Below are 72089 nucleotides of genomic sequence, written 5' to 3' on the forward strand. Positions count from 1 at the left end.
TCATACAATATTTAATTAATGACCATAAATTAGAAAAAAGTTGAATAAAAAATGAGAAAAAAATAAAAAATAGATGGATTGGTTTGGAGATATTTTAAACTGTCACATCACCTTCTTGGGACTCTTTTATATATATATATATATAAATTAATATATATATATATACTAGATACAAGCAACGTGTAATGCATGTTTGCTTAATTTTATTTATAGAATTTATTAATTATATTTATTAAATTTGTATAAATTTCAAATAAATAAACAATATTATATATACAAGAACGACATAGACATATATTAAATAAAAAATTAAACTAAAACACTATTTATGATTATTTTTAAGTATATAGAATATGATAACCTTTTTAAACATAAATGATAATATTTTAATAAAAATTAAGATTATTTATTATATATTATTATAATGATATTTTATAATATTTAAATTTATATAGATATAAGTATTAAATATTTGTATTAAATAATATTTTATAATATTTGAATTCATATTAATATAATTAGTAAACAATTAGGATTATATATTATTATCATAATAATATTTTATAACATTTAAATTTATAATAATACAATTATTAAATATCTAGTCTTGTATTATATATTATTATAATAATGATATTTTATAGTCTTTGAATTTGAATTTATATTAATATAATTATTATATATGTAGTCTTATATTAAATATTATTATAATAAAAATAATATTTTATAATATTTTAATTTATATTAATATAATTGATAAATATATATATTTTAAGCTAGTTTTAAATGTATATTCCGTTAAATATTTAAAATATTCCGTTAAAGTTAACAAAACAAACTGTTAAAACTAAGAATTTCTGTTATCTAGATACTTTTTTGTTGACGCCGTTTTTCGTCAACTTAAATCGTAGAACAATTAAACAACGTAAACTATGAAGCGAATGAATAATGAAAAAATACAAGAGGGTTTTTACGTGGTTCAGCGGTTAATTTTACCTAGTCCACGAGTCTATGTTATTAAGACTTAGAGAAATCTGGAAATTCTTCAGAGATGAATCATCCAGAGCTTTCTCTCAAGCCAAAAGAAATCGATCCTTTACAAGTGGTCATTCATCGTCTATTTAGAGGGGAGGTTACAGAGTTCATTCCCACATATTTCAGGAAGATATTCTGTATATCAATTTAAATAATGACATTAAATGTAATATCTCCTATATACATGGAAACGTCCCATAAGAATCGGATCGGATAACAGACTAAATGATATTCTTTAAATATTGGGATTATACAACAATAAATATGTTCATACGTAACGGGCTATCCCAGGTGACTCATCGGGTCTTCGAGATCAGCAATCGGCCTTGTGGTTGTCAAGACTTATGGTACCGCTACGAGCTTGCCACCTTACTTCAGGACATGCTCGGAGTAGACAGACACTGTCAAAGCTATCACACTTGAGCTTGCACTTAACAAGCTCGGACTGCTTAATCCGAAGACAATCAATAGCTGATGTATCCCAATGTCGTGCCATTTTGAACTCAGAAAGCATCCCGAGGTTACACATCTTTGAGTTCGTTGTTTGACTTCTGAGATTTTACAACTGGACCATACAATGTTTCATATATTTCGAGCTCACACTTGACGAGCCCAGTTTTCGAGGTCATAACCTCTGGTCTCGAAATCCGGGTGTAACATTTTGTGCCCTCAAAAGTATCAGTTTGAATCCTATGAGAAGGAAACTTTTGAACTAGTCCTCTTGGAAACTGTACCATAAAAAACACTTGAGTGTGGACACGCGTCAACCGGGCATTGGCCAATCAAAGTACTTGAGTACCTTGGAAACCTGCCCACGTTCATTCGCCTGTGACTCTTTATGGTACTATCATTTCACAAGTCCCTGGCCATCGGACCTGATACAAAATCTAGCCAATGGCCCAAATTAATTCAGCTTTTTACATTCCCATGGGTCTATAAATATGTCTCCACTCGTCTTCCCCATTTTACTTTCATGCTCAAGCTTTCACAAAGAGAAAAAAAGAAAAAACCAGAAAATTTTACCCAGTTCTTGCATGTTCTCCAAGCCAAGAAGACAGAGCAACGTTGGCCTCTTCGACTCCGTGAGATCGTTTTTGCAACCGCTTATTCGGTCATCAATCTCTCTGTTTTCGCTGACTGCATTGTGTAAGTCTCTGTTCATAGCTTCGTATGCCCGTATATTTTTCATGCATGTTTGTATTGCTGTACTGTTAATCCCTTCACTAGTTTTGCACATTAGAGTGTTTTAGTAAATATTAGTCTTAAGTTCTGATATCACGGGTTCCAAACCCAGATCATGCGTAGAAGGCCTAAAAATGGTTCCTTTACTGAGTTTTTGAATTTCGAATGACATATCTTGCACACCAAGATATTGGGTACAAAATTAGGGTTTTATAAATTGCACGTTTCCCAAAAATATCACTTTTTGAGTAACCGCCAACTTTTTTCCCTGAAATATCAGGATCTTCAAAAATAAATCCACCTTCCAATTTTTTGGTGGAATATATGCTCCAAGACTAGCCTCGTCTTTTGGACCGAGTTTTCCTTGTAGACTCGATCATTCGAGCTTAGATCATCCTGATTTTCATTCTTAATTTCTTGTTCGTCTGGCCCTCACCCTTTTTTCTCTTGCTAGATGCCGCAAAACTCGAAAAAGCGGTGGGGGTCAAAGCTCGCAATTCCTTATTTGCCGAAGGCTCTGAGCCCGGAATCACCTTTCACCTGGAACCAGCGTTTGATTCGAGAGCACCAACTAAGGCGCGAGCAAGAAGATACTCGAGATCACTTTCAGTGCCAAATCGATGAGGTCGAGGAGGGAAAAAGGAAGAGACTTAGGGTCGTCGTTTACCTGGATCCAGACTCTAAGCCCAGACCAATTCCCATCGATCCCACTCTTACAGTGACAATCGCCTTCAAGCCGAGGGACCTTCAATTTTCACTAATGGGAGAACCATCAAACCACCCTTCTACCTCGCAGCCAACCTCCATTCCCACCTCTAAGAGAGAGTTCTTTGAGGCCGAGCACTACTGGAGCTCGATTTCTTCATTAGGGCAGATCTCCGACATCTTGGCCCTTCACAACATTGGATTATCGAGGTCGCTAAGGTGTCGAGCTCTGTCATCCCATGAGCGAAGGTGCCGTGCCCCGGGAGATGGGAACCCCGACAACAAGCTGAAGTACGCGGCCTGGAGCCAGGAACATATGAGGGCAGGTGCTTTATTACCCTTAAAGTCCTTTTTCAAGAACTTCTTGGACTTTGTTGGGCTCACCCTTTTCCATCTCAACACTAATTCGTACAGAGTTTTGTCCGCCCTGAGCTCGCTTTACCGTGAGCTAAAGTGGGAAGGACCTTCACCAAAGGAGATTTTGTATCTTTATTGTTTGAAAAGCAATCCCTCCCGAGCTCGGGGAGGGGACGACGTCTACTACCTCTCGAGCTATCCCAAAGAGAAGAAAATCTTTAAGGATCTACCCAACCATCCCCCAGACTTCAAGAAGGCTTTCTTTTGGACGGATGGCTTGGCTCCTTCCAGACACTACTCGTTCAGGCGAATTCGTAAGTACCTAACAAACTTCTTCTTTTTGTGCTTGAGTTTTGTTTAAGCTCGCGCTTAGTCATAATATGTTCATTTTCCAGCCAACTACCGTCGTCCCACTCCCACCAAGGAGATGAAAGAGCACAAAGAGGCTTTGCTCCAACTTCCTTATGGCAGGAGGTCCCTCTCCTATCTCCTTCATGAAGACAAGCTCTGAGCCTGCGGCCTCTTGGAGAAGGATCAGTCCACATTCGACTAGTCCAACAAAAAATATACCAAGTGGGAGTTTGTGCCTCTCCCAAATGGAAGCCTTCCTCCGAGGCAAAATGCTAAGTCGCCATCCCTAGTTCGATGTCGCAGGAGCCCGCAATCAGGGAACGAGGCCAATGATGAAGCCTTGAGCTCGAGCTCGAGTGATAGAGGTACGGTCATCCTTAGCTCGGATTTGTGGTCTCCCTCACTACTTAAGCATAAGCCTGGCAGATTAGTGTTGTGTAAGGATGATAGAGACCATTTTTATGTATGGTCTTGGGTAGATGAGAGGGTTCATAGGTTCGATAGTTGGCTCGGGAAGTATGACACTATGTATAGTCTGAACGAGGTATGGAACAGAATAGTCGTTCAATACGGGACAAACGACTATAGGGACCTTTCGAGGTTGACTTCCACTTATAGGGAAGGTACTCCCCCCGCCTCCTCTGAAGATGGAGGAATTACGTGGTCGCCGAGCACGAGCTCGGGGGAGAGTTCCAGTTAGGTTTCTCTCTACTTGTCTTTTTATTCTTTGCATGTCTGCATGATGCTAACTTTTTTGTCTTGGAATATCTCATAATGTGGTATAACTGTGCAGGTGATATGGATTCTGACCTCGACACTATGCTCACTAGTGGCGAGGGAGCCCGGAGGAGTAAGCGCCCAAGGGGCTCACGGAAGTCTGACCGACCCGCCAAGGTCCTCAAGAGGACTGAGAAGACACCTCCTCCACCAGCTCCAGCTATTACGAGCCTAGCTGTGGATCTAATTCCTCAGGTCGAAGCGTCCACTATGGTCGAACTCTAACCTTCTCTGATCATGGTTCATTCAACTCTCGACCCACCTCCGAAAATGCCCTCATCTTCCACAACACGCATGTTGTCGATTTCTACTCATGTCGATGAGTATGTAATCGACAATGCTACTAGACCCCATGGGGCTACACTTGGCTTGGACATTCTGTCTCAAGTGGGCCAGAGCTTTGGTGGCTTTGACGCCCCTCATTGATAGTTTTTGAATAATGCTCGAGACTACAACAGGTTTTATGAGAAGAGCATCGAGCTCACTGCTGCAGTAACTTCCTTCATCTTGTTATTAGTTCTACTTGTACTCAGTTCATGTTCTAATTTTATTTCTTTGTGTGTCAGACTCTTGCTGTCTCTACTCAGCTTAATTATAAGTTGAATAATGAGGTCCATTCGAGCAAGTCTTATGCCCAGGAGTCGAAAGATCTCCAACTCAAGCTTAGTGATGAGCTCAAGGCCACAAAGCAAAAGATGGAGGCTGAAGCAGAACAACTAAAGGCCAAGACAACTGAGCTCGAGAAGGTGAATGCCCGGCTCTCAGAGCTTGAGAAGATTAATGCCAAGCTTGAGGAGGAGAAGGCGACCACTTTGAGATTATGGAGGGAGAAAAGGCTCGTCTCCTTGCAGAGTTTAAGGAGAAGAAGGATCGGGTGGTCGACCTGGCCATGTATCGGATCTGGGCCAGTAATGCCGATCTCGATACCAGCTTCTTAGGCTCTTTCGAGGCAGAACTCGTGGCAAGTTCGGCTCGACGAGGAGGAGGCTGCTCGGGAGGACGCAGAGAGAGCCAAAGAGGAATCCGAGAAGGCTAAGGAGAATCCTCCCTCCTAAGTCTCTACCTGGGGCTGTGTCCCTTCAAGAAAAAATTTGTACTAGTTTTTATACTCTGTTTTTTATGCCCCTGGGGCCAAGACAATTTATAGCTCGTTTAAGAGCTATTTTTTCTTTTGTTTATGATATTCGCGTTTGACTTTGCTTTAATATCTTTGCTTTTTGTTTCTTAAGTCGAAATATTTCAAGCAATTCATATTAAGTGTCCTTATGTCTGTTTATTCATACAAACATGTGGTGGATTTTAAGCTCAAGCTTCGATGCATTCATGCATAGTTTACTCGACGTATCTGTGTCCGATCTCGTTATCTGTCAAGGTCGAAAGTTACTTTTACCATGCGCCCGAAGGTACTTATATGGCGTGTAACATAGGTAGTTTAGTTATGTCTTGCTTTTTTAGTCGCTTTTTCTCGTCCTTGGTAACTCCCCAAGGTTATGAGGTCGAAACTATCTTTTTGCAGGATATTCCAGCCTCGATCTTGACTTAGCTTGAAGTAGGTTATGTTCCAATTTACTGTCGATTAGTTTTAGCTGGTTCGTTCCAAACCTATTCAGGTCATGTTTGGTTTGTAATCCATACACTTATATTCTTGATCTAGTCATATCTAGATCGCGTATTTGGTTGTATCCAACTTATCTTGGCTCGCGCATTTGGTTACATCCAAACACTTTTATTTTTCACTAATTTGGTTATATCCAAAACATCTTAGCTCGCATATTTGGTTATATCCAGACACCTTTAGTGTTTAATAATTTGGTTATGTCCAAACTATCTTAGCTCGCGTATTTGGTTGTATCCAAACACTTATATGCTTTTAATAATTTGGTTATGTCCAAACCATCTTAGCTCACGTATTTGGTTATATCCAAACACTTTTATTTTTTAATAATTTGGTTATGTCCAAACTATCTTAGCTCGTGTATTTGGTTGTATCCAAACACTTATATGCTTTTAATAATTTGGTTATGTCCAAAATATCTTAGCTCGCGTGTTTGGTTATATCCAAACACTTTTATACTTTATGTATATGCTATTTTATTTTTTCAAGTCAACGGTATATATATACCACTAATGCCCCCTTAATATCCTATGAGTTTGACCATAGGTTATAAAATCAAGAGAGTTTGCAAAAAATACAACATAATCAAACGAAAATGAGGTTTATTGGAAATTGAACAATTTATTAACAAAAACATAGGAAAGATAAACAAACATGGTTACAGGTGTCACTGTTCCTATACTATTGATAGTAAGGTCGCAAATGTTCGCTATTCCATGCTCGTGGTACCAAATTCCATTCAATCTTGCCAACTTGTAGATGCCAAGTCGGATAACTGATTCGATCTGATAAGGTCCTTCCTAATTAGGCCCGAGCACGCCAGCAGCTGGATCCCGTGTTGCCAAGAACACATGCCTGAGCACCAAATCTCCCACCCCGAATTTTTTATCTCGAACCCTTTTATTGAAATACCGGGTAGCTCGCTGTTGGTATGCGACATTTTTTAGCTGTGCCTCGTCCCTTCTTTCTTCAATCAGGTCCAGACTTACTTCGAGTTGGGATTGGTTCGAGGCTTGATCATAAGCGTGGGTTCGAATGGTGGGTATTTCGACATCAATTGGCAGCATAGCCTCACATCCATATGCCAGAGAAAAATGGGTATGTCCCGTTGAAGTACGGGCTGTGGTTCGAAATGCCCACAAAACTTGGGGCAATTCTTCGGGCCATTTCCCTTTAGCTTCTTCCAACTTTTTCTTCAGAGAACTCTTCAAGGTTTTGTTTACAACCTCGACCTGGCCATTCTCTTAGGGATGGGCCACAGAGGAGAAACTTTTTATTATCCCATTTTTCTCGCAAAAGTTGGTAAACAAGTCGCTATCGAATTGAGTACCGTTATCGGACACTATCTTCCTTGGCATCCTATATCGGTAGATGATATTTTTTACCATGAAGTCCAAGACTTTTTTCGAGGTAATTGTCGCCAGAGGATCAGCCTCGGTCCACTTTGTAAAGTAATCTACTGCGACTACTGCATATTTGACCCCGCCTTTGCCAGTTGGCAATGAGCCTATGAGATCGATTCCCCAGACCCCGAATGGCCATGGGGAGGTCATCATAGTTGACTCGGAAGGTGGAGCTCGAGGGATTGTGGCGAATTTTTGACACTTGTCACATTTCTTGACGTAATCAAACGAATCTTCTTTGATGGTAGGCCAGAAGTATCCTTGGCGTATGAATTTCTTGGATAGGCTATGCCCCCCCAGTGTGGTCTCCATAGAATCCTTCATGAATTTCTTCTATGATCTTCTTAGCCTCGAGTGGAGTCACACATCGGAGTAATGACATAAAGTATCCTCTTCTATATAGCCTTCCATCCACAATGGTGTACCTGGGGATCTGATACATCACTTTTCGAGCCTTGGTCCGTTCTTCTGGGAGAATGCCGGTTTCAAGGTACCTAATTATCGGGGTCATTCAGGTTGGCTCAGAGTTTATCATGCATACATCTTCCTGTTCAAGCTCGGTTATACTGGATGTCGATAGATGTTCGATTGGCACGACATTTAGCTCGTCGACCTCAGTGGACGTGGCGAGCCTGGCTAAGGCGTCTGCATTCGAATTTTTCTCTCGGGGAACCTGATCTATCGTGTAAAATTCAAAATGCTCGAGTGCTGCTTTTGCTTTTTCTAAATATGCAGCCATTCTCGTCTCGCGAGCCTGGTATTCACCTAAGATTTGGTTGACCACCAACTGGGAGTCACTATAGCAATGTATCGCCTTAGCCTTGAGTTCCTTGGCAATTCGAAGTCTTGCCAGTAAAGCTTCGTTTCCAGCCTCGTTATTTGACGCTTCGAAGTCAAATCTCAAAGCAGAGTGAAATTGACTTCCTGCTGGGGTGATTAGTATTATTCCTTCCCCCGACCCAATTTCATTGAAAGACCCATCAACATAAAGTTTCCACATCTCGCGGGCTGGGGTTATAACTTCATCGTTAGTCACTCCAGTGCATTCCACTATGAAGTCTGCCAGGGCCTGTCCTCTTATGGTTGTCCTCGGATGGTAGGTGATCTCGAATTGTCCGAGTTCAACGACCCATTTTAGTAATCGGCTCGAGGCTTCTGGCTTGGACAAGACTTGTCTTAGTGGTTGATCGGTCAGCACATGAATGGGGTGCGCCTGGAAATAGGGTCGGAGCTTTCGAGATGAGTGAATTAGGCTGAGAGCCAACTTCTCCATTAAGGGGTATCTCGATTCTGCCCCCAGTAACCTTTTGCTGACATAGTATACCGAATTTTGCACCTTCTGTTCTTCTCGGACAAGCACGACACTAATGGCGTGCTCATTCGTAGCAAGATATAGGTACAAAACTTCCCCCGTGATAGGTTTCGACAAGATGGGAGGTTCCGCGAGGTGCTTCTTGAGCTCCTGAAAAGCTAGCTCACATTCTTTTGTCCACTCGAATTTTTTGCCTCCCCACAAAAGGTTGAAAAATGGAAGACATCGGTCTGTAGATTTCGAGATAAACCTACTCAGTGCCGCCATTCGCCCAGTAAAACTTTGGACATCCTTATGCTTTCGAGGTGAGGGAATATCAATTAAAGCCCAGATCTTGTATGGATTAGCTTCTATTCCCCAGGCGTTTACAATGAAGCCTAGGAACTTTCCTGACGATACTCCAAAAGAGCACTTCTGGGGGTTGAGCTTCATGTCATACCTCTGTAACACGCCAAAGCACTCTTCAAGGTCGTCCACATGGTTACTGTTATGTTTATATTTAACTAACATATCATCAACATAAACTTCCATGTTATTACCTATCTGTTCGGAGAACATCATGTTTACGAGTCGTTGGTAAGTGGTTCCAACATTCTTTAGTTCGAACGACATGACATTGTAGCAATACAATCCTTTATTTGTCACAAAACTCATATGCTCTTGGTCTGGGCCATGCATGGCTGTAACGAACCAAATTTCCTAATAAGGTTTAGGACCTTGATTAGGAGGCCGGGAGGGCCATAATTGATTTATTGTATTATTATATGATTATATGCATGATTGTGTGGGTCATATTATTATATGATGATAAAGGCATGCATGGGACTATATATACTCTGCTGTGAGGGTATTATGGTAATTTGGCTCATTGAGAGCGTAATTGTGTATTTGTGTGTATATTGGTAGGTTAATTTTGAGACCACATTATTATGTGAATATATTTGTGATCTGTGACTCGAGACGATCCTAGCGAGCAAAGTGGCGAAAAGTCATGGCGGGGATTTATACCTGGCTCGGGGTGAGCTTAGGGGTATAAATGGGAATTTAGCGAATATACTGGAGTCTATTATGACATTGAGGAATAATATTGATAACTAATTAGGTATGGGAATTAAGCGGGAAATATTAGAGACACTCGAGGAATTAGCAGGAATTGGGTAAAATGACTAAAATGCCCTTAAGTGGATTAAAGGGTTTAGATTTAATGGGGAGGGCATACTAGTCATTTAGCTTACAGAAGTTAAGTAATACCAGGGCTTTATGTTAGTGGGATTTGTAGAATATTGGAGAAGTCTGAAAAAGAAGGAAAAGGAAGGGAAAAGAAAGAAGGGAAAACAGAGAGGGTTCTCTAAGTCGGTTTATGTTTTCTTCACCAATTTCTTAAGGATTTCTGGAGAAAAACTCAGAGGGAAGTTAGTCCAATTAAGCCACAAGGTTACTGAGCAAAGATTGAGGATTTGGCAAGGGTTTATCAAGATTAGGCCATCACTTGAGGTAAGGTTCTGTAATCTCTTCAGTTGCTGGTTTGGTTTTGTTTCTGGTTTTTAAGCTATGGTGCTTAAGTTGAATTGGGTGGAACTTTAGGGAATTCAGGCTTAAGACTGAGGAGAGGCAAGCCAAGAAGGTTTAGAGACAGCTTGTGGTCGAAATTCTATCAAAGGTATAAAGCCTAAACTCTAACTTTGTTGTTCAGCTGGTTTTGATTGAGTTTTAGAGCTTAGGAGTGGCTATGGTGAATTCTGTGGTTGTGGATGCATGTGCTTAAGTTCTAGATGTTTGGGGTGCTTGGGATGAGTGGAGTATGATCATGAGGTTGTTTTTGAGTTTGGGAAAGAGTTGGAAGAGTTTTGGTTCGAGTTGGTTTGAGAAAAATCGCAGAGGAGAAAAATGGTGATGGGCTGTCTGTGACTAGCGCTACAGCGCTAGCCTTTGGGCGCTGTAGCGCTAGGCCATTATGCTGAGGGGACTTTGGCTTCTGTCTGTAGCGCTGTAGCGCCCTCCCATGAGCGCTGTAGCGCTACCCTGCTTCCTGAAGTGGATTTTAGGGTTGTTTGCAAGGGTTTTTGACCTAAGGTTTGGGGTTTGGTTCCACCACCTTGTTTGGTGGAACTAGGACTTCCCGGGGGCTCGGGATTGGCCCCGGGGCTAGGTTTTAAACTTGGGGATTTATAATGACTTTGGCCATGATTGTGATTAGGTAAGCGCTAGGGCTCGAGTGGGATCGTGCTGAAGGAGTCGAGGGATCAAAGCTAGTGAATTGAAAGGTAAGAAAGCTGCACCTGATTATGTGGTTAGGTTGGGACTAAGTGTTCCCTATGCTTGTATGCATTGTTATGTGAATGTGATTAACCCTGTGAACGCGATGGGACTAAGATCTCCCTCCATTTGTATATCATGTCGTGTGATGGTGTTATTATGCCATGGGACATGCGATTACCGGCCTAAGGGTGTCGGAATCAATATTTGCGCACTGGGGCACGGCTCGGCCACTGGTAGCTGAGGTAGCTTATTTATCACTGAGCTTGGTTAAGCTGGCCGGAGTCAGTGAGTATTACACTGGGGGCGGCCCTAATGAGCCGAAGACAGTGTGTTAAATAGAGGGTGCGACTAAGGGCGCCAACCCTGAATGTTATTTGATGGTTATGACAACATATTGGTTATGAATGTGAATACTGTGTTATGAATATAGTTGGTTGATTGTTTGGATAACAAACTGTTATTACTGATTGGATAAATGTTATGAAATATCGAATTCTTAGTTGAGCATTGTGAAATATTAGATAAGTGTTGCTAATCCTGCTATGTTATTATGCTTTCTTGCTGGGCCTTGGCTCACGGGTGCTACGTGGTGCAGGTAAAGGCAAGAGTAGGCTGAATCAACCATGAGTTGGAGAGCACTGGGGGCGAGGTGTACATTGTCAGCTTCTCGGCCGCCACGGTCGAGGAATTGTACAGGAACGGAAACCTAAAATGTATATTTTGCCATTAGAGTGGCTTGAACTACTTGTAACTTCTAGAATTTGTTGTGACTAAGACACCTAAACCCTGTTTTGAGTCTCTGTGTATTAAACCGTCATTTTTTTTTTAATGAAAATAGCCTGTTTATGACCAAAATCTTTTTATTCTTACTCTGATAATGGTATAGAATTTGCACTTTGTTTGAATGACTTGGTTAGCAAGTCTTGCACTATTTTAAACACACAGTGTAGCGGTCTTGGTTATCCAGGGCGTTACAATGGCGATCTGGTTATATCCAGAATAAGCGTCCATGAATGACATGAGTCCATGCCCAGCTGTGGCATCTACGAGCTGGTCGATTCAAGGTAGGGGAAGCAGTCCTTAGGACAAGCCTTATTGAGGTATGAGTAATCAATACAGGACCGCCATGTCCCATTAGGTTTTGGGACTAGCACTGGGTTGGCGACCTAATCGGGGTAGAAGGCATCTCGTATGAATCAGTTTGCCTTTAACCTGTCGACCTCTTCCTTTAGGGCCTTCTTCCTGTCGTCATCCAGAAGTCTTCGCTTTTGCTGCTTCGGGGGAAAGCTTTTGTCAATATTTAGAGCATGGCTTACCACATTCAGATTTATCCCTACCATATCCGAATGAGACCATGCAAAAAGATCCTGGTTCTTTTTCAAAAAGCAAATTAATTGCTATTTCGTTTCTTCTGGAAGGTTTTTCCCTACCTTCACTGTCTTCGGGGGGTTTAATTCTTCGAGCCTAACCTCTTTGAGCTCTTCTAATGGCTCGAGGTCAACTCTTTCCTCTATTCTCGGATCAATTTCTTCGTCTATCTCGAAGACTGTTCTGTCCTTATTCTGAATTATGACAAGTGTTTATGCACTTGTCTGTTTCTTTCCTCTAATGGAAATGCTATAGCATTCCATCCCTGCGAGCTGGTCTCCTTTCAGTGTCCCGATGCCACTAGAAGTCGGGAACTTGATGGCCAAGTGCCTTACAAACGAAATTGCCCCCAGCCCTACTAAGGCGGGTCTCCCGAGCAGTAAGTTGTAGGCCGATGGTAGATCCACTACAACGAATTCCATCATCTTGGTTGTCAAGACCGGGTAGTCTCCCAAGGTTACAGGGAGTTCGATGGATCCCATTCAGGCAATCCCTTCTCCTGAAAAGCCGTATAATGTCGTTGTACAGGACTTTAGGTCACGAAGCGTGAGTCCCATCTTTTCTAAGGTGGCCTTATAGAGAATCTTCACTGAGCTCCCGTTATCAACCAGGACTCGGTGAACCCTCTTATTCGCAAGCTGAAGGGTGATGACTTTCAGAGCCCTGGGTTCGGGTTTGTAAGGGGACCCATCACCAGTTTTCAGCTCATTCACGTATCGTTTTTGGGTGTTCCTGCCCGATCCTGCGAAATTAGGTCCCCCCGAGATGGTTACAATATCTTCTCCATCAATCAGAGGGGGTCGCTCGTCCTCCCTTGCTCGGGAGATATTGTGTTTGGGAAGGCGGTGGTGCAGCTGCCCTCTGACTGGTAGAAGCCTGATATGGATTTTGGTTTCTTACATATTGCCTGAAATATCCTCTCGAGATCAAGCCTTCGATCTTGTCTTTTAGTTGCCTGCATTCATCGGTTGTATGTCCGATATCTCTATGGAATCTGCAGTATATACTAGAGTCTATCTTTGCTTTCTGGTTCCTCATGGGGTCCGGATGCCTAAAAGGGACCTGGTTTTCTTTAGCCAAGTAGATATTCTCCCGAGACTCATTCAGCTTGGTATACACTTTGTACACGGAGAAATATTTTTCCCCTTTCTTCTTCTTTCCCCCTTCCACCTCAGGATTATTCCCTTCATTCTTCTCTCTTTTAGAAGGGTTATCCACAGGGGGTTTCGAGGTCGAAGCAGAGTTTACGTTTGTTGTTGTAGTTACGGGCTGAGAGGCCATATTCAACACTGACCTCGCTTCTTCTACATTAACAAACCTCTGAGCTCGTCGATTGAACTCAGTTAAGGACCACACGAGTTTCCTCTGCATATCTTCCCAGAGAGGACTTCCAGGCATTACCCCAGCTTGGACAGCCATTAAATGGCCGCTATCATCTATGTCACGAGCTCAGGCGACTTCCAAATTGAACTTTGTAAGGTAACTTTTCAATGTTTCATTCGGCTGCTGTCGAACATTGGTCAAGCCGGACGTCTCAGGCCTTATTCCAATCATGGCTTTGAATTGCTTCTTGAAATCTCTAGATAATTGATCCCAAGAAGCAATTAAATGCCTCTTATATTTTTCAAACCATTTTTTTGCTGGTCCTGTGAGCGAGGCTGAAAACAGCATGCATCTGAGCTCGTAGCCAACATTACTCGCTCTCATAATTGTATTGAACGTACTCAAGTGACTGTATGGATCGAAATTCCCATCAAATGGTGGGACATGAGGAATTTGGAATCCTTGAGGAACGGGGTGTTGGAAATATGGGGGGCGAAGGGCTCGAGTTCCTTGTCGAACTCTTCGTCCTGATCCTGACCTCGTTCATTTTGTAGAAGCCTGAACGCTCTTTCCAGTTGTTCGATCCTTTCTTGGACTGGATCCATGGGGGGTCTGACTTGAAACTGGTTATCGTTGATTACAATTCCAGCTTCGCACCTCCGCATAGGATTCTTGCGTCCATTGAGGTGATCCCTCAGGTCTGGGTTCGAGGGGTTATCATTACCCCGATTTTGGTTCAGGTGTTCCCGTAAATCTGGGTGATCCCTTCGATTCCTAGTATTTCTGCGTCCCTGGTCATACATACTGATCGATCTAGTATCTCATGAGCCTTCACTGATATGGCTCATCATGTGGTTATTCCGAGATGGGTTCCTTTCTGGCTGTCTCGTCTCAATAGTGTGAGACCGAGACATTTGGCTTCTTGTGGGTTGGGTACCTCTATGCTCCTTAGCAGTCTCCCCATTCCCATGTTTTCGCCCAGCTTGCCTTTCCCTATCACCCTGAGTCGGTTGCGTGTTTCTCTGAGTTGGTGAGGGATACCTTATCGGCGACGGTGGGTGCCTTATGGGTGATGGTGGCTACCATCATTACGGGGCCTAGAAGGTCACGAGTTTGCTTGTGCTGGTTCAGGAGCATTCTGCGTGTTACCAGGATTTTGGGTCCGAGCCTCCGTGGGGGCTCGGTTATTCCCAATCTCGGCCGGTACCTCAGCAGTTGAGTTGGCAGGAGCTCCAGCCTGGGTACTTCTTCGGGGCCTTGAGGGAGCTTCAATGGAGGACTATCTCAAACACTCAACCCCACCCTTGAGCCTAACACTTTCGAACAGTAGTGTTAGCTCAACTGCAAAACCCTTTGATCTCACACTCTCTTTCTCTCTCTCTCTCTCTCTTGCTTCTTGATTCTGAATATCACTCTATTTCTCTTCTTCTTGTTGTGTTTGTTCCAGCCAAGAGCCCCTCCTTATATAGACAGCTAAAATGAGCTGAAGAGGCTCCTAACTGAAAGTAGTTAAGTCAGTTAAGATTTAGAGGAATAAAAATACCACAAATTCCACCTTCTTCCTTTAAATCATAGCTGACTAGAAACTGAAGTACTTTCAGAGATAGAGATAGTGCTCTTAAAAGTCAATTTAGTTTCCAAGGTTAATTAAGTTTAGACTGTGTCTAAACTTACTTACTGTCAGTACTTTGGTCCCAATATCTGCAGGGTTCTCTTCAGATTTTACCTTATTTAGTTCTATAACCCCTTCCTCTATCTTCTCTCTTATCCAAAATAATCTGATGTCTATATGTTTACTCTTCTCATGATAGACTGGGTTCTTGCAAAGGTGAATAGAGGACTGGTTATCCGAGTAGATAGTTACTTCACCTCTCAAGATCTTTAATTCGTGTAGAATTCCATTCAACCAGATTGCCTCCTTAAAAGCCTCTGTTGTTGCCATGAATTCAGATTCAGTAATAGGCAGTGACACTACTGATTGTTGCTGAACTTTCCAACATATGCAATTCCGATTAGTGAGAAACATATATGATGTTGTAGACTTTCTTGTATCTTTATTGGCTGCATAATCTGAATCCACATATCCTTTTAGTTCCAGTTTTTCTTCCATCTTTTTGTAAATCAGACCATGATCCCAAGTGCCTTTCAAGTACCTATTGAGCCATTTGAGAGCTTTCCAATGCTCTTGGCCTGGATTCGACATATACCTGCTGAGAATACTTAAGGCATGTGCAATATCAGGTCTTGTACTGACCATGATATACATTACACATCCCAGAGCGACAAAATATGGAACCTTACTCATCTCTTTTATTTCCTCTTCATTCGAAGGACATTTTTCCTCTGTTCGTTCGAACTGGCCACCTAAAGGCACTGAAGTGATTTTAGCATCTTGCATATAGAACCTTTTAACTACCTTCTGTATGTAACTTGACTGCTTTAGGTGCATCTTTCCTTCATTTCTGTTCCTCACAACTTCTATGCCAAGAATCTTCTGAACTGGTCCCAATTCTTTCATTTCAAACTCTTCTTTAAGTTTTGTCTTAATGATTTTGATCACTGCTTTGTCCCTGCTTAAGATGAGCATATCATCTACATACAATAGTAAATAGACTGCAGTAGAGGAATCTAAACCTTTGTAGTATAGGCAATGATCAAATAGAGATCTTGTGAACCCAATGTCTTGCATATAGGTGTTGAAGCGTTTGTTCCATTGTCTTGGGGATTGCTTGAGACCATATAATGATCTTTTCAGTTTACATACCAGATCTAAATTGTCTTGTTCCACCTTAAATCCTAGCGGCTGTTTCATGTAGATATCTTCCTCTATGAACCCATTCAGAAACGCAGTATTCACATCTATTTGCTCCACCTTTAAGTCTTGTTGTGCAGCTAGAGATAACATTAATCTTATTGTTTTATACTTCACAACTGGTGAAAATATTTCTGTGTAGTCTATCCCTTCCACCTGAGTGAAACCCTTAGCTACTAACCTAGCCTTGTATCTTACTGAATCATCACCTCTTATCCCCTCTTTGACCTTGAAAATCCATTTGCAATCTATTACTTTCTGGTTTACTGGTTTGGTTACAAGGTCCCATGTTCTATTCTTGGTGAGTGATTCTATTTCTTCTTGCATGGCTTGTAACCATCTGTCTTTATCCTTTCATGAGGTAGCTTCTTCAAAACTACTTGGCTCATTGATTTCTGTCTGCTGTACTACAGAAAGAGCATAAGCAATCAGGTCTGCTTCTGCATAGCGCAATGGAGGATGGATTTCCCTTCTGGTCCTATCTCTTGCTAGCTGATAGTCTACCAGCTTATCTTGTATTTTTGCGGTTTCAATTCCAGCTTCTATAGATGAGTCTTGTTCTTCTTCTGATGCTTACTCTTGCTTGTCTAGCTCAATCTCAGTTTTGGTAACCCTTTTTGTTCCTGTGTTGCCTGCAATATCAGAGGACAAACTACCCTTCTCGGCTGTCAAATAAGGGAAATCAAACTCATTAAAAACAACATTTCTTGCCACTATAATTTTGAGTCTACCCTTTTGCTTTATGCAGATCCTATAACCTATTGTACTATTTGATATCCTAGAAAAATTCCTTTGATTGATCTAGGTTCTAGTTTATCAATAGATTGGTGTACATAAGCTGTACATCCAAATACTTTCAAGTGCTTAAGGTTAGGTTGCCTATTATGCCACATCTCAAAAGGTGTTTTCAAATTTATTGACCTATTTGGGCTTCTATTTATTAGGTAACATGCGGTTGCCAAGGCTTCTCCCCAGTAAATTTTTCCCAATCCTGAGCTAAGTAACAAGCATTGAACTTTGTTTAACAATGTTCTATTCATATGTTCAGCTACCCCATTTTGTTCAGGGGTATTGACAATTGTCTATGTCTAGTTATGCCACTTTCTTTACACAAAATATCAAACTCATGATTAACAAATTCTAGGCCATTGTCAGTTCTAAGAGTTTTGATTTTCAATTCAGTTTGGTTTTCTATTTGTGTTTTCCAAGTCCTAAAGTGATCTAGACATTCATCTTTAGTTCATAATAAACAAGTCCACACACATCTACTATAATCATCAACTATGGAAAGAAAATATTGTTTACCTTTGTTGGTTGGAATCTTGTAAGGTCCATATAGATCGGCATGGATATATTCTAGTATCCTCTTTGTGGTGTGTCGAGCTTGAGTGAACTTGATCTTATGTTGCTTACCAAGTATACATGCTTCACAAAAGGGAAGAGCACATGTCTTTAGCTTGGTGATTATTCCTTGACTGTGCAATTCTCTAAGGCCTTGCTCACTTATGTGCCCGAGTCTTTGGTGCCATAGCATCATCTCATTTTCTTGACATTTCACAACTCTAGCTTCAGCAGTAGGGACTGTTTCTCCATCCAAAATATATAAACCATTTATTTTCTTGCCTCTCATTACTAGTAGAGATCCTTTAGAAATCCTCAAATTTCCATTCATAGATTTGTATGAATATCCTTCATCTTCCAAGGCTCCAAGGGAAATTAAGTTTCTTCTCAAGTCTGGAATATGCCTCACATCTGACAGAATTTTCACATCTCCATTGAACTATTTAATAGCTATTCTTCCAATTCCAATGACCCTGCAAGAAAAATCATTTCCCATTAGAACTTTACCACCATCAATTTGTTTATAATCAAAAAATGATTCTCGAGTTGGGCACATATGATATGTGCAGCCAGAATCGAGAATCCACTCCCTGGTTTGTGTGGTTTCTGAGATAGTAAGAGCATCTCCATCTGTTGACCACTCATCAATGTCTTCTTCGGCTACTGCAGCTGTTTCACTCTGTGTTCTTTGATCGAATTTATGCCTTTGATTACTCTTTTGATTATGCTGGGACTTGAAGCTTGCTTGCTGTTCTTTATACTTGACACATAATCTCTGAATGTGTCCTAGTCTTCCACAAAAATAACACTTTCTGTCTCCTTTTGCCCGAGATCTTGATCTGGAATGAGAGTGATTATGATTCTTGGAAAAGCTCCTCTTTGGGGTCCTTCCTCTTGCTAAGTATACTTCTAATTTCTTAGCTTCTCTTTCCAGTTGTAACTCAAAGTCCTTGGACTTTAAAGCACCAAGAACTTCCTTTAGTTTTATCACATCTCTGCCATATTTAATGGCAGCCTTCACTTCTTGATAGGCGATAGGTAGAGACCTTAGAAGAATGATGGCTTGGCTCTCTTCATCTACTTTGTGTTCAATATTGGCAAGACCTACAATAATTTCATTAAACTTGTCAATATTTTCATCTAAAGATAAAGTAGATATCATTCTGAAGCCATAGAGTCTTTCAAGCAGATTTATCTTGCTGGAAATTGAAGGTTTCATATAGAGTTCTTCCAGCTTATCCCATATTCCTTTGGCTGTCTTTTGATCAATTAGTTTTCTTCGAACATTGTTGGACAGGTGCATGATTATTGTGTAGTAAGCCATCTCTTCCATTTCAGCAATCTCTTCAGGTTTCTTCTCAGTCAGGAGTTTGGTGTCACCAAGAACCTTTGCCACCTTTTGATGCACAAGAATTCCTTTGAGGCTTTCCCTCCATAGAGCAAAATCGCCTGCTCCATCAAACTTTTCCAGTTCGAACTTGGCCATGGCTGGGGTGAGTTCTTGAACAGTTTCTTGATCAATCTTGCAGCGGAAATGTCAGGATCTTGAGTTGTTCTTCTTGATCGAGAACCTGGCTCTGATTTTGTTGTAAAATCTGTAATAACTCAAGATAAAACAACCAGATTGTTATAGTGTTTAAGAACTTATCCCTGAAAAGCAATGGCACTTATAAAACAAATTCTATTGTGCATAAAACAGAGTTGTAAAATTAGAAGAGAATCAAATCAGTCATATAAACTAAACACAAATGTCAGTAACGAAATTAACCCAACACAGAACAATTATACTGGTTCAAGACCAAAGATCAATGTGATCTTTGACTCTACATCCAGTTTGAACACTATCCCTTTATTGAATGAATCTGTAGCAAAGAGTACAGTTGAGAAGTGGATCTTCAACTTAAGAGTCTTCAATGGAGGACTATCTCAAACACTCAACCCCCCCTTGAGCCTAACACTTTCGAACAATAGTGTTAGCTCAACTACAAAACCATTTGATCTCACACTCTCTTTCTCTCTCTTGCTTCTTGATTCTGAATATCACTCTATTTCTCTTCTTCTTGTTGTGTTTGTTCCAGCCGAGAGCCCCTCCTTATATAGACAGCTAAAATGAGCTGAAGAGGCTCCTAACTGAAAGTAGTTAAGTCAGTTAAGATTTAGAGGAATAATAATACCACAATGTTTTTATAAACATCGATTTTAAAATTTAAAGTTAACCAAGTTAGGCCCAACTCAAGAGAATGGTGGATTAATGCATCTAGGCATGTTTGTTCTGATAAATTATTAATCGTCTTACTTAAAGAAAATGAGGATGAGGACAAGCTCTTTATAGTAAACTCTACTACTTTTGAGATTAAAGGCCAGAGTAAAGTGATTTTGAAAACAACCTATGCAAACAATTCACACTCTGCACAATATGTTGTTCGTGCTAGAAATTTACAAAAAAATCTTGTGTTGAGTTCATTACTTAGTAGCACACAGTTTCTACGTGGTTTTTGAGTCTAATAAAATACTTTTATGCATGAGTCGACTTTATGTTGGAAAATGGTGTGTAACTAGTGGGTTTTTAAGCTCAATATGTAATGACATTTAATAAAAATATTAAAAATTATTTGAATAGCAGGTTCTTAAATTATACACATTTTGGTAAATTAGTTCTCTAACTTTTTTTTTTTTTTGGCAAATTGGTCATCCACTTTGATTTTCTTGGCATCATTAGTTCTCACTGTTAATTAATAATTTTTTTTTGTTACTTTAGGGACTAATTTGTAATAAAAAAAAGTTTGGGAACCGACTTGTCAAAATAAGATATGACCTAATTTTTGTTGCATCGGTACGATCCAAATTTCACATATGTGGATAAGTCATAATCCAAACTTTTTACTTCATGTTTCATTGTAGTTACGACAACCTCATGTACGTTTTTGAGAAATTCGGAATAATTTAGCATGCTAAAAATATAATTGTTTTTTTTTGCTTGTGTGGTGGTTTGGAATATCAAGAATTCTGTTTCAACACACCAAATTATCCATAATATCCTGATAATGTCCAGGAGGGTCTTTGTAACTGCAGTGAACATGATTATGTAAAAAAAAATTAGATCACAACTAATCCAATTTTTGTTGTACTGGTATAACACATTCCTAAATTCGTTTTTGATGAACAGAAAATTGAATATAACAATATAGTTGTTAGGTAGAATAATTATGTTTTTGTTATGAGTTGTTAGTATGATTAATTATATATAATTTTAATTAAAAAACTTTAATTAAAATCAAATTTAAGAGTATATTTCAACTATATTACAAAAGAGTTGATCCAAATAAAAACAAAACATTGATTTCAAAGAGTATAATCACAATTTTCTTTTATCAATTTTTATTGTTGATAAACTCCAAAACAATTCATTCCATTTATTACATCAAAGTTAAGTGTATTAATGACAATAATTTGCCTAAAGAAAAAAACTTTTCTTCAAAATAATGCCGTTATGGAATTCGAAACTTGAAATTCAATCAATTAATTAATTAATTAATTTCTTCATCAATAATAATAAAAAGTTATCAATACAACAAATCCTTGGCGTGTGAGACGACGACGTTCCATATCTATAACTATGATTAGAAGAAGACGAAACGACAAGTAACGACGACGTATCACCCTCGGGAAAGGAAATCGAAACGGAAATGGAGTTTACAAGTTCAAACACAACGGACAATAATAGTCCACGTCATCATCACACGTGGCCTTCGATTTCACTACTGTCCAAAAAGAGAGGGTTTCGGTATTCTTCTTCTATTTTTCCCGTTGCAACAAAATTTTCATAACCAGGTTCGATAAATCCACCGAGTCCACTCAGATTCAACTCGATCGGTTCAGCCTTTGAAATTTTCTTCCCATTTTTTTTTTCAGATCTCTCTACCTCTACCTCTGCCACCGCCTCTCTCGCCGGTAGTGAATTTTCTTTGCTTGATTTGGAAATAAAGTTTGTAACTTGAGTTTGTTTGTCTGTCTGTCTGTTTTTAGTGGATTTTTTTTTTTTATAGATTAATTGATTTATTTTTCATGTTCATTCTTCTCTGAATGTCATTCCCGATTTGGAGTATCTATTTTGGCTGACTGAATGTTTGGATAAAAATGGTGTTTTTTTGTGTATATTAATGGCAGCAGTAATGTTTACTATAAGATAGTCAATCAAGTTCCTTTTTTTGGGTTTCTATTTTGGGTTTAACGGAGGAAAGATTGTCGCGATGGAAGCACAATAAAAGTGCTTAGCGTTTATTTACTTTTATTATTCTTATCAGTGCTAGCATTTGTTTTCTTCTTTCAAAATTAAAGTAACTTTTTTTCGCAATGATGAATGGCTTTTAGCTCGAGGGATATGATTCCAGTGAAATTTAAACATGTTGGGGACCATGTCGCCAATCATTACGAAGGTCCTCAATTGTACCCAAGAAAAGCTTGATTGAAAATGATATAGGATTTTTGTTATTGTTATTATTAGTTTTGGGAAAGATGAGTTTTTGGGCATGTTTGATTTTTGGGAATGTCACTTTTAGTGGAGTGAACAGTACTGTAATGTCGGTTCAAATTGAAAATATTTTTTAAGGTCGTCATTTTCACCTGATTAGCGAGCTCACATAGCGATTCTTTAGATATAGACTCGTTGATTTATAATATGGCTTATTTTGTAAGTAATTTAATTTATTTTTTAATCGATTGTTTTGATTGATGCAACAGGAATGTCTGAAATTTGATGAATATGGTGTGCCAAGCTATGAATTCATGGACATTTTGTGACTTAGTGGCAGCATTTCTTGATCTTTCAATAGCTTATTTTTTGCTTTGTGCATCGAGTCTTGCTTTTTTGGCCACAAAGTTATTGGGTTTGTTTGGATTGTGTTTGCCGTGTCCTTGTGATGGATTGTTTTGGAACCCAAGGAACAATCAATGCTTGCAAAAACAATTAGTGGATTGCCCATATGAGAAGATCTCTTCAGTTCAGTTCTCAGTGAGGAGTAAGTTCCCTTTTGATTCCTTTTGGGATGACGAACAAATTGAAAACTCAGATATAAAATTAGGAAATGAGAGCAATCATGAAAAAGGGCATGCTGATTTGGAATTTGCAGCCTCAAGTAGCTCCTTTCCACAGAGTTTACAAGATTTGGCTGAGAGAGATTCATCGAATAAACCTGGTGGTGAGTTTGGTTTTGCAAACTCAGACGCTTCCAAGGAAGATCAGTATGATCTTAAGGGAAAGAGGGTTCAGGGATGGAGGCTGAGAAATGGTCTTCGTCGCCGTCGCAGGGGAGCCTCTGTTAGTAATGGAAAGTTGTCCTCATTTTCATCATATGATACTCTACAGTCAGATGCACGGAACACTCCTCACTCTCCTTCCAGCATCAGTAAATTGGGGAAGGAAGTTGATGAAGGTCCTAGTAATTATGGAGGTGGTGCTGCTCATCATTTTGTATTTAATCTGAAGCTAACCTTTTTTTTTTCCATGAATCCACATGCTTTATACAGACCTATTTGACCTTAGCATTTGTTTATTAATAAACATGTCTATCATTTAGAATTGCTTGATTGTGAAATAGTTTCTTGCTTGCATGATTTATTATTTGTCCACTAATCACGCTTATTTGTTTTCTTATGCTTATAATCTAATACTAGATGGTCGAGAAGCTTCAACAGAATATGGTTCTGCTGATAAAGCATCACTTAGTCTTGAATTGAGTAACTCAAATGAAGAAAATAAACAAGTCAGAAGAGAAGTGATATCAGTCGGAGAGTTAGGGTGTGATGCACCAAGGAATTTGAATTTTGATGATAATCAGAAGAATATGATTAGAATGTTGGAACAAGCATTAGAAGAAGAGCATGCTGCTCGATCGGATTTATACCTTGAACTTGAGAAAGAGAGAAGTGCTGCTGCTACTGCTGCAGATGAGGCAATGGCCATGATATTGCGCTTACAAGAAGAAAAAGCATCCATAGAGATGGAGGCCAGGCAATATCACAGAATGATTGAAGCCAAAGCTGCTTATGATGCTGAGGAAATGAACATTTTCAAAGAGATTTTATTAAGAAGAGAGAGAGAAAAGCATTACTTGGAGAAGGAAGTTGAAGCATACAGGCAAATGATTTTGGACAATGATCAATCAGATTTTGAGATTCAAGATGCAGCTGGTATTCTGGAACATGACTCGTCTACTCTATTTTCAAAACAAGACCCATTGTTGATGCTGGAGCAGATAAATGATTTCAGTGAGAAACCAAAAGTGGAATTTGTGAATAGTTCTTCAGAGTATGAGTTAGCATCATTCAATTCACAAAGTAATACTCTTACTTTTGGGAAAGAATTAGAAATTCCTCAACTGGCTGAAGATAATGATTCTTTGAAAGCTGTGGACATGCATGGAATTCCCAGTATTGATTCACATTCTCATTTCTTAAATATCACCAATACCAACAATGAATTGCAGCAGGAAAAATGTACCGTAGATGAGAATCTAGTTTCTCAACAAAAGGAGGTAGAGAGATTGGTTGCATGTTCAAAATGGAATGATTTAAGTAATCCTCAAGAACCCAATTTTTATGAAAAATCAATTACCCCAGTTGTGGAAGGCCCAGATCAAACTGGTAGCTCTAGTGTATGCATAGACTTGGCGTCAATGGCAACTGATATTCCATATCTAGAAACCAAAGATCCATCTAAAGTGGTGCTTGATGCAGAGTCTCGTGTTTATGATGTTCATGTTATTGATGATGACTCTAAGGTTTTGAATAAAGTAACTGTAAGGAAAAGTGAACATCAGTCTGTGAGTGCTCCCTTAGCTCTTCCTAGAAGATGGGGTAGTATGTCTTTAAGTATGTTGGAAACTCGGTATGATGGGAACAGAAGTAGTTCAGACATAAGTAGTGGGTTACCACCAAAATGTAACCCTCGAGGAAAAACTGCACGTAATGATTTCCGACGAAATTCAATGTCGGCAGTTGACTATGAAAGATTGAAAATTGAGAATGAAGTTGAGTGGCTTAGGGAAAGGTTAAGGAAAGTGCAAGAGGGAAGGGAGAAACTGAACTTCTCTGTGGGGCATAGAGAGAGGGAAAAACTTCAGTTGCAACTTTTGGAGGATATAGCTGGCCAGCTTCATGAGATTCGACAATTGAATGAGCCTGGAAAGGTTGAGCGCCAAGCTTCATTACCCCCTGCATACTCTAAGGTCAACACTTTTTTTTTTTGTCACTGCTCTTTTCACAGCTTATATCACGTCTTTGTCCTCAAGTGCAATATCTGTTTTTTTAGTTTTATTTTCTAATATAAATGGATTTTGATGATCTTATTACTGTGAGTTTCCTCTGGGATACACTTTGATTGAATAGCTGGTTGTTGGAGGAACTTTCATTTCATTAGAGATTATCCTTTTCTTTTCATAAATTGAATGACTTGCACAAACAGAAGTTTATGCTAATTTTGTGGTGGTCAGAGTTGAGTCTTGATTGTGGTATTGGGAAGATGTGTCTTATTACCTAACTGAAACGTTTTAAGCATGTTACCTCTATAATTTGGAATAGGTTTTTTCGGCAAGTTGAACATGAATGATGAACGCATGTCTAAGCTCTGGTTTTTTTGGACTGGAAAGTTGAACCAAAATTTTCTTATCTTTGTTATCATTGGATTGTCATCATTATATCTCTATTTTGTTAGGAAGGAAATGACAATTCATATTTTGTTGTCAGTTTAGTACTCTGTTCCTGTAATTTTGTCAAGCAAGTTACAGGACAGATGCATTTACAATCTTCATCATATTCATGATTTTTTTTTTATCTTTATGATTTGTTGTTGATTGTTATTGTATGCTTTTTACTTCAAAACCCAAAACTGTTAAATCTTTTCCAATGTGCAAACTGTGTTAATGAAATTTGTTTTTAACTACCCTTTGATGATTTTACTTCAGGTTACATCTAAGAAAAGATGCTGGCGAAGTTCATCAATCGGAATTCAGAAAAGTACTCGATCCCTTTCCGGGACATGGGATTAAAGGTACAAGAACAAATAATACAAGTTACTTTTACTATGAAATGTAACGTTTTAGAAACTACAAAGGGGGGCTCGAGTGCACAGAAGTCTGCATTTGTAGATTTGGCGCAGGCACTGTTTAGCATTCAGAATATGCGTTATTTTGTCTATGGAGCTAGAAAGAAGCTACGACCCTTGGTCTTGTGCTGGAGTTGGACAGAAAATGGCAAGAGTATAAATAGGAGATGTTAAGTAGTTTACTTCGTAGGTCTTTTATCTGTTCATTTTACAATGTTCTTAGCCACGTAGCTGCCACGAGAGAAATAAATTTTGAAAAGTTTTGGACATTATGACGAGAGAAATAAAGGGTCAGTCACACTTTTGTTTTAAAGTTGTGTTTTAAACACCATAGTCAAAGCATTTGTGCTAAGTTTCCCATATAAATAACAACTATGTGTATGTTGAAATACACAATTTATTGCATTATGAAACAATGACTAACAACACTCATTTTTGGCAATCAATAAAACACCACAACATAGCGTCTCAACAAACCAAACCAAAATCAATCAAATCTCACTCATTCTCAAAACAAATCTAACTCGAAACAATTCTTAAAAAATTGAATATCTTCACTGAAGAGAACAAATATTGAATAACGGCCTAGTGTGGAAACATCCTGTGGCTGCGCTGAGGAACTTTTTTGAAGATGGCCATTATAAGATCAAAATAGAGAGACAACTGAGCGATTGCGAAAAAGGTTACTGGGAAGCACAAAGCTGCATACAAAGGATAAGCTACATATCTTAGCTCTCGATCAAGAACAAAAATATGTCCTGAGCAAAAAGACACCAACATGGAAGCTATGGAAGCGAAAAGCGACGTCAAACCGAGAAGCAGCTTCCGAGGCAGATCAGAGGCGAAGTCTTTCTCTTGGTAGCGAGAAGTGAGGATAGTGAGGAAGAAGACGAGACCAGTCACCGAGAAGCAGAGAGCCACCAAAGCTGAGATGGCAAAGGCATTGAAAGCTGGTTTGTCTTTCAGGGTGGGAACTCCGCTGTCTTGGTTGACACCGCCTGGAACAGTCGAGGACGCTGTGAATGCGACTGTTGCAACAAGTGCTGCCACGACGGAGCACGACTCAGAGGTCTTGGTGAGCCATTCGCTACCCTCCTTGATGAGGGGTCCATGTGAATCACAAAACACATCGTTTGGTGTTTGCTCGTCGTTGTTTAAGAGTGGTAAGAAGTTTGGTGGTATGCTGTCCCTCACGTACTGCATGCAGCAAAAGATTAATACCATGTACATATATAATAATCATCATAAATTCATAAGTAGTACTAATTAGTAATGATTAGAGTAATTTGTATTTTTGTAAATACTATACTCTAATATCTTCTTAATTAAATTGTGGCTAATTTTGCTCCCCAATCTTAAATTGTCTATTAATAAGTACTCCTAATTAGTGATGACTGCAGTAATTCATAATTTGCTATTCTTTCTCACCAATCTTAAACTGACAGATCACAAAATGACTCGTTATTTGGATCTCAAGTATGTTATACACTGTATCTCAAGAAATTCTTTTTTTTTTTCTTTTTAAATTGGACCAATTTGGATCGGATAATGCCCACTAAGACTATAATAAGGATTAAAATTATAGAATTGCATCACTATAATAGTAGAAGTATAGTAGTTATATTACCTCGTACCACTTGATTTCCCATTGCATTTGGAGAGCACTGCCGGGAATAAGCCAAGGCTTGTGCTTACCGAGCTGTGCAGCCAAGTGAAGCGCGGTGTTGCCATTGTTATCAACGTGGCGGAACACACTATCTTTGAGAAACTTTCTGTTTTTGAGCAGCAGATCGTACACAAGGGGTTGTCTGTACTCCACTGCCAAGAGCACCACGTTCCTACCAGCCGAGTCTTCGTCATTAATGGCCACAGGGAATGAATTCAAGATTTTCTCTACCATCTCCGTCACACCAGTCTTCGCAGCGATCAAGATCGGTGTGCCATGTTTACTTTCACTAGACTTGTTCGTGACTAATTCAGGAATGAACAAATCTTTATCTTCGTTTTCAGGAGTCGATCCGGTGTTTCCATAGGACTTGTAGGATGTTGTGCGCTCAACCAATCCATCCATCACCAGCTTAGCTCGCAAGTGAAGTTTCTTCGTTCTTTCGATTTTCCTAATCCTCCAAATGCCTGCCAATAACTTTATGAGTACTATCTTATTATCTAATTTATATATTTATATCTATATATAGGAGTGTGGCATGCCTTCTACCACAGTGGTTTCTCTGCTTTTGGCACTGTCAAGTGCAAAAATTATAATTATACACGGTCTACATTATAATAATTTAGTATATTCCACTAAGGCTGAGTATAAAATTTGAAAAACCGAAAAAACCGAGTACACCGACCTTCCGAATTTCGAAAAAATCAAAACCAATTAAACCGAACACCAAAAAAACCGTTAACGGCGTAAATCGCCACTGTTCGGTCAGTTTGAAAAATCCGTATGGACCGACCGGTTTGAACCGAAACCGACCAAACTTATAAATATATAGGTTATATTATGCTTATGGACTTTTAATTATGTTTTCAAACTTTCAAATTTGTGAATGTAATTATGTTCTATGTATTTATATTTTTAAAAAGCACAAAAATGGATTCCAACAATCCAAAATTTTTATTTTTTTTAACTAAAACTTTCTAAAAAATTATGAATTTTTTTTTATTTTAAATGAACTTCGGTTTGGTCGGTTTAATAGACCAAACTGCGGCCCAAAATGGTCGGTTTTTTTCTTTAATTGGTTTGGTCGGTCAGTTTTTGGATCCTACCAATCCGAACCGAAAACCGAATTCTAGATTTAATAATATGAAAAAACCTCCCAAGCTGACCGATGTTCAACCCTACATTCCACCAATTTAAAAAAAAACCAAATAATTTATGATGCAATAACTTGTTTCACGTGCATATAAAACAATCTTCAAAACAACATATTTCTTATTTTCAGCACGGTAAATTATTTAGAATTTCCAAAAACTACATTGTACACTGCCGTATAAAAAAATTCAATTGTAATCTATCTATATACTGAAAACACAAAAACATATTGCTTTTAAGCTTATTTTATACGCATGTGAGATAAATTATTTTGAAATCTTTTTTTGGCATCATAAATTATTCTGAATTTCCTGAAAGTTGGTGGGATGACTACTGTAACTACAATGTACACTATTATATAAAAAAAATTGGATTATAATTTTTTCATGTGATAAAATCATGTTGCTTTTAAGCTTGTTTTATACGCGTGTGAAATAAATTATTTTGAAATCTTTTTTGGCATCATAAATTATTCTGAATTTTCTAAAAGTTGGTGGAATGACTACTGTAACTAGAATGTACACTATTATATAAAAAAAATTTGATTATAATTTCTTCACGTGATAAAAAAAAGAAACGCGCAAATACCATAAAATTTATATATATATATATATATATATATGCAAACTAAGCAATGTCTATATACATTTATTATAAATTACTAAAATATAGGCATGCAACAGCTTTATACACACGATAATGTGACAATATATATTTTTAATTAAACCACTTATATTATTCTTGTATTAAGCCACACTTATAGGCTGTGTTGGATGCATATTAAGTTAATATCAAATATATTATTATATAAAAATATGCTATAAAACACAATTCATTATAATACAATACAATATGACATAATACGGACTACCACTACCAAACGTACCATAATGTGCAAATCTTTTCAAATTTGTTTTAAAATCTCCATTCATCAATAATTTACTTTTAAACCTATAAATATATATAATAATTAAAATTATACAAAAAAAAAAATTCAACTTATTACCCAAAATTGCTTTGAAATTTTTTTCAGTCAGAGGAGAAAATGAAACTATATTGTCAAACAAGCTTCTTGATACTGATACGTTAACAGTAGAACCTAATCGTAATTGGTATAGGAACTTAAATGAAAAAAAATCCATGAAATGTTGGTGCAATTTTGAAAATACTCGCACCGAGAACAATTTTTATGTCATCGGTAGAATTGTTGTCGGCACAAGTCTTAATTTTTATTTTTTATAATGAAAACTCGTGATTAAACTATAGTGAGTGAGAATAAGTAATAGTACTAACCAACTCCAAAGATAATTAGCAATGCCTTCACTATAAGCTTGAAAAATAGCACCAACGATTCGTAATTTGGGGGAACAAATGATCGTTTCTTGAGTTTATCCAAACCTACAAATTATGAAATATAATTTTCATTGTTATTTTGTCTTATTAATTTATTACTATATTATTGTTCCACAAAATTATCTGGTAACCAACTAACAATGAAACTTACCTTGTACGAGGATGCTCACTTGTTCTAGTTTAATATTCTCATCGTCAATACTATTCTTCTTTTTCCCCTTATTATCTAGAGAAAAAGGAACCCGTGATTTAAATTATTATTATTATTAAGAATAAGCACAAGGAAAAAATAAAATATTCATAAAAATACTAATCATAATTCATAATTCACCGCAATATCCCAAATATAAAATACGAACATAGCTTCTTAGGTATAGGAACATCATTTTTGTTCCTACCAGCAGAGAAACGTTTTCTATTTTTGGTATTTGGAGAAATTATAATCAATTTTTTTTTTGTATGATGACGCACATTATATTATAATAACCATCCTGCAAATTTTCATGAAATTTCGATGAATTTACATTGCCGAAATCAAAGTTCAAATAGTCTATTATCCACATGTATAAAAAAAAGCAAGCACGTGTGCAACTGATTGTTTGAACTCTTATTTCGTCACTGTAAATTATTCGAAATTTTCAAAAAATTGACAAAATATCTGTTATAACTATAACATACGTCATCATACAAAAAAAAATTAGTTTATAATTTCTCAAAGTACTGAAAATAAAAAATACTCCCACGGTCATTTTTTATATATGTAATTCATGTCATTAATATATTTGTTATTATAATACTATACTTTGAAGTGATGAGCTACCATTTTTTGAGGGATCCTCTTCATCAGCTAAGTGACCTTTCTTTTCTCCCTTGTGCCATATAAATATTGCATTAGCCATAGAAATTGGATCTGTGGATATAGGTAGATTAATTATACTAAATTATTAATTAAAATTATATATAGAGATATATGTAAGGAGTAATGATATGTCTACCTAAACATTACACACAATGATGTGACAGTTTAGCCTAGTCAATTGCATTTATTAAAACATGACACTGTTTTAAAAAACAGTGATACGTCACTGTGTGTAATATATGAGTGCATATTTTAGATAATATTGCTAAGGGACATTAGCACAAGGAGATGACATATATACAACTATTGATACAAGTTAATTTAATAAGTAGTGTTATGTAGTGTTATTGCTAGCCAACCAGAACATATTAAACATCTTAAGATATCAAATAATAATATTGATAAACATACGTACATTTCAGCAATCGAAGGGAGTCAATGCACGTATGATAATTTTTTGGATATCGTTCGCTGTTCCCTTCTCTTTCTTTTGCAGTTTTTCGATATTGTTGGATGTTTACTGGTGTTTCTTCCATCTCGTCCACGGCCAAACCTGAAGAAAATTTAGATGGATCAAATATGTGTGTCTCGTTTATATAAAAAAAAAAAAATTGTGAGCATTTAAAGGGCTTATTCACTGTGGTGATTTTATTTTATTTGTATTTTGCTGAAATACTATTTTAAATTATTTCAAAATATATAGTTAAAAGTTAGTATAATATTTGCTAGAAGTTTGGTATGAGAAAAAAAATGAGTAGAATCTTCGTACGTACAGTAGTATAAGATCCGATCAAATAAGCCAAGGCTAGTGCTGCTTTTGAATGCATTGCTCTTCCCAGCAATAATGTGAAGTGGTGTCAAACCGTTTTCATTCAACGAGTTAACGAACTCTGGATAGTACATAATTATCTTGTATGCCAAACCTAATAACAAATCAAAACCACAAAATAAATTAAACCCTACTTATGAATGAAATTATACTCGATTATAGATACTTTCTCATAAATTCTCGACATCCCGTACGGAGTTCTAGATACTTTATCATAAAACCCTACTTGTCAAAAATTCTCAACACAACACCCCTAAAGAATTCTAGATACTTTATCATAAATTCTCGACATCCTGTACGGAGTTCTAGATCTGTCAGAAATTCTCGACATTTAGCCTTTGAATTTCACATAATAAACCATTTTACAAAAGAATATTAAAAAAAGAGCTATTTTATAAATTAACATTATGAAATGAATTTATTTTCACCAATTACTCTTAATTAAATTACTTACCAAAGTAGTCTCCTAAGACCGCGACGTGAAGAATAGTGTCGCCATTTCCCCTTTTGAGATGCATCTTGTCTTGGTTGGTAGAGTGGAGCCAAAGAAAAGCTTTATTCATGCCATACAGAGCCGCCAAGAAGATCGGCGTCTCGCCCTTGGAGTTCCGAGCGGTAAATCCTTCGGAATAAGCAGTAACAATTCCAATGCACACTTCCAAGTTCCCTCGGGCCGCTGCTAGATGGAGAGGCGTGTCTCCTTTCACATTCTCCAAGCCAAGCGCGGCCTTCACTTCTGCCTCGGCCTTCTCTTTCTCCTTCTCGTCCGCCTTTGCCTTCTCCTTTACCGCTGCCTCCTCGATAGCATCGATCAATTGCATTGCAATTTCGGTTTGGCCATCTGCCACGGCTAAGTGTAGAGCAGTCTCTTTTGATTTCGTCAACTCTGTCTTATGAGCAGTGGAACTTTTCCTGTACGTCGCTACCACATTCCCCCACTCTCCTTTCATGACAGCGTTGAATAACTTGTCTATTTCTTTATCTGTTGTTTCAGGCACCGTACTCCGATGGACTTCCGTGCCATCTACTGATATTTCTCCAGAAGGTTCCGCCATTATTGCTAATTATCTCTATATAGCTACAGCTTAACTTGTATTGATCTATTATTATATATATAGATATGCTTTGCTAGTTCCATTTTGAAGCAAATGCTTTTTGTTTGTTTCTCTACTTAACTTTTGTTATGTTCAAGGCTTCAAGCTATAACTAGTTGTCAACTCTACTTTTTAATTAAAATTATGGAGTAATTCTCCGGTGCATCTCAAAAATAGACACACCACACCAGTGCATCCTTTTAGTTTTTGGCACGAGAAATATTTTCGTCGCAATTTATTTTATGGTCGTGTATATTATAGTTATTTAAAATATTCTGTAAATTTTTAAAAAATTCTGAATAATTTATATTATAAAAAACAATGTTTAAATAATTGTTGCTCACGTCACCGTATTTTTTATGTGCGCGGGAGGTAAACGAGTGAATTTTATTTTCGACACCATAAATTATTCATAATTTTTTAAAAATTTATAGAATACTCTTAATAACTATAATGTACACCATTTGCCAAAAATACTTTCCGAGCAAAAAAACAAGAGTGCATCGGAGAATCCTCCAAAATTATATATTGTTTCCCAAGTTTGAAAAAGTGACACTATGCGAATATGGTCATCGTCCTACTGTTCATGGGAAGTACGATTAGTGTAGTATTATTATTCGTCCTAATTTACTTAAAGCAAATAATAAATATTCTTGTCTTATATATATAATATAGCTAGTGAGAAGTACTTCCTTAATTTACTTTTTCTTTAAAAAAGATAAAGTTTAAAGAAATATTCAAAGTAGTTTACGTACGATATGTTAGTGTGGAATCATGCAACTACACAAATTTTGAGGCTTATTTCAAATGATCAGGCCTACGTACGGGTGTTTTTTTTTTTTATCTTCTTTAAACATAAAAAAACATACTTAATTGTGAAATATATCTGTTCATGATTGCGTGTTTTTCTCAAAAATTTATATAACAATCCTAGCTATTTGTTTTGCTAATGATTTCTTTGTAAAATAATATCTGATTAATTATACAATAATTATATATATGATTGAAGAAGGGGATTAGATTTAGATGTGCTACAATTATCTCAAATGTTTCAATGACAGTTATCCATACTATAAAGAGATTATTTTGATTGTTGGATTGATGTTTTCAATATTCTCATTATAACAAAACTACTTGATTGCTTTCCAAATATGACTTAGTAAATACTCATATGATATTTTGTATTTTATCGAAATATACACCTAGTACTTTATATTTATTGTAGGAACTCAGCAATAAAGCACACTTAACATAAACAAATATTCAAACACGTACAAAGCAGCAAAGTATATGCAATCAAGAGAAATTATTGAACAATCAAAAGACAGAAATTAATCAAAGAGAAGGGAAGAAGAAACACAGAGATTATCCTGGTTCAATCAACGATATGGTGACCTAATTCCCAATCTAGGAGTTCCCTTAGTAATCAGAAAGTTACAGACACCAATGTTTTCATGTACACCTCCGAGCCTCTTCAATGGAGTTGTCTTCAACACCTCTATTCTAAACTCAAGAACAAAGTCTCTCACATACAACTCCTATCTCTCTCTCAATAATACAATCAGACGACTCTCCTTTTTCTCACACCCATCTAAAGCTGGCTAGTACTTATATTTATGTTGAGAGTAACCGAACCAGTTACAAGGGTTGATTAAAAAACTGAAAACAAAGGATTAGTTGAACTCTAACTAACTAACAACCTAACTATTTTAACAATCTTGCTATGGATTACAAACACTACAAATTCCTCCTTAATACACAGTATGATGAGATGAAAGGGTAACCAGTTGGGAGGAAAACCAGTTGATTAGCTTGCTCCAAAATTCAGCAGCTTCAAGCAATGTTGAAACTTGCTAATAGTTAACACTTTTGTTCCAACATCTGTGGGGTTCTCCTCACATGCAATCTTTTCAAGTTCAATTTCTCCACTTTCCATCACTACAACAAAATAGAGGTTTTATGACTTTAATTGGGAGACATTGGAAGTCTACAATGTCTCTCAATTGGGGAGACGTTGCTGCTAGGATCATTGTAGGTATATATCCCACGTCTCCCATTGGGAGACGTGCCTCACTTCCCACGTCTCCCATTGGGAGAGGTTGAAAGTCAAACGTTGACTTTCCACCTCTTCCATTGGGAGACGTGGGAAGTGACTCACCTCTCCCAATGGGAGACGTGGGAAGTCCCTAGGAGACATCCAACGTCTCCCACTGGGAGAGGTGAGTCACTTCCCACGTCTCCCAATGGGAGAGGTGGAAAGTCAATGTTTGACTTTCAACCTCTCCTACTGGGAGACGTGGGAAGTCTCCCACCTCTCCCAGTGGGAGACATTGAAAGTCTCCCACATTTAAAAAAAATAAATTAAATAAATTTATAATTAATAATTAATATTATTTTAATTTGATTTAATAATTAATTAAATTAAAATAATATTAATTTAAATTGAAATTATTTTAATTTAAATTGAAATGATTTTAATCTAAATTTAAATTGATTTAATAATCAATTAAATTGAAAGAAAAAAATATATTTGTTAGACATATACAAGAAATACAATATTTGTTAGACATATTAAAAATGAACAAATATTGCATTGTGTATGAATAAAGAGTTAAAAAAAAAAAAAAAAACCTATCAACGAGGTCGGTAACTTTGTATTATCGACAACATATATGTCGCCCATTCTTGTCGCAACTCATCAATTTGTGCCTCTGTATATGATGTGTTTGTTAGCTGCAAGAAATATAAAGTAAAATATATTAATTAATTATTTGATTACATTTATAGTTTCAAAAATAATTTGTAAATTTTAATTAATAATACCGTTCTCAAGTAATGCCCGGGACTCGCATGTTCAATCAAATCCTTCAACATCCTCATTAAGTAGTATCCACATGCCACATTGTCCGGTTGGTGTGGACACTAATTATTTAAAAATATGAGTAATTTATTATTAAATTGAAACTTTTTAAAAAATGCATACATATTATTCTACTTAATTATTATAAATGTTCAAAAATGTCTGCTGAAGTTACTTACCCGAGGTTGCTTAATGCGTAGAGTATCAGGGATCTCGACATCAGAAAGATTCATAGAGAAAAAAAGATTGAAAGCGCTGACGATCACTAATACAATCTCCTCACGGTTATTTAGCTCTGAATTCACCGGATCACAACAATAAACACGATATGCATATGGTGCCAAAATAAGCAACATCCAATGTTCACTGTATAAGAAAAACAAAAAATTTATAGCTCAAATGTTAAACAAAGAAATTATTGATATGGGTCGGAAAAATGACAACTTTTTAAACTTACCCATGGTTCCAAGGGACAAGCATAACTTGTTCTTTTGATTTTACGTCATTGCAACGTCTGAACAGATTCTGAACACGATCGTCGAATGAACTCCCTTGAGTGGCGACGATATTAGGATTGACAAATAAAAACTTATTTTGGCGACCTTGTTGTACCACATATTTGTAAATGAACCTAATACAAAAATATGAAAAATTGTTATATGAATGAATAAATCAAATTAGAAAATTAAATGAACAAACTTATTTGTGAGATATATACCTCATGTAGCTGACGACTACTGCTTGTCCAATCTTCTCCTTTCGAGCAAACTGAAGAATGTCATCCTTAAATATATAACAGTGAGACATATCCTGATCAAAAACTTCAGACTCTATGCCTAGATTGACACACTCGCCATCATCCCAATGAGATACGATATTCTGTAATCGTTCCAATGGAGTGTGGGCCAATTGTGTTGGAGGAGTTTGTTGTCGTCTTCTTTCTCGAGGTTGTTGTGTTGATGGAGCTCTTGGTCGTTGTGATTTGGTCCTACTTGTAGAGGGAGTCTGTATACAATTATATCAACAATTAAAAAAATTGCAAACAAATATAGAATTGTAAAGATAATTATGTAAAAATATGGCATCACCTCATGAGTTACATCTTCAGATATAATGACAAAATCCTTAGGCCACGCTATTGTCGTCCCAATGGCCTGAGCAACTATGTACATGTCCAAATCAGGATATGCAAAAGGGAGAGGATAAGTTGGCTTAAGAACACTCGTAATCATAACTTGGAAGTTGTTGCCTGCCTCTCTTTCAATGAGTGTACCTGATGCAACAATGTTTGAAACCGAACCAATTGCTAATTGGCATGCTCAGCCCTGCGTAAGAAACATATTATATACAAATAATCATGTTGAAGCAGTAAAGAAATTTATTTGGTTTCAGAATATTCAAGAAAGTTGAATTACCTCTTGCACAAGCGGTTGTAGTGCAATAATGTGGTGTTCTACTTGAGGCACTACTGGGTATGGAGTATAGTAGGACGCCTGTGCTGGTGGCACTGGTGGGTCGGGCACATAGTATGATGATGGCTCTGGTGGGAATCCAACGTTAGATCCTGACCCGCTCTGTTGGGCCAATAATTTTCTCAAGAGCTCATCTTGTTGCTGAAGGCGCTCTTCTAGGCGTTGTGCTTGTTGACGATGCTCTTCTTCTTGTTTTTGAAATCTTTCTTCAAATTCCTTTCTAATGTCGTCATTCGAAGAAGAGGCTTTTGATTTATTTTTCGTTGAGGTAAGTGTTGGAGTATTCCAGTATACTGAGCGGGACACACCGTGTCCTCCAGCCCTAACACGTCCTCGAGGCTCAGGAGTGCCCAACGCCCTCGTCAGCACATCATCAGGGCCATCAGGTGCCCATTTACCCTAAGCTTGGAGTTGCCGGTAATGATCCTGTGAAACAATATTCATAGAAAGTTATATATATAAGCTAATAATTTGATATATCAACATTATTAAATATGAGCACTTACAATACTTTTTTGAATCTCAGAGGCCTCTCCAATGAGCTCTCCTTTTGCATTCCGACGACCCATGCTCCATAAGTCTGCCCTATCAAGTTCAGTCAGACATTTCCCACTTTGTTCCATTAACATCTCTTCAATACACACATAGCCTCCTCTAGAGAGGTTGTGATTGTATTTATTCAGTGCTCGATAATTTTGCATCTCCTCTCTCTTTCTTTGCCACTCGGGAGTTAATCTTGAGTTCACAAACTTTAACCATTCATCCGGAGTTATGACATTCTCAAATCAAAGCTGGCGGGAACTCATTTGGGTATTTTTTCAAAGCGTCGTAAACGTGTACCCTTGTAAGATTAGTCTTCCAATTTCGGAAGTACTTTCCTGCATCCTTCAACATCTGTTGCTTTTGTTTGGGGTCCAAATCATAAGTTTTCTGCAAGTTTGAAAGTAATAAGAAGCATATTATCAAAACAATATATATTTTAAAAACATTAAATGAAATATAATTAATAAAAATATACCTTCATTGTGTCCCATATTTTATTTTTATCCACCACACTAACATCTTTCCAACTGTTAATGTTGATGGACACAGTTGCTCGAACAACTGATCCAAGCTGTGATGAAACATTACTTCTAGATTCACCCACTAGTTGACCATACTCATTGTATTCAACAGGAGTAAGATGTCCTTCACTCCTTTTTTTGGTGTTTCTAGACATCCATGTACGTCCTCTCACAGATTTATTTTCTTGTTCCACTGACTGAGAATGAGGGCGTTGCTCCCCCTCATCAGAACTACCACCAAAAGGATCAGCCTCCATCTGTGAAACATAAATATCATTATTATAACAATTTTGGACACTCATAATCAAAAGATGAAACAAATTGACGAAACCAAAAGATGAAACTAAGAATTTCACATATCATAAACATATGAAACCTATTAAATGGTACCTCAAGACCCATTATCATCAACCCATAATCCTTCACCATTTTCACGGAAACAAATACAATCATCATCAACTTCGTCATTATCTTCTATTGCGGTGAATGTGACAAGTTCTTCTTCGAGAGGTATATCATGTAAATCACCATCTTTAATGTTCCATTCTCTTGTTTGCGTTGGAAGAACAATTGACCATTGGTTGTCTGAAGGATCATTCACATAAAATACTTGTTTCGCTTGTGAAGCTAATATAAATCGATCAGATTTGTGCCCAATTCGATTTAGATTAACTAATGTGAAACCAAAATCTTCATATATTATGCCGCTGTCACTTTTCACCCAATCACAAAAGAAAACAGGTACTCGAGTTGTGATATAATCTAACTCCCAAATTTCATTAACTACTCCATAAAAAGTCATATCACATTCAACTGGATTTTTATCTTTTGCACTAGAGACTTGCACAGTTTTAGCAACAAGGCTAACATCACTGTTTTGTGTGTTTCTGTTGTTATCGCGCTCCCTAGTGTTAAATAGAGTATCGTTAATCATGTATGATGAAAACTTGATGACATTAACTGAAGGTCCTCGAGAAATCCACTTAACAATGTCTGAAACCTTATTTGATGTGTTTTGTAATTCTGACACAACCTATCAAATCAACATACCAAAAACAACCAAAAATGTCATCTTGTAATTAAGTACTAATTAATGACAACTTTCAATAATCAACACAATTTACCTTTTGTTCTATCCAACTACTAAAAGTTTGATAATGTTCGTCTTGTAACCATTTTGAGTTCCTTGACTTGGATGGAAATTTGGTCTTTATCCAATTAAAATGTTCCATTCAATTATAAATATGATGTTAAACAATTGAATATACGAAATTACACAACTTAAACTTAATGTACTATATGAATATAACTCACTCGATATAAGGTTGAATTTCATTTATATTCTGCAACACAAGACGATGCGCTTCATCTAGAAGATCTCGACTTACTGTGCATACAACGCTACCACAACGACTCTGAATCTCAACATTTTCAACATCATTTAACCCAATTTTCTGTACACCAGTCATGTATTCAGAACAAAATTCAACTGCCTCTTCTGCAATATAGCATTCGACGATGCATCCTTCCGGCCGACTTTTATTCCTAACATACCCCTTAAGAATCTTCATATATTGCTCAAATGGATACATCCATCTTAAATAAACTGGACCACAATATCTTAGTTCTCTAACCAAGTGAACTGTCAAATGGATCATTATATCAAAAAATGCCGGCGGGAAATATTTCTCCAACTCACACAATACCTCAACAATTTCATCTCTTAACTTAGGTAACTTTAGCGGATCAATCACCTTACAACACAGTGACTTGAAAAACAAGCATAACCTTGTGATTACATCTCGAACTCTCCTAAGCAACACAGATCGAATGGCCACTGGTAGCAAATGTTGCATTAGAATATGACAATCGTGAGATTTCATGCCAGTCAGAATACAACTTTTCATGTCTACCAATGACCTTATATTTGAGGAATATTCATCTGGAACTTTTATATTAAACAAACATCTGCAAATTTCCATTCTTTCCTCTTTAGTAAGAGTGTAAGCTGCAGGAGGTAAATATGCTCGTCTCTTATCTGGTTTTGGAGTTATTTCATCCCTTATACCCACTGCAACCAAGTCTTGTCTAGCCTTAATTCCATCCTTAGTTTTCCCAGGAATATTCAACAAAGTGCCAATCAAACTATCACATACATTTTTCTCTATGTGCATAACATCTAAATTATGACGTATAAGTAAGAAAGGCCAATATTCAAGTTCGAAGAAAACAAATTTCTTTTTACAACACCCTTTTGGCTCCTCCACAACCTTGGCCTTGTGACTATGTTTCATCTTTGTAGGTGTACGAACTTTGGGCTTCCCTAACTTGAACACAATTTTAGACATCTTCTCAAGTACTTGGATCCCATTCAATGGCTCAGGAGCCTCCTCAAACTCTTGTTTACCATTGAATGCCTTCTTCCAAGTCCGAAGTTTATGCGTATTAGGCAAGAACTTCCTATGTCCCATATAACATATTTTCCGAGGGTGTTTCAAGTATTCAGAACATGTTTTTTCTTGACAAACGGGGCAAACTTTATATCCTTACACACTAAACCCAGATAAATTTCCATAAGCAGGAAAGTCATTAATTGTCCACAATAAGACCGCTCTAAGATTAAATTCTTCCTGCCTATACGCATCATAAACCTTAACCCCTTCATCCCACAAAGTTTTCAAGTCATCTATAAGAGGAGCTAGATAGACGTCAATATCATTACCAGGTTGTTTAGGTCCTGGTATCAACAAGGTCAAAATCGTAAACTTTCTCTTCATACACAACCATGGGGGTAGATTGTAAATAACAAGCATAACAGGCCAACAACTATACTTACTGCTAAGGGATGCGTGTGGATTAAACCCGTCAATCGAAAGACCTAGACGAATATTACGAGATTCATTTCCAAAAGAAGGCCACTTCAAATCAACTCTCTTCCAAGCAAGGGTGTCAGCTGGATGTCTTAATTTACCATCCTTTATTCTTTCATTAGCATGCCACGACAAACTTTTAGCATGTTCGGCATTTCTAAACAATCGGATGAAACGAGGAATTGGCGGAAGGTACCACAAAACTTTGGCAGGTACTCCTTCCTTGACATCGTCACCATTTCTTTTCTTCTGCCATCGTGACTCACCACAAGTAGGACACGATTTTGCGTCTGCAAAACTATTTCGATATAATATACAATCATTAGGACATGCATGAATTTTTTCGTACTGCATGCCTAATGAGCATAACGTCTTCTTTGCCTCATAAAATGAAATTGGAATTTCATTATCTTCAGGCAATAACTCCTTCAAAAAACCAAATAATTCAGTAATGCTTTTATCACTCCAGCCATGTTTAGCTTTTAGATTGTACAACCTAAGAAGCGCAGATAATTTTGTAAATCTTGTACAACCAGGGTAAATTGGTTTCTTGGCATCATTAAGGAGTCTCTCAAACTTATTTGGGTCTACTCCTGATCCATAATGTGCGTCGTCAATCATTTCATCTAATGGATCCCAGTTCTCCTCCACTATATTCCTCCTCACTCCTTTTGGTCTACTTGGCAGAGTTGGAGCAATCGGAGCTATCTCCCCATGGTAATACCAAATTGTGTAACTCTTGTCGATCCCATTGAAATATAAGTGTTCTTTAATCTTTTTAAGATCCATCTTTTTAACATTTCCACACTTAAGACATGGACAATAAGTAAAATTTGGGTCTTTCACATTTTCCGAACAAAACCTTAAGAACAAATCGACCCCGTTCCTATACTCCGCAGATAACCTATTCGCTGACATCCACTGTTTATCCATATATTCTCCTATGTCTATGGAAAAGAAAAGAAACAACACTAAATAAGCACGTGATAAAGTTGTATGTCTATATAAAACTAATTTTTTATTATCCTAGATAAAATCGGGCAGCATTTCCCCTATAATAGTGACCTAACCAACTGCATGTGTATAACAAAACAAACAATTCAAACAATATAAAATAAGTTTCTTCCTTATAGGATGTCTATATTAAACTAATTATTTATTATCCTAGATAAAATCGGGCAGCATTTCCCCTATAATAGTAACCTAACCATCTGCATGTGAATAGCAAAACAAACAATTCAAACAGCATACAATAAGTTTCTTCCTTATAGCTACGCAGCACACAACCAAATTTCTCAGAACCTACTTCACTAAATCACACAAGTTATCAACCTTCCGTTATCATCGCAGCACACAATTTTAATCTCAGAACCTACTTCACTATGGATGAACATTTAAGATATTCAAACTCCTCTAACATTTGTTTAATAATATTAAAAGTAGAAGTAAGAGAATATATATGTACCTCTTGCAGTCAATAATCCAAAAGCTAGCAAAATTACTTCACTTAGTAATTAAATTCGCTATTAAATCCACAAACCAATAAAATTAAATTAATAAATAATAAATAAAACATCACTAAATATCTAGCAATATATAACGTATTATTGTAATTTTAGAAACTTAATTACCTCAAATGTGTGATTGATATAGGAATTTTGATGCAAAATACTCTCTAAAATCTCACCACAAAAATCACAACCTATGAAATTAAATTAATTAATATGTTAAACATTACTAAACAAATATCACTAAATATCTAATAATAGTAAATGATATTGGTAAACAAATAAAAAAAATCTCAATGTGCCACTAATTATAACCTCAACAAAAAATTAATATAAAATTTCATAACCTAAAAACTTAATAATCAACAAAAACATAAAAATTTTCATATATTTATATTTTATAAATTATTTAATAAATTTATTTTAACATAACTATATATATAACAAAATAGTTACAATTTAAAAAAAAAATTCAAATATACAAAAATATATCTAAATTTCGAAATAAAAAATGATAAAAATTTAAAAAAATCATGAACATATATACTCTAATGAAATCTATACAATGTGATAGGTTAAATTAAAAAAAAAACTAAAAAATCATAAATCCCTAAAAAACTTCCATGAAAAAACCACAAAATCCTACAATGTATATGAAAAAATGCATAAAAATGTAAAACTAACACAAAATCATGTATATTACTCATCCTAATGCAAAACCTATGATTTATTTGCAAAATAATTAACAAAAAATCAAGAAAATTAAAAAAAAACTTACCTTAGAACCCTAAAAACGCAGCCCCAATTCGCCCAACTCTTCTCTAGTTTGCTCTCGGGTTCGTGTATGAGGAAGAAGAAGGCTGATATGTGGGTTTTATAAGTGGAGACATCCAACGTCTCCCACTGGGAGACGTGCCACGTGTCCCACGTCTCCCAAAGGGAGACGTTGGATGTACCCATGAACACTTCCCCAGCCTATTTCCAACGTCTTCCACCATTTTTAATGTCTTCCAATTGTAGCCATTAATATAAACTTTCAATGTCTAACACCCTTAGACATTTAAAACCCCTGATAAGTTTTAATGTCTTACACCATTGGTGTAAGACATTGTAGGGAGTCATTGTATATCAAATTTTTTGTAGTGTATCTTGTCCCTTATCCAAAACATTCTTATGTCTATATGTTTGGATATTTCATGGTAAACAAGATTCTTACTCAAACATATAGCAGATTGACTATCTGAGTATATCATTGTTTTGTCTTCTAACATTTTGATCTCTTTCAACAATCCCTTTATCCACACTGCTTCTTTGAAGGCCTCAGTTATTGCCATAAACTCAGCTTCTGTAGCGGAGAGTGCCACTACGGGTTGGAGCTGAGATTTCCTGCTGACGCAGCACTCATTCAGCAGAAAATAGAAACTAGTTAATGATTTCTTGTGCCCTTATTGGCTGCATAATCAGAATCTACAAATCCCTTTAAACTTATCTTCTCTCCATTCTTTCTAAACAACAAGCCATAATTCAGAGTTGACTTCAGATATCTTAGTAACCATTTCATTCCATTCCAATGCTCTTGACCCGGATTTGACATGTATCGGGCTTAGAGTGCTCATTGCATATGTTAGATCTGGTCGAGTGCTCACCATTGAGTACATTACACTTCCAATTGCCTCTGCATAGGGTACATTTGTTAGAATTTTATATGGACTAATATAATTACAAACATAATTCCATTATCACAATCATTTTCTAGAGTGCCTACGAATAGTTAAAGACCATAATGGGATGGTTAATATTAATCTGATTGCATTTGAGGCACATGGTAGCACCTTAAAGACTATAGGTTGGCCCATTAAACCATAGTGCACCATATCTAATAATATAAGCCCAATAGGCCCAATATACCCCTTAGGGTAAGAAGGCATACGAGACATATATATAGAACATATATGTTGTTGGGTGAAGATAAGCAAGTGGTTTTGGTAAGGGTTGCTCTCCATAAGTTCTCTCTTGTATTGCAATTTTCTAATTTTGTTTGTGTAGATCGTGAGAGATTCAAAGATGAACATTGGAGACTCAATGTCAGGTATGTTTTATCTCTGTATATTTAAATCAATGCTCTAAATAAAATGTGTTCTTGGATTGTTGCACGAGCATATAATGTTGTTTTGAATCTGATTTATGGATTTAAGGCTCATAATATTATTTACAATTTAACAATTGGTATCATGAGCAAGGTCATATGAGTTTTAGGGCTTGATTTTAGACAAAAAAACCCATTCTTTCAAAATCTGATTTTTTCTCAAAATTTTCGAAATCATGATAACATTAGATTTATGTTTTTGGATGGGTTTATCTTTATTTTGGGATGATTGTTTCTATGCCATTACTATTAAATACCAAGCTTTCTTGAAACACGTTAATGGAGGAAAACCCATTTCGGGTTCATTATTTTTTGCCATTATTTAGTGTTTTTTGAGTTAAATGGATGTTGGAAATTGATAGAGGGTTAAAAATGGAACAAAACCCCTCAAACGGAGTCGGATTTGGTGGCCGGAGACGTTGGTTCCAGTTGGGTCGGACCCGCGGGCCGAACCGGGTCGAAAACGACCCGGATGCCCATTTTTCAAAGGTTAGAGACGACGAAAAACGACACGTCGTTTTGCCTCTGTCAGGCAAAAATGACATGTCGTTTAAGGGAAAGATGCGTCGTTTTGGCTATAAAACAACATGTCGCTTTTCAAAAAACTACATGTCGTTTTCAAAAACTACATGTCGTACAACGTTAAAAAAAAACCAGACGTCATTTTGGGCGCGTGGGGGCACGTGTGTGGTCGCTTTTGGGCCAATTTTTACCATTTTCACTCATTTTTTAATACCATAGTTTGTATATGTTTATGCACAAGATTAATTCATGAATTTGGTTTCATAAATATATTTATATTTAATCTTTTGTGGCATAAATCTAATTATATATTATCAACAATTAATGTTTATTTTCTTGCCTATCGTAAGAATAAACATGTAAATTGTCTGGTGAAGATGATCATTTAAATAATTATTTATTTAAATTTTGTGTTTTTTCCTCCAAAATTACATTAAGATCTATATAAGTAATTAATTATCCTATCGATAATAATTGCTTGGTAAGGATGCTTAATATGGTGAAGAAAATTTATTAAACATTATGAATCACAATTTATCTATCCTTTCGATAGTAAATTAATGTATTTGATTATAATGTTTAATAGATTGTTCTTACTTGTGTATGAGTTCTATTTTTGTGTGTTTGTCTAAGAACTCTAGCATACATAATGATCATTTGTTATTTTGCGATCATATATTGATGAGAAAAGAGCACAAATGACATGGTTTATCATAACATGTATTTAATAGTTATTGTTCTTGTTTCTCATTCAGCTGTAAGCATTCCTAGATCTCCTGTCGTCTTGACGCTGAATGCAACCAACCACAGGTAGTGGATTGAAAATATCACGATGAACTTGACCTTCATGAAAATGGACTTGGCCTTGAGAATTGATGAACCATCTAAGCCTGCTGATGATGCTACTGAGAAGGATAAGAAATCTTACGAGGACTGGGAACACTCCAATCGTTGTTGCTTGATGCTTATGAGATATCACATGGACGAATCCATTCGTGATAGTATTCCCAAGTCTGAAAATGCAAATGATTTTCTTACTGCCATTAAGGAAAAGTATAAGAAATTCTCAAAGAATGAACACTTGAACATGCTACATCACACTATTTATGATGGTTCAGGTGACATTAGAGCTCACATTGACAAGCTCATGGGCCACTATCATAAACTTAAGGCCATGGATATGGACCTTGGTGAGGATTACATGGTGTGGTTGGTGATGGAGAACATTCCATCTCAGTTTGATTCAATCAGATCAAGCTACAATGCTCAGAAGGAGCAATGGACTGTTGGGGAGATGTCTGCTATTATTGCCAAGGAAGAGGAGGACATGAGAAATGGAAGGGCAAGAAGTATCTCCATGGTGACAAATCCCAATAATTCTCACAAGAGAAAGTTCACTCCTAGTAACTCTAGTGACCAAAAGCATCATAAGAAGAAAACAATTAATTCTGATAAAGGTGGAGAGTATTATGGACGTTATGATGAAAGTGGAAGGAACCCTGGGCCTTTCGCTAGGTACTTACAGGAATGTGGCATTGATGCAAGACATACAATGCCAGGAACACCCCAACAGAATGGAATTGCTGAAAGGAGAAATCGCACTCTTCTTGACATGGTGCGATGTATGTTGATTCATTCTAGTTTGCCGGAGTTTTTATGGGGTGAGGCATTAAAGACTGCAGCTTATATCTTGAATCAAGTGCCCAACAAGTCTGTCCCAAAGACGCCTTATGAGCTATGGTCAAGTAAGAAACCAAGCTTGCGTCATTTTCATGTTTGGGGTTGCAAAGCAGAAGTGAGGCCCTATAATCCATAGTCTAAGAAACTTGATTCGAAGACCATTAGTGGCTATTTTGTGGGCAACACCATTGGATCAAGGGATTCCAGATTTTATTGCCCATCTCACACCACCAGGGTTATAGAATCAGATAGGGATGTCTATTTTGAGGATGAATTTGGTTCAAGTCAAGGGTCAAGAGAAATTGTTTTCAGGGAAGAACACATTTTTGTCCCTGTACCTGTCACTTCCGCTCCTATTGATGACCCTGTGATTGAACAGATTCCGGTAAAAACTCATGATGAACCTCAAAATCAAGAACAAGGTGAAAATCTTGATATTGGGGATGATGAAGCTATGGTGAGAAGATCACAGAGAACCCGCAGGTCTGCTATTCCTAATGACTACCTTGTCTATTTACAGGAACATGAGTTTGATGTGGGAGACACTTTTGAGCCAGTTACCTATCAAGAAGCTATGAATAGTCCTCAATCTGTATTGTGGATGGATGCAATGAAAGATGAGTTGAATTCTATGTCACAAAATGAAGTTTGGGAGTTGGTTGAATTACCCAAAGGTTGCAGACCCATTGGATGCAAATGGGTGTATAAGAACAAACGTGACTCGAATGGGCAAGTGGAAAGGTATAAGTGTTGCGATATTTTTGCTATGCAAGTGCACACAGTCGCAATTTGTAATAAAATGGTAAAAACCAAGTATCGTCCTCAAGGACTGATTTATCAATTACCAGTCAATTAATTTCTTGTTCTATTTGATAAATTAAAATTCTTGATTTTTGTAAACACAGCAAAAGAAACTATAAAGTGCAGAAACAATAATTGAAAATTAAATGGAATAACAACTAATAGTACAACTTTTAATTTAACCACTGAAGAAACAAATAGGATATTTAATCTCATCGACTATCCTCCCTGTTATTCCCTAATGCAAAGTATGAGTTCTTCTTCTTTTTACCGAATTCAATTAACAAGTTGATACAGCAGCCTATAATCATACTATGAATTATAAACTCAACCTAGGTGACAATTTCCTATATTTCTATGGTAAATTAAACCACAAAGGTAGCATTAATCTTGACAACTTAATAAACAGTTACACAATTAACTCAGATACTTTCGTTCTAAATTAGAATTATGTCCAATATAACCACAGCAGATTTAAATCTCACTTCTCAGATTTTGACTTAAAAACATGTATGTCTGACTATAGATGGCCAATCAATAATCAGTCTATAAGAACAGGTTATATGGAATTGAATAAGATTGAAGAAGAATATAATTGAAATTGCATTAGTTCATAATAGGGGTTCAAGTGATTCAATTAAACATCCTAAACAGAAAATTAGTTCATAATCATAATGCTAATCACAACAAAAATTAAAGATAACATCAGGAAGAAGAATAAAAACATGTAAAAATACTCCAAGCCTTCAGCCTTCAAAACCAGAACTCCTCCACAGTCCGTACGTCCCCTCTTTTGTGTTTTTCGCCATATTAAAACCTAGGATTGAATTTTTAAAAGAGGCAGGCCGTGGCTCTACATGCACCATGTCGCGGCCCGTGTCTAAATTCCTGGGCGAAATGTTCTCTCCATGCCGCAGCATTAGTCAGCCATGCCGCGACCCGTGTTGTCGAATTCTGGGTTGATGCCCATCTATGTCACGGCCTTCTCTAGCCATGTCGCGGCCCGAGGATCTCCTTCAAAATAGTGGTTCTGTTTCACCACCTAGCCGCGGCTCTACTTTGCTCATGCCGTGGCTCTTAAGGGATTTCTCAAATTTTCAAGTTTTCACCCCAAAAATTCACCAACACTTCCAAATTATGTTGAGATCCATTCTTTCTCAAAATATGTTGAAAAACTTGGTTATTTCTTCCCTTTCGTTGACATTTTCCTCCAAGTGCTCAATTCTTCCTGATATTCACAAAGACAAACAAACAAAGCATAAACCCGCACTAAATGAAAGAAAAACGAAATAAAAGACTACTAAAAACATCACCTAAACATGACAAAAACTAGACTCAACAAACTCCCCCAAACTTAACCTTTACTCGCCCTCAAGTGAAGACCAAGTTAAACTAACAAAAAGAAACAAACACAAAACGAACAAGCTAAACCATCATTACCATCTACACTGCTTTTCCAAAACTCATGAAATCTCAATTGCAATATTAATAACCATAATTTCAGATCAATTGCCTTAAAGTCCAATTTGTAAAGTTCAATTAAGGAAATCAATAATATATCACGAAAATGACTACAATACTTGGACTCTATCATATATGCTCAACTCATTCCAGACAATTCCACAAACCAATTTTTCAATATGCTTGCATTACTTGACCTTCTCCACTAATGTCAATAACACTTGTTTTGAAATCAAAAGGACTTTCACAGGTTATAGCGTTAGGCTTAGGCAAGGGTAGATGAAATTGTCATTTAGGCTCAACATTACCATAAGCATATAAACTTTACACCCAATCTTGATATTCACAACACAATTTAACACAACCCAAAGATCCTCTTTATTTCTAAAGATTGAGAAATTTAAACACTAGAGAGTTTTTTTTTTTCTTTTTTTTATATACTATCTTTCCCCCCAACTTATGCATTTTAATGGGGACATCAAAAGAAAAATAGTTTCTCTCAAATCTCTTTTTTTTTTCTTTCTCAATCTTTTCTTGAATTTTTTTTTTCTATTGCCAACACCAATACACAAGAGTAATATCCATTATAAATCAATCCCCTTTTATAATTTATAAGCTCATGGTACAAATCTAGGAACTGAAAAATAATAAAGTATTCGGTTAAGCTCAAAACAAGTGTTTAACAATAACATGTCGACTTTTAGGCTCAAAGAGGGTATCTAGGGAAAATTAAATCAAGGTTGGCCTGAAAAGCACAATCGATCCAATAAAATTGCCTAAATCACTTTTCAAAACACATTTCATCAAGGATTTCGCCTCAAAGGCCAAATAATGCAAGTTATATCAAATTCAAATTGTCATACCACCAACCCTAGTCAAACATATATAATAAAATCCAAAATGTTGCATTTTCAAAACATATTAAAAATTTCCCACAAAACTTTTAAATTAAACTCTAAAACAATTGAACCAAGCACACAGTTGAATTCAATTTCCTTTTCACGAGCAAAGACAAAGCAACAACAGACAAGAATGATGGCTTAACAGTTACACTAAACAACACAGAAAATAACACAACAGACTAAAAGCTAAACTAAACAACGCACAAAACACAAATAAAACAAAATAAGCTCCCCCCCAAACTTAAGATGCACATTGTCCCCAATGTGATAAAGAAAAGAACAAAGGAAGAGAACTTACCTGACGCCACATCAGTATGGCGGAGGAGGGGGTGGAGGCGGCCACTGGTATGGAGAGTGCTGCGGCGGAGGAGTGAAGTAATTCTCATCAGCAGAGCTCATAGTCCACCTCGTTACTAAGGCATTCAACTCCTCTATGTGAACCCGCGCATACTCATTTTGTTGCACCATGAAGTCATTATAATGCTGATTTTGCGCATGATGCGATTGGATTAAGTATTGATTTTGCTGAATAAGATAATCCAATCAATCATGCGTGTGCTCATCAATAGGTCCACCAATTGCCAAATTCGAAGGTGGGTTACTGAGACCTGCTTCATCTGCTTCCTCTTCCTCAGCTTGATCAATGTCCACTGGTTCATCAGCCCGGCTATGCTTATTATGCTAGCTAGAGGAAGGCGGCGAAAGAGAAGCCGAAGGGAATGCCGTAAACATAGTCTGATTGATTGGCCCCATTGGCTTCCGGACTAGATCGCTTGGGTAGACTAGTACCTCATAAGTGTTGCATAGGGTCGAGAGGAAAGTACCATGGGCAACACCAGCTGTAGTATTGAATCTGTTGATGTTGCGAATGCTATAGCGAATTATTCGGCCCACATCAACTTTCATTTTGGTCATGATAGCATAAACCAACAAGCAGCGCTCTCTATCAACAGTAGAAAGATTAGAGGTCGGCAATAAACGTGAACTTACAAAATAAACCCATGCCTTCGCAATTGGATTGAGCTGCCACCTGTTCATGTCTTTGGGCTTTCCATTATGATAGTTGAACCGCGCACCTTCCATACTCAGAACTGCAGCCACAGCATCATAGTCTGGCTCATCAAAATGGGCCAACTGCCAATGTTCGTCCTCTTGTGCAGACAATGAAGGGAGGTGCAGTAATTGGTTAAATTAATAAGATTCCGTAGGCACCATTTTACCCCTAAATTTTTTTTGCTTTTCTGCATCAAGATATGGGAAGTTGGCAAAGAATTCAAACATCTGAGAGTAGTTGGCCGTTCCCACACAGGTAGAGTCGCAGAAGAAACCCCAATTACGTCGCAATATTTCAGCTCTGATGATATCATAAGCAGGGTTTTGTACCAAGGGTGCCTCATGAAACTCAAATCCCCTTTCCCTTACCACATATTTCTTATGAATCTTTTTAAACAAGTCAGCTGCTTCCTTATTGAAAAATAATTGTGTGTCATATTCAGCCGGGGGAGGTGGTGGTGGTTGAGTGCGAGATGAGGAGGCTTTCTTTGAGGGGGTACCTCTCGGAGGATTTCTCTTAGGACCCATTGTTTTTCAATACAAGAACAGACTAAACCCCCAAATTGGTTTTCAAGAACTTGAGTACAACTTCCCCTTGGTTTCACTCCCCCAAAAATTTCTAAGTAACAAAATCAAACAGCCCAACCACTAATCCCAGAAAAACAATTGACAAACCCCTTAAATGTCTCACAAGAAAAGCATAAAACAGTCCACAATACCACAATGTAATCTATTCTCCAATCAAAAGCACTAGAATAGATGTGAGACACTTACTTGAATGGCACAAGACTTCTCCTTTTTGTCTCTTTGGCTGATGAAAGTCTCAAGAATTGAGAGAGAAGAGGAGGCATGAGTAGGATGGCAAATTGTGAAAGTGAAAGTGAATGAGAATAATGGCTAATTTAGGGCTTTTTACCCCAGATTTCGGACACGGGCCGCGGCTCTACTTTGACCATGCCGCGGCCCGCATCAAATCTCTAGCCTAGAATGCCGCGGCATCATGGTATCCATGCCGCGGCCCGCCTCTCTTTTTTGGGAAAAACTGGGTTTCAATGCCGCGGCCCTCCTCATCCATGTCGCGGCCCGCCCCTAAACTTCAAAATTCGTGGGCCTCTGGAACCCCCAATGCCGCGGCATTATATGGCTATGCCGCGGCCCTTAAGGATTCTCCATTTTTTTTTATTTTTTTTTAGTTTTTTTTTCACGTTTTTCACGATTCTAAAAGTCCAAAAATAAACCAAATATCCATTGTTTAAAAATACAAAAGTAAAATAAATAACAAAGAAAACTTAGGGTGCCTCCTACAAGCGTTGTCGTTAACCTCATTTAGCCGGACGCTGAACCCCTCTTCAGAGAGGCTTCAGAAGGAGGATAGACTTTGCTTGATCAAAACTACCACCCAAGTAGGGCTTCAATCTCTGACCATTGACTTTAAAGGAATCACCTGAGTTGCCCCGAACTTCTACAGAACCATATGGAAAAACCTGAACAACAGTGAATGGCCCTGACCATCTTGACTTCAATTTGCCAGGAAACAGTCGCAGTCTTGAATTAAAAAGAAGTACCTGCTGCCCTGGTTGGAACTCTTTCCTGATTAAGTTCTTGTCATGCCAAGCCTTTGTTCTTTCTTTATAAATCTTGGCGTTCTCATATGCCTCATTTCTGAACCCGTCAAGTTCATTCAGTTGCAACAGCCTTCGTTCACTAACGGCACTCCAATCAAAATTTAACTTTTTCATAGCCCAGAATGCCCTATGCTCCAGTTCAACTGGTAAATGACACACTTTACCGAACACCAACCTGTAAGGAGACATGCCTATTGGTGTTTTGAATGCAGTTCTGTAAGCCAAATCGCATCATCTAACTTCTTCGACCAATTTTTTCTTGAACTGTCAACGGTCTTCTCAAGGATACTTTTGATTTCTCTGTTTGAAATTTCAGCTTGCCCATTTGATTGAGGATGGTAAGGCAAAGCTTTTCGAAGATATACTCCATAATGAGCAAGCAATGCATCAAGTTGTTTATTCACAAAGTGTTTCCCTTCATCACTAATAAGAGCTCGGGGAGTGCCAAATCTAGTAAAAATATGTTTATGCAGAAAATTAAGAACAGTTTTACCGTCATTGGCTCTAGTTGCTGCAGCCTCCACCCATTTGGATACATAATCTACTGCCAATATAATATATTCATTGTTGTAAGATGGTGGAAAAGGCCCCATGAAATCGATGCCCCATACATCAAACAGTTCTACTTCAAGAATCCCCTGTAAAGGCATTTCATTTCTCCTCGAGATATTACCAGTTCGATGATATCTATCACAAGCCTTGACAAAAACATTGGCATCCTTGAATAATGAAGGCCAATAGAAACCACTTTGTAATACCTTGGCCGCCGTTCTTGATGCCCCAAAGTGCCCTCCACATTGTTGAGTGTGACAGTGATTAAGAATGGACTGCATCTCTTCTTCAAGAACACACCTTCTGATAATCTGATCAACACAATGCCTATAGAGAATAGGTTCCTCCCAATAGTAGTGTTTCACCTTAGAAAATAATTTCTTTAATTGCTGCTTTGACATTTCAGGAGGCACAATCTTGGCAACCAAGAAGTTCACTATGTCAGCAAACCAAGGAACAGCTAAAGTCTCACTTACCCCAAACAACTGCTCATCGGGAAATGGATCATTGATTTGCACTGCTTTCTTATTTTCCGTCTCCTCCACCTCAAGTCTAGAGAGATGATCAGCTACCACATTCTCGCTGCCCTTCTTGTCACGAATCTCCATGTCAAATTCTTGAAGCAAAAGAATCCATCTAATCAGGCGGGGCTTGGCATCTTTCTTTGACATCAAGTATTTAATGGCAGAGTGATCAGTGTAGACAATCACTTTGTTACCAATCAGATATGGTCTAAATTTATGTTGATCCCAAAGGAGGGTGTTTTAATATTTAAACTCGCAAGTGCACGAATCGTTTCGGAATATAATGTTCATGTAAGTACGAGGTCGAACCCATGGGAGTTGACTAACATCAAAAGAAACTATTTCAAACAAAGCAAGAATATTCTAACCTAGTTCCAAATATTTGATGAGATTTTGTTTTAGAAAAATAAAAGACAAGTAATAAAAAGATTAATGATTAAATAGAAAAATGGTTTTCAAATGAGATATGTAAAATAAGATTATTAAGATATTAGAATCCACAAAATGCAAGTTCAATAGTATTTATAAGTATATTGATTCCCAAGTTTAGATATAGTTGAAATAAATCACACTATACTTTTTTCAAAATACATTTTCTATTCAAGCACAAGTTACTTTAAAAATGTAGGATTTTTCTTCACTTATATAAGACATAATTTCTAAGCATTAGTTGTGTTACAACCTAATGAAACTACAAAAAATCAAAGAGATTATGTTTAGGCAAAATATGATACTTATGCTCTAAGAATTAGATGTGAACAATTTAATGAAAAACATTTAATCAAAGAATATCATATTTTTGCATAATGAAGAACTAAGTGTAAAATGCTTTAACAATCAACACTAGATGAAAAATGAATATCTTTGATAGAAAAATCCATAAACAATGTTGTACAAATGGGAAATCAACATACAACAAAAAATACTATCTAGTTACATTTTGCTTCATCATCATCTTAATAACCTTTGAAAAAGATTAGAAGCTCATAACTAGATTGAAATAAAAATTACAAAATAACATACTTGACATGCTCTTCAAAAGATGAAAATGGTAGATAGAAAATAGTGAAAAGAAGAGAGAAAAATATGTGTAGAAGATGTTGAAAAGATGAAGAAGAAGAGCTCCCCAAATGGTCTTACAAGACTTTATTTATAGGCAAAATATGGAGATTAAATTAATCAAATTAAAATAAATAAATTGATTAATTTAATTGTGTTGGGAAGTGGTAGGATAAATAGAGTAAGTGTAAGAGTATTGGAAAGATGAAATGTTTGGTTGGGTAAAAGATTAGTGAAAAGCTAGGGTAAAAAAATAAATTAGGAATGTTTATTTAGGTAAGAAAAATGAGGAAGAGTGAATTGATATTTGAGTGAAAGGAAAAAATATTGGGAAGAAAAATGTGACTTTTTGGTCTTTTTGGTGGCTGTTTTGTGCTGAAGGAGATAGCTGGCGTGGTGGGCCTGACTGTGGCGTTGGGCCTGAAGAGGCAGCCAGCCCAAATGGAGCAGCTGGTGTAGGGGCCTGGCCTGGGCTTCGGTGGGAGCAGGCTGAAGAGGCCATATGCTGAAGTTGGCTTGGAGATGCATCACTCGGCTGGGAGAGCTTCAGGTGTGATGTTGCTGAAGAGGCTATATGCTGCTTGTCCGTACGGCTGATGAAGAGGGAGTCTCATACATGATTGCTGAAGGAGTTGTAGCAGGCGGTTTGGGCCTTGGAGCTGGGCTCATTTGGGTTTTCAAAAACGCCACTTTTCTTCATTCTTTTCCTCACTTTTTAAAACCCAAAATTGCACTAACTTCCCTACAAAATAAATATAAATTAAGTCATGATAAAATATTTTCAATTATAAAATAAATCAATTTAATTCTTTGAAAATATTAATTATAACTTAATTTATATTTTACAATTAAGTTCAATAATACAACATTTTTTTACCTCAAATTAAACAACAATAATTCAAATAATTAACTCCAACATTTTACAACAAAATAACTATAAAAACACACAAAAATCTATAAAATTAAAATAAACCTAATAAATTCAAAATTACTTAAAAACTTAATAAATCAATTAAAAACTCAAGGATTAAGCAACAATTAGCACATAAAAAGTGGTAAAATAACTCTATTTTGTAGAGTTATCAATTTATCACAAGCAAACACAATAGCTAGCAACTCTTTTTCTGTAGTAGCATAATTCAGCTGAGCATCATTTAGAGTCCGACTAGCATAATAAATAGACCTGAATACCTTGTCAATTCCCTGTCCCAAAACTGCCCCCACTACATAGTCACTGGCATCACACATCAACTCAAAAGGCAATTCCCAATTTGGAGCTATCACAATTGGAGCATAAATAAGCTTTTCTTTCAAGAAATTGAAAGCCCTCAAACATTCATCATTAAAATCAAAGACAACTCCATTCATAAGCAGATTTGAGAGAGGCTTGGACACTTTAGAGAAATCTTTGAATCTTCGATAGAACCCAGCGTGACCAAGAAAACTTCTAACACGTTTGACTGAAACTGGTGGAGGCAGCTTTTCAATGGTAGAAATTTTTGCTCTATCCACCTCAATTCCCTCACTTGAAATTTTATGGCCAAGAACAATCCCCTCTTTCACCATAAAATGACATTTCTCCCAATTCAACACCAAATTAGCCTTCTCACAACGGTTCAACACGTTCTCCAAGTTACCCAAGCAGAGGTCAAATGATGAGCCAAAAACAGAGAAATCATCCACGAATATCTCAATACACCGTTCTACCATGTCTGAAAATATGGCCATCATTCACCGTTGAAATGTTGCAGGGGCATTACATAGTCCAAATGGCATTCTCCTGAAAGCAAATGTGCCATAAGGACATGTAAAAGTTGTTTTCTCTTGATCCTCTGGTGATACCCTGAATACCTATCCAAGAAACAGTAGTAGCTATGGCCTGCCTGTAACGCCCCAACCTCCAGGGACCGTTACGGTGTGCCTTGTAAACAGTGCTAAACTCGCTAATCGAGTCATTTGGCCAAAAACGTGAACTAAGTATGATTAGCGGTTTAGGGATTAAAAACTTTGGTAAGGATATAAAGTTTCACTAGAACTCTTAACATATACATTGGGATCCCGAAAATATAAATTTCAGAGTTTATTACAGAAAATATTTACAACAGGCCGTTCTAAGCAGCAAAACAAGGTTCAACCCTAGTTCCACCTTAAACCTTGGCCGTGGCAGTCGAGCAGCTGCATATGTACACAACATCACCTAAGCTCTTCAACTCAAGGATGGTTCAGCTTCCTCTTGCCTTTACCTGCACCACGTAGCACCCGTGAGCCGAAGCCCAGCAAGAAAACACAATAAAGCATGATATAATATCAACAACAATCATAATAACCATTCAGGACTATCAGTCCAAGAAAATAGGTGACAATAGCCGAAAGTCACGATAATGAGCATAGCTCCCTCTAGCCATGTGACGATAGGGTCACCAGGGCTTAACTGATAACTGATTCTTTCATAAGTTTGATTAGGACAGGTGCATGGTGAATGGTCACCAACATAACCTTCCTCCCGACTCTAGAGTCGCGCTATGGACAGCGTCCCCTAGCCTTGTGACAAACAGTCACCGGGGTCATATACCTTGGCTATAAACATCTGGTCATAGACCAGGCAAGCGCTTATAAGTTCTTCGACCTTAGGGTCGGTCCCGCATTAATGCCATGGAGCTATTCAATACGTGATCATCGACCTTAGGGTCGGTCTAGCATTAGTGCCATGGAGCCACTCAATGCATGATTCTCGGCTTTAGAGTCGGTCCAGCATTAATGTCATGGAGCCATTCAATGCATGATTCATCGACCTTAGGGTCGGTCTAGCATTAGTGCCATGGAGCCACTCAATGCATGATTCTCGACTTTAGAGTCGATCCAGCATTAATGCCATGGAGCCATTCAATGCGTAATTCTCGACTTTAGAGTCGGTCCCTGATTAGTCAGTGTCATTCACAGGTAAGACATGCCACCAATCATATATCTCATGTTCCATATCAATAAACGAGGCATTTAGCATGCTTACTAAACAGGTATTAGTGTTATTAGGGCCATGCATAAACACAGAGGCTCAAGCTCTGAACGATATCATACTCAGTATACAAAGCATGTCCTAATCACATGTTTCTCATGCATCATATGCAATATATCCAGCAATCCAACATGCACCAATAGCAGCCATGCATGTCAACCAACATGCATCAAGAATAGCCATGCATGTCATACTCAATAATCAACCAACATGCATCATAATATCCATGCATGTCATATCCAATAATCAACCATCATGCATCATTAATAGCCATGCATGTCTCATATACACAGGGTGCAGTTTTCTTACCTTGGGTCCAAGCACAGGTTACCAACAAACGAGCCACAAGAACGATCCTGATTCCAAGCCTCTAGTGATAACCTACTCACAACCATAATATAAAACCTCATCAAAATGAGTAAATAAATACTTCCAAACCCAACCCAAGCCTCCGAGACATCGAATCCCACTCAACTAAGTAGTAGGATCGATCCCAGGCCCTTAGAGTTAAGTTTCCATCACAAAAACACACTTTTGGGCAATTTTTCCCTTAAGGGCTGCGGCCCTACATGGCCATGCCGCAGCCCGCCCCCCTGGCAGAGCCTCCTCCATCTTCTTCAAGCTAGGGCCACGGCGCCCAAGAACAAGGCCGCGGCCCAACTTCGCACCAGCCATTTTTCTTGTTTTTTCCACTTTTAAACCTTCCAAAAACCCATCCAAACATCTCCAAATCATTAAATCAAAGTTCCCAAACTTCTCAATGGTCCAAAACCACCAAAACCTGAAGCTCAAACAAACTAAAAACCCAACGATTCACAAAAATCCAATTCAAGCTTAAAAACTTTTAAAAACTTAAACTTGAATTACCTCTGATTGAGTTGTTTCCAACTAAATCCTCTGGATAATAAGCTTCTAATCCTCCTTAGGATTGCTATGCCTCAATCCTCGCTTGATTCCGATACCTAAAACTCAAGTTATCTTTGAAAACGCGATCGGGAGACAAAAAGGGAACTTTTAGGGAAAGAGAACGTACAGAACGTTCTTTTTATTTTCTTAAAAGTTTACTTCAAGCTTAAGTAGCTTCCAATAAAACCTAATGCCCGGGGTCCCGAAAACACCCCCGGGGAACACTATAGTCAAAACTTCCAGAATTTCCCCCTGGTCTTACTAACTCCCAATTTATTACCAAATATTAATTCCCATTACCCAATAACCCGGTAATGCTCTAAATACCCCTTGACTTACGCCAAGTCAAACTTAAATCCCGTTGTGACTTTCCCACTAGCTTACCTCCTAGGATCGTCTTGTGCTGGGTAACCCGGCATAACCAAATAATAACAAAGCACCACGCCCATTTCACATATATGCCAAAAATGCCTGAAATGGCCAAAATATGAAAATCACCCAATTAATCACAAATGGGTTCACATGCATATTTAATACACCTAAACATGCATATTATCATTAAATAACATAATAAAGCAATTATGGCCCTCCCGGCCTCCTAATCAAGGTCCTAAACCTTATTAGGAAATTCGGGGCATTACAACTATCCCCTCCTTACAGAAATTTCGTCCTCAAAATTTACTCAACAGCTCGGAACAAGAATTCCACACGATTGACACAATCCCCTAGGTCATTCCCTGACCTCAGTGTTTCTATAGCCTTACCTTAACCCAAGGTACATTCTGCTCATCAGAACCTCATTACTTATGTCACAATCTGAACTGGCTATTCCTTACCGGAATACTTAACCCAACGTTCAGATTCTCATCAATCAACTTATAGGTTCCTTCGGCCCATGCCCACTGCATGAAAGCACACAACTCATTGCATACAAATGGTAGTGCCAAAAGTAAAACTGATTCAGAGTCACCCTGTTCAGACCCATTCTGGATCCAACTGCTGAAACAAACTAGAGCTTAATTGGAACTGGGGTTTCCTCACTTCTTTCCCCATAGTGATACCTTAGAGAAAACACATTCTCTTACTTGGAATTCCACATTCCCACTTTCCAGTTCAATAATATTGTTCTGTCTATTCTGAGACATGAGCAACCGAAATTTAGGCTCCAGCAATCTCATAAATCCCCTGAACCACCTCAGGATCCAGCATATACATATATTTCCTCACTCATCTTATAAGATTTTCCTCCAATAATAATTGGATAACCCTCTCTCTCTGATTTACCACCAGTCTGAGAGTGATAATCTGTACCGTGTTCCATTTATATATTCATCGCCTTCTAACCCTTCCAAAACTTGGAAGTCACAATAACGTCTTCATCTAATAAGATAGACCTTGAGTTCACGAAGGCTTTCTATCCTTCTCACCAGGAGACTCAAATATAGATCAACTGTTATATTCACCTATCCTTATTGATATAATAAACTCACTTGGACTACCAGTCCACAATGACTTAATACCCATTTCATACCGATCCATCAACCTGGGAATCCCACCGCGAAACCCATCGCGATGCTCACTTATTCCCACTATGAAATACCCAAAGGCTGTAATGGCCTTGCTGTTTCCTGATACACTGTTTTGACCTGCTAACAGGTAAGAGCTTTACACATGCCTCGATATATGTCTCTTCATTTCAGGCCATCACTATAAAATTTCCATATCATGTTACCCTTTCACGATGCCTGAATGAAACGAATAAAAGAATAACATGAGATTCATCCAGAATCTCTCAGTTAATCTCAAAGTAAGGTTTTATAGTATTTCAGTTTGAGGTGTAGATTGGTCTTACAAGTCTTCAAGGTAACCCAAAACTCTAGTTCAATTCTGTACTTTTCTTTTAAGTTCTCATAGTCTTCTACTCAGCCTCTAACCTTAATTTTTATTTTGGTTAGGAAATCTAAGCTCTTGAGCAAAGAGGTTTTGGTAAGTATGTTTCTCAATGGTTTAGTCCTTCCATTCCTTTCATTTCTTTTTCTTCGAATCTACTCACCCTGTTATATATGGTTTTAGGAGTGTTCCAAAAGTCCCAACTCTGTCCTCACATCCCAGTAACTTTGGTAAGGAAAATAGGATAGAATCTATATGTTATATGCTTATGTTATCTTATGTTTCTTATGTTATGATAAGTGTTATGATATGTATGTTTGTAGGCTTGGGCATATGACCCATATGACTAACAAGACCCTAAATAGATTATGGGCATATGACCTACTTAGCTAGTAGGACCCCACTAATCACATGGGCATATGACTTGTTTAGTCTATGGGACCACAAGTAATAATGGCCATTATAGTATGTGTATGATAAAAGTGTAATGTATGTTATGTTATGTTTTTATGAAATTGATGTATATGAACTATGTGGTAGATTTTCCTTGCTGGGCATTAGGCTCATTCCTTTTTGTTTATATGTGCAAGAAAATAGCTATAGTGGCGGTAAGATTCGTGGATGCTTGGGAGAATGTGTATCGATGATGAATGGACTCAAGGAGTCAAGAGTTTGATTTTCGAGGATGTAGTTTTGTTTTTTTTATGGTCTTTATATGTATTTTCCGCACTTATTATGTAATCTCTTTTTATTATAAATCATGTTATGTTTTGTTTTTCAAACAATGGGATCCCATATCCTTCTTGGTATTTTTGTAAGTAACTTTTATTTTTACAAGTTTCCTAATAAAATTATGGTATTTTCGCAATGTAAGCTTTATTAAGGATTTGTATGTATAGTTTCGTTAATGGTCCAAAAGTCTAGAGTAGTTGGGTCGTTACAACCCAATGGCCAATTTATGCTCCCTTAAAACCCTCAACAGTTTCTCCAATTCTATCTTTGACAGGTCAGCTGACACAATGACAGGTAAAGTTTCATTCTCTTCCAAATAAGCATATCCCAAGTGATCTGAGAGGACCTTTAATTCCAGCTGCGGTGGCTGCTGAATGGATGTTAGCGGTTTATCAGGCGCATCTGCTAACTCTTGAAACTTCTTCCAATATGGCAAGAAAGAGTTGATCCAGTTTACACAATCTCTGATCTCAGCATCATCATCATCATCGACCTCATCACCCAATAATACTGCCTCTAAGGCATCACTTCTCATCCTTCTCTTGGAGACTGCCTTCTCTATCACATCTACACTATAGCAACTGTCACTAGCCACCGGACACTTCATGGACTTGAAGACATTAAAGACCACCTCATCTCCTTGAACTCTAAGCTTAAGCTCTCCTTTGTGAACATCAATAAGAGCTTGGCCTGTGGCTAGAAATGGCCTACCGAGAATAATTGGTACATCTGTATCCTCCTCCATGTCCAGAACGATAAAGTCAGCTGGAAATATGAACTTATCCACCTTCACAAGAACATCTTCAATAATACCTCATGGATGTGTCAACGATCGGTCTGCGAGCTGTAAAGTGACAGTTTTTGGTTTTGCCTCCCCCAAACCAAGTCTTCTAAACACAGATAAGGGCATCAGATTAATACTCGCCCCCAGATCACATAAAGCATGTTTGCATTCAAATTTTCCAATGGTGCAAGGTATGGTGAAGCTCCCCGGATCTCTCAGCTTTTGGGGTAGCTTTCTCTGTAATATCGCGCTGCACTCTTCAGTGAGTGCTACAGTCTCATAGTCTTCCATCCTCCTTTTCTTAGATAGAATCTCCTTCATAAATTTCACATAGCTTGGCATCTGCTCCAAGGCCTCAGCGAAAGGAATATTTATATGCAGCTTTTTAAACACCTCTAAAAACTTAGAAAACTGTTTATCAAGTGTAGTCTTTCTAAGCCTCTGAGGGTATGGAACTCGAACTGGCTGCTCAATAACAACTGGCGGACTCTTTTCTGAAAGCTGGTGGTCTTCAGTAACCCTTTCTGAATCAGACTGTTCACCCATCTCTTTATTCTGAACTACTGCCTGTGGAGGTCTAGGCTGCTCAGTTTGCTTCCCACTCCTCAGAGTAATTGCCTGAACTTGCTCCTTGGGGTTGACTTCAGTATTACTGGGCAAATTTCCCTGCGGTCTGTTATTGAGCATATTGGCCAACTGCCCAACTTGTGTTTCCAGGTTTCTGATGGAAGATCTAGTCTCTGTCATAAGCTGAGTTTGAGTATTGGTGAGGGTCAACAATACAGCTTGCAGTTCATTAGGCCTTTCAGGTGGAGCTTGATTCATTGATTGTTGAGGCCTAGGCTGTTGTGATGAAGAGGCTTGATGCATTGGTTGCTGATGCATATTATTCTGAAATTGACCATGAAACTGAGGTTGCTGGCCCTGATTATTCCTCCAAGAAAAATTAGGATGATTTTGCCACCCAGGATTGTAAGAATTGGTGAATGGATTATTCGCTGGCCTCTGAAAGTTTCCCACTGCTTGAACCTGAGCTTGATCCATCGGAGTGTTACTATTAATACTGGTAGGACACTGATCAAAAGAATGAGGACCACCACAGATTTCACACCTAGCTGCCATTTGAACCGCATTAGCAGATACAGTGCTCTATTGTAGCTGTTTTGTCAAGGAGGCTACTTGTGCTGTTAGAGCAGTGATTGCATCCAGCTCATGCACCCCAACTACCTTTCTGACTCCTGATGATCTTTCTTCTGACCACTGATGATTGTTTGTGGCCATGTCCTCTAGCAGCTCATAAGCACTAGTTGCACTCTTGCTCATAAAAGTACCACCCGCTGCAGCATCAATAATGGTTCTGGTTGTAGGACATAAACCATTGTAAAAATTCTGTTCTAGCATCCATTGTTCAATGCCATGATGAGGACATCTTCTCAAGATTTCCTTAAACCGTTCCCAAGCTTCATACAATGACTCTCCATCATTCTGGCAGAAATTGTTGATCTCGCCCCTCAATTTAGCAGCTTTGAACGGAGGGAAGAATTTTGACAAAAACTTCTGAGCTAGATCTTGCCATGTGACAATAGATTTGGTTGCAACGAGTTCAGCCAACTTTTAGCTCTGTCCCTCAGAGAAAATGGGAAAAGCCTCAGTTTAATTGCGTCATCACTCACCCCATTGTATCTGAAGGTTCCACACAATTCCAGAAAATTAGACAAATGGGTGTGAGGATCTTCAGAAGGCAACCCATTAAATTGCACAGATGATTGCACCATTTGTAGAATAGCTGGCTTGATTTCAAAATTGTTGGCCTCTACAGCTGGTGGGCGTATACTATTTTGTACTCCCGTCAGAGTGGGCAGTACATAATCTCTCAGGCTCCTCTCAGCATTGTTCTGAGCCTGACCCCCTTGTACAATTCCAGGAATTAGAACATTCCTGCCATCCCCATCATTCTGTGCCATCTTCACAGATTTCTAGGCCTCCCTCTTGTTCTTTCTGATTTGCTTGCAAGACTTTTCAATCTCAGGATTCAAAGGAACAAGACTGTCTGCTCCTCTTCTGCCACGCATATACCAAAATTCACCTGAGATAGACAAATTAAGCAACTAAACAGATTAGAAACAAGAGAAATTAAAATCAAATTAGAATAAAAATTAATTAGACTGATATTGATAATTATTTTCAGTCCCCCGCAACGGCGCCAAAAACTTGTTGCGATATTTTTGCTATGCAAGTGCACACAGTCGCAATTTGTAATAAAATGGTAAAAACCAAGTATCGTCCTCAAGGACTGATTTATCAATTACCAGTCAATTAATTTCTTGTTCTATTTGATAAATTAAAATTCTTGATTTTTGTAAACACAGCAAAAGAAACTATAAAGTGCAGAAACAATAATTGAAAATTAAATGGAATAACAACTAATAGTAAAACTTTTAATTTAACCACTGAAGAAACAAATAGGATATTTAATCTCATCGACTATCCTCCCTGTTATTCCCTAATGCAAAGTATGAGTTCTTCTTCTTTTTACCGAATTCAATTAACAAGTTGATACAGCAGCCTATAATCATACTATGAATTATAAACTCAACCTAGGTGACAATTTCCTATATTTCTATGGTAAATTAAACCACAAAGGTAGCATTAATCTTGACAACTTAATAAACAGTTACACAATTAACTCAGATACTTTCGTTCTAAATTAGAATTATGTCCAATATAACCACAGCAGATTTAAATCTCACTTCTCATATTTTGACTTAAAAACATGTATGTCTGACTATAGATGGCCAATCAATAATCAGTCTATAAGAACAGGTTATATGGAATTGAATAAGATTGAAGAAGAATATAATTGAAATTGCATTAGTTCATAATAGGGGTTCAAGTGATTCAATTAAACATCCTAAACAGAAAATTAGTTCATAATCATAATGCTAATCACAACAAAAATTAAAGATAACATCAGGAAGAAGAATAAAAACATGTAAAAATACTCCAAGCCTTCAGCCTTCAAAACCAGAACTCCTCCACAGTCCGTACGTCCCCTCTTTTGTGTTTTTCGCCATATTAAAACCTAGGATTGAATTTTTAAAAGAGGCAGGCCGTGGCTCTACATGCACCATGTCGCGGCCCGTGTCTAAATTCCTGGGCGAAATGTTCTCTCCATGCCGCAGCATTAGTCAGCCATGCCGCGACCCGTGTTGCCGAATTCTGGGTTGATGCCCATCTATGTCACGGCCTTCTCTAGCCATGTCGCGGCCCGAGGATCTCCTTCAAAACAGTGGTTCTGTTTCACCACCTAGCCGCGGCTCTACTTTGCTCATGCCGTGGCTCTTAAGGGATTTCTCAAATTTTCAAGTTTTCATCCCAAAAATTTACCAACATTTCCAAATTATGTTGAGATCCATTCTTTCTCAAAATATGTTGAAAAACTTGGTTATTTCTTCCCTTTCGTTGACAATTTCCTCCAAGTGCTCAATTCTTCCTGATATTCACAAAGACAAACAAACAAAGCATAAACCCGCGCTAAATGAAAGAAAAAAGAAATAAAAGACTACTAAAAACATCACCTAAACATGACAAAAACTAGACTCAACAATAAGGCTAGGCTTGTGGCTAAAGGCTATAGCCAGAGAGAAGGTATTGATTTCAAAGAAACCTTTTCACCTGTTTCCACCAAAGATTCGTTGCGAATCATTATGGCTATAGTTGCTCATTTTGGCTATAGTTGCTCATTTTGATCTAGAACTTAATCAAATGGATGTGAGGACTACCTTCTTGGATGGAGATTTATTTGAAGATGTTTACATGACTCAACCTATTGGTTTTGAGAAGTCTGGCAAAGAACACATGGTTTGCAAGCTCAAAAAGTCTATCTATGGGCTTAAACAAGCATCAAGGCAGTGGTATCTCAAGTTCGATATGATTGTCACTGCAAATGGCTTCAAGGAGAATGTAGTAGATCAATGTATATACATGAAGGTCAGTGGGAGCAGCTTTATTTTTCTAGTATTGTATGTTGACGACATCCTGCTTGCATCTAATAATTCTGATCTGTTGTCTGAGACAAAACAACTTTTGTTTATCCATTTTGATATGAAGGATCTTGGTGAGGCTTCCTATGTGCTTGGGATTCAGATTCTTCGGGTTAGGGCTAATGGTATTCTTCGTTTGTCTCAGAAGACTTACATTGATCGGATCTTGAAAAGATTCAATATGCATGCATGTTCTCCTGGGAAGGCACTGCTAGTGAAGGGTGATAAGTTCTCAAAGGCCCAATGTCCACAAAATGATAAAGAGAGAGATGAAATGAGGATTATTCCTTATGCGTCGCTTGTAGGCAGCTTGATGTATGCTCAAGTATGCACACGCCCATATATTGCTTTTGTTGTTGGTGTGTTGGGTAGATACTTGAGTGATCCTGGACTTAGTCACTGGAAAGCGGCTAAGAAGGTCATGAGGTATCTTCAGGGTACCAAGGATCATATGTTGACTTACCGGCGAGCTGACACTCTTGATATAGTTGGGTTCAGTGATGTCGATTATGCAGGATGCGTAGATGATAAAAAGTCCACTTCAGGCTACATCTATATGATGGCTGGAGGAGCTATTTCGTGGAAAAGTGTCAAGCAGACTCTCACAACTTCCTCTACGATGGAGGCAGAGTACATGGCATGTTATGAGGCTACTTGTCAAGCAATATGGTTGCGGAATTTCATTTCAGCATTGGGTGTTGTAGACTCCATTTCGAGGCTGCTGAAATTGTACTGTGACAATTCTGCAACTGTAGCTTTCTCTAAGAACACTCGAAGTACTTCTCGCTCAAAGCATATTGATATTAAGTACTATTTCGTTAAAGAGAAAGTTGTTGAATCCCTCATTACCATTGAGTACACGCCTACCGCTAGCATGTTGGCAGATCCACTTACAAAAGGCTTACCTATATGTGTGTTTGCAGAACACATTACCCGTATGGGATTACTAGGGGCCTCGATTACTGAGTTCAGTGGGAGCTATTTTATGTATTGAACATGCTAGTATTTTGTGTGGAATGCTTATGACTTGTATTTATGAAACATGCATAATGATATTTGAAGTCACTTCTTATTATTGTTGTCATATATATGAATATATATATATATTGTTGTTTGACGAAGTGATAGGTACAAAAGAGACGAATGCGCATAGTCTCAAATTAATGTACCACATGCATGTTTGGTTTAATGATTGTTATTGTATTTGAATGTCTTCAAGACCGAATCATAAATAATATATGTATCCTATCGATATGATATTATATATGATTTATTAGACTGTCTTTTAGTGATGGACAATATTATGGTGGTTTGATTATATTGTCCAAGTGGGAGAATGTTAGAATTTTATATGGACTAATATAATTACAAACATAATTCCATTATCACAATCATTTTCTAGAGTGCCTACGAATAGTTAAAGACCATAATGGGATGGTTAATATTAATTTAATTGCATTTGAGGCACATGGTAGCAGCCTAAAGACTATAGGTTGGCCCATTAAACCATAGTGTACCATATCTAATAATATAAGCCCAATAGGCTCAATATACTCCTTAGGGTAAGAAGGCATACGAGACATATATATAGAACATATATGTTGTTGGGTGAAGATAAGCATGTGGTTTTGGTAAGGGTTGCTCTCCATAAGTTCTCTCTTGTATTGCGATTTTCTAATTTTGTTTGTGTAGATCGTGAGAGATTCAAAGATGAACATTGGAGATTCAATGTCAGGTATGTTTTATCTCTGTATATTTAAATCAATGCTCTAAATAAAATGTGTTATTGGATTGTTGCATGAGCATATAATGTTGTTTTGAATCTGATTTATGGATTTCATGCTCATAATATTGTTTATAATTTAACAACATTAATAAACTGTTTAAACTTTATTTTTAATATAGTAAATTGATCATAATTTTTTGAAAATTTACAAAATACTCTTAATAACTACAACGTATAACCAAAACTGGAGAAGCCTCCAAAATTATACATTCTCGCCCAAGTTTGAAACAGTGACAATATGCGAATATGTCATCGTCCTACTGTTCACGCGAAGTACGATTCGTGTAGTATTATTATCTGTCCTAATAATTTACTTAAGGCAAATAAATATTCTTGTCTTATATATATAATATAGCTAGTGAGAAGAAGTTCCTTAATTTACTTTCTCTTTGAAAAAGATAAAGTTTAAAGAAATATTCAAAGTAGTTTACGTACCATATGTTAGTGTGGAATCATGCAACTACACAAATTTTGAGGCTTATTTCAAATGATCAAGCCTACGTACGGGTGTTTTTTTTTTTTTTATCTTCTTTAAACATAAAAAACATACTTAATTGTGAAATATATCTATTCATGATTGCATGTTTTTCTCAAAAATTTATATAACAATCCTAGCTATTTGTTTTGCTAATGATTTCTTTGTAAAATTAAGGGTACGTATATAATATCTGATTAATTATATATGATTGAAGAAGGGGATTAGATGTGCTACAATTATCTCAAATGTTTCAATGACAGTTATCCGTACTAAAGAGATTATTTTGATTGTTGGATTTATGTTTTCAATATTCTCGTTATAACAAAACTACTTGATTGCTTTCCAAATAAGACTTATATGTATACATTAAAGAGTGAATATTTATTTGGTACTTGTGATTTATCAAAATATATACTTGATACTTTATGTTTATAATAATAATTATTTGGTACTTTCTGTTTGCAATTTGTACCAATTTGGTATCCTTTGTTGGAATTTGTCAACTAATATTTTAAATATGACCATATTGCCCCTTTTTTTAATGATTTATTTAATTTTTTTTTGTTTTTGTTATTTTAAAATTATTCAAAAAATAATTTTTTAATTTAATAAAATAAAAATTGTTTTATAAAATAATTCAATTATATGTAAATTTTCAAATAAAAAATAATATAAATTAATTTTAAAATAAAAATATTTAATAAAACTATTTTAATTAATTAAATAAACATAAATATGTTTAATTTGAAATATAAATAAAAAAAACTAAAACCAATATTTTTAAATTAATTAAAGTAAACTAAAAACCTAATAATTATTTTAAGTTTTAATTAAACTATTTTTGTTTGAATTTATTTTAAAATTTGGCTTTTAAGTTTAAGGTGTTGATTTTAATTTTTTTGGTTTAAGTTTAGGGATTAGATTTAATTTTTATTTATTTTATATTTAAATTATTTCAAAGTTTTAATTATACGTTTTTTTTTTGTGTTATTAATTCATAAAATATTTTTAAAACATTTTAAATAAAGAAAAAAATGGTTCAACAAGGTTATATTGTAGTAACTTACGAATTAGGACCGAAATCGAGATTGGGGTTGGAGTCACAAACGGGGTCGAGGGTCGGGGTCGTGCGGTCGAAGACGGGATTGGGGTCAAGGCTAGGGTCAGGTGTCAAGGTTGGGGTTGGGGTTGAGGTTGTGGGGTCGCCATTGGGGTGACACTACTACAAAATTGGGTTCTCTTGACAGTTTTTAACTTTCGCTATTTTGCAACGACGACAGTCAGCTAACTGTCGTATTTGCCTATGCCGGCGTAGGGGTAGGTGCGCCGACAGCTTTTAACTGTCGTGATTGCTCTCTACACCGGCATTTTTTAGATGTCGTAATTGCTCTCAACCCCGACAATTGTTGGCTATCGTAATTGCTCTTTACACCAACATTTCTTAGCTGTCGTAATTACTCGTTAAGCCGATAATTATTAACTGTCGCTAAATATCATACCAGAAATAAAAAATTTCCACTTATTTATATAAAATAAAATAACAAAAAAAATCAATAAATCAAAATTTTATATAACTAGTTAATAACTCTACAAAATAGAGCTATTTTACCACATTTTGTAAGCCAATTGTTGCTTAGTTCTTGAGTTTTTAATTAATTTATTAAAATTTTTAAGTAATTTTGAATTTATTAATCTTATCATGATTTTATAGATATTTTTTTATAATATTTTATAGTTTAATTATTTAAAATTAGTGTTGGTTAGATTAAAAGTTAAAAATGTGATTTTATTGAACTTAAATGTCAAAGTAAATTAAGTTTTAATTAGTATTTTTAGGGAACTTATGTTGTATATTTTATTATTGAAAATATTTACTTTTAATTTAATTTATGTTTATTTTATAGGGAATATGTTGTATTTTTGGGCTCTTGAAAAGCAAAAAACAATGAAGAAAATAAAGTGACATTTAAAAAAATGATATTTCTGAAAAGCCTTTGCTCAAGGAGCTGAAGCCCACGAGCCCAGACCCGTGCCAACCCAGCCGGCCCACACTACTACAAAAAAGCGAGCCCTAAAAAAGTTTTCAAGATTCGCAAAGCGCGAGTCCTCTATTTGAGAGCCTTAAAAAGTAAGGCTTTTTAAGACTCGCGTTGTGAGTTCTAGAAGATTATTTTTAGGGCTTGCATTGTGAGTCCTAAAAAGTTTTATTTTTAATTTTTAAAAAATGAATTGGTAGCCAAAGCTCTCGCCGGAACTCCGCCGACAGCGACAGCGCCACCACTCTATGACGGTGGTTCGAGAAAACAGTGATTGGCTTTCGAAGCCTAAGGCTCGAGGAATGTCGTGGTGGTGGTGGTTCTTCGTGGAACGGAATGTGGTGACCGGATTGGAGGCACAAATTTTTGGACTCCCTAGATTCTGACGAACACCAAAAATGAAATCTGGCGACTTCTAACCCGATCCTTGGTTAGGTTTTGCTCGCATGAAAGTGTTGAGTACGATGGTGGTGGTGGCTCGACTCACAACGACCCAAGGTGGTCGAAATATCGTCAGAAAATTTGGGAAAACTCAAAACCGCAGGCTTCGTTGTCCGTCTTAGGTGGCGCGTGAGGGTTCGAGCTCACGGGGGTCGAAGCTTCGGTGGCCTCCGAAGCTCCCTGGCTGGCACGTGTTGCTGGTGGCAATGGGGGAGGCAGCGGTCGGGCTCTACAAAGTATCAGGCGAGAGAGAGGGAATGAGACTTCGGGTTATGGGAGAGAATCCGAGAGAGAAGAGAGTGAAAGATGATGGGGCTGAGTGGGAGATAGGTTTTTTTTTTTAATTTAGTTATTAATAAAACTTTAATTTGTTTTTAGGACATGCATCCGTTTTTAGGGCTCGCGTTGCGAGTCCTTAAAGAGGCGTTGCGAGTCCTAAAAAGATTCTTTAAGGACTCGCAATGAGTGTCCTAAAATGTCCAGGTGGTGTTTGTTAAAAAAAATCAAACTTTTAGGACACACGTAGTTTTTAGGACTCGCTCTGCGAGCCCTAGAAGAAATTCTTTAGGGACTTGCAACGCGAGTCCTACAAAGTCCAAGAGCTATTTTTAGGACTCGCATCTAGGTGAGTGCCCTAAAAAAGTGTCCTAAAATTGTATTTTTGAAGTAGTGCTAGCCCGCGCCTCCAGCTGCCCCAGGCGTCCGACCCGCACCCGCCTGCTGGACCTGCCCGCCCGGTTCTGCCTGTCCTCCAGCTCGAACCCGCCTGGTCCAGCTTTGCCTCATTTCCCCTTCGGCCCAGCCCGCCTCAGCTAGCCCCCAACTCCCTTCTCCTCACATGTGCCTGTCAACATCACCAAGCCCAGACACCTGCCCCCCTACACCCCACGGCCCAGCCACCTACAATTTTTTCTTGAGCCCACAATTGTCCCCTTGTCTCAATGTCCAAAAATATTTTTTTTACCCAACTTTTCTACATATTTCACC

At 37.3% G+C, this 72089-nt stretch overlaps 2 protein-coding genes and 1 non-coding gene across 3 annotated transcripts; 2 read left to right on the forward strand and 1 right to left on the reverse strand.

Annotated features, from left to right (window-relative positions):
* The first annotated feature begins 21630 nt into the window (after window positions 1-21630).
* On the forward strand, window positions 21631-26267 carry LOC133819804 (uncharacterized). The gene is made up of 4 exons (XM_062253147.1): window positions 21631-21791; window positions 22581-23290; window positions 23514-25066; window positions 25802-26267. Exons 2-4 carry the CDS (start codon window positions 22597-22599, stop codon window positions 25883-25885), a joined length of 2331 nt encoding a protein of 776 aa, XP_062109131.1. The 5' UTR covers window positions 21631-21791; window positions 22581-22596; the 3' UTR covers window positions 25886-26267.
* Window positions 26268-26320: 53 nt separating this feature from the next.
* On the reverse strand, window positions 26321-32926 carry LOC133819805 (uncharacterized). The gene is made up of 8 exons (XM_062253148.1): window positions 32255-32926; window positions 31745-31894; window positions 31387-31524; window positions 30933-31022; window positions 30264-30338; window positions 30053-30157; window positions 27569-28074; window positions 26321-27138 (listed from the first exon to the last, which is right to left on the reverse strand). The coding sequence occupies exons 1-8, from the start codon at window positions 32853-32855 to the stop codon at window positions 26527-26529; spliced, it is 2277 nt and encodes a 758-aa protein (XP_062109132.1). The 5' UTR covers window positions 32856-32926; the 3' UTR covers window positions 26321-26526.
* A 30803-nt stretch (window positions 32927-63729) lies between these two features.
* On the forward strand, window positions 63730-63836 carry LOC133820572 (small nucleolar RNA R71). The gene has a single exon (XR_009886977.1). It is a non-coding gene; the product is annotated as a small nucleolar RNA R71 (small nucleolar RNA).
* The last annotated feature ends 8253 nt before the right edge of the window (window positions 63837-72089 follow it).

This window comes from Humulus lupulus, chromosome 2 (genome assembly GCF_963169125.1).
Source record: "Humulus lupulus chromosome 2, drHumLupu1.1, whole genome shotgun sequence".
In the NCBI taxonomy this organism is placed as follows: Eukaryota; Viridiplantae; Streptophyta; class Magnoliopsida; order Rosales; family Cannabaceae; genus Humulus; species Humulus lupulus.

What these genes read in the sequence shown, in the direction of transcription:
- LOC133819804 (XM_062253147.1), top strand. Translation starts at nt 22,597, where the DNA reads ATGAATATGGTGTGCCAAGCTATGAATTCATGGACATTTTGTGACTTA. An exon ending in AGGTCCTAGTAATTATGGAG is followed by an intron (nt 23,291 to 23,513) that starts GTGGTGCTGCTC and finishes ATCTAATACTAG; the next exon opens with ATGGTCGAGAAGCTTCAACA. An exon ending in TACCCCCTGCATACTCTAAG is followed by an intron (nt 25,067 to 25,801) that starts GTCAACACTTTT and finishes ATTTTACTTCAG; the next exon opens with GTTACATCTAAGAAAAGATG.
- LOC133819805 (XM_062253148.1), bottom strand. Translation starts at nt 32,855, where the DNA reads ATGGCGGAACCTTCTGGAGAAATATCAGTAGATGGCACGGAAGTCCAT. An exon ending in TGATCGGATCTTATACTACT is followed by an intron (nt 31,525 to 31,744) that starts GTACGTACGAAG and finishes AATTTTCTTCAG; the next exon opens with GTTTGGCCGTGGACGAGATG. An exon ending in CTCCCTTCGATTGCTGAAAT is followed by an intron (nt 31,023 to 31,386) that starts GTACGTATGTTT and finishes CTATATCCACAG; the next exon opens with ATCCAATTTCTATGGCTAAT.